The sequence below is a fragment of the Arachis ipaensis genome, chromosome B2 (genome assembly GCF_059453495.1).
Source record: "Arachis ipaensis isolate K30076 ecotype BB chromosome B2, ASM5945349v1, whole genome shotgun sequence".
In the NCBI taxonomy this organism is placed as follows: domain Eukaryota; kingdom Viridiplantae; phylum Streptophyta; class Magnoliopsida; order Fabales; family Fabaceae; genus Arachis; species Arachis ipaensis.
The window spans coordinates 95,456,338-95,528,426 of record NC_142437.1 but is presented as its reverse complement, the minus strand read 5'-3'; the positions used below and the strand labels follow the sequence as shown (position 1 = coordinate 95,528,426).

Below are 72,089 nucleotides of genomic sequence, written 5' to 3'. Positions count from 1 at the left end.
AGAGTTTGGTTGTGGCCTCCCAACACCAAACTTAGAGTTTGACTGTGGGGGCTCTGGTTGACTCTGTTTTGAGAGAAGCTTACTGTGCCTCTTTTCCATGTTTACAGAAGGGTAACCTTGAGTTTTAAACTCAAGGGAGTCCTCATTCAATTCAAGGACTAATTCACCTCTGTCAACATCAATCACAGCTCTTGCTGTGGCTAGGAAGGGTCTTCCAAGGATGATGGATTCATCCTCATCCTTTCCAGTATCAAGGATTATGAAATCAGCAGGGATGTAAAGGCCTTCAACCTTTACTAACATGTCCTCTACTTGTCCATAAGCCTATTTTCTTGAATTGTCTACCATCTCTAATGAGATTTTAGTAGCTTGCACCCCAAAGATTCCCAGTTTCTCTATTACAGAGAGGGGCATGAGGTTTATCCCTGAACCAAGGTCACACAGAGCCTTTTCAAAGATCATGGTGCCTATGGTACAAGGTATTAAGAACTTTCCAGGATCCTGTTTCTTCTGAGGCAATGTCAGTTTATCCAGATCACTTAGTTCATTGGGGAACAAGGGAGGTTCATCTTCCCAAGTCTCAATACCAAATAATTTGGCATTCAGCTTCATGATTGCACCAAGGTACTTAGTAACTTGCTCTTCAGTAACATCCTCATTCTCTTCAGAAGAGGAATACTCATCAGAGCTCATGAATGGCATAAGGAGGTTTAATGGAATCTCTATGATCTCTAGGTGAGCCTCAGATTCCTTTGGTTCCTCAGAGGGAAGCTCCTTATTGATCACTGGACGTCCCAGGAGGTCTTCCTCACTGGGATTCACATTCTCTTCTTCCCTTACAGGTTCGGCCATGGTGATCAATTCAATGGCCTTGCACTCTCCTTTTGGGTTTTCTTCTGTATTGCTTGGGAGAGTACTAGGAGGGATTTCAGTGATCCTTTTACTCAGCTGGCCCACTTGTGCCTCCAAATTTCTAATGGAGGACCTTGTTTTATTCATGAAACTTACAGTGGCCTTAGATAGATCAGAGACTAAGTTTTCTAAATTAGAGGTATTTTGTTCAGAGTTCTCTGTCTGTTGCTGATTGGATGATGGAAAAGGCTTGCTATTGCTAAACCTGTTTCTTCCACCATTATTAAAGCCTTGTTGAGGCTTTTGTTGATCCTTCCATGAGAAATTTGGATGATTTCTCCATGATGGATTATAGGTGTTTCCATAAGGTTCACCCATATAATTTACCTCTGCTATTGCAGGGTTTTCAGGATCATAAGCTTCTTCTTCAGAAGATGCCTCTTGAGTACTGTTGGATGCAGCTTGCATTCCATTCAGACTCTGAAAAGTCATGTTGACTTGCTGAGTCAATATTTTATTCTGAGCCAGTATGGCATTCAGAGTATCAATTTCAAGAACTCCCTTCTTCATAGGCGTCCCATTACTCACAGGATTCCTCTCAGAAGTGTACATGAATTGGTTATTAGCAACCATGTCAATAAGTTCTTGAGCTTCTGCAGGCGTTTTCTTTAGGTTAATGGATCCACCTGCAGAAGTATCCAATGACATTTTAGCCATTTCAGATAGACCATCATAGAATATATCCAGGATGGTCCATTCTAAAAGCATGTCAGAAGGACACTTTTTGGTCAGTTCTTTGTATCTCTCCCAAGCTTCATAGAGGGATTCACCTTCTTTCTGTTTGAAGGTCTGAACATCCACTCTAAGCTTACTCGGCTTTTGAGGAGGAAAGAACTTGGCTAAGAAAGCCTTGACCAGCTTATCCCAAGAGTTCAAGCTATCCTTAGGTTGAGATCCAACCATATTCTAGCTCTGTCTCTCACAGCAAAAGGGAAAAGCATGAGCCTGTAGACTTCAGGATCTACTCCATTAGTCTTAACAGTATCACATATCTGCAAGAATTCAGTTAAGAACTAAAAAGGATCTTCAGATGGAAGTCCATGAAACTTGCAGTTCTGCTGCATCAGAGAAACTAATTGAGGTTTAAGCTCAAAATTGTTTGCTCCAATGGCAGGACTGGAGATGCTTCTTCCATGTAAATTGGAATTAGGTGCAGTAAAGTCACCAAGCATCCTCCTTGCATTATTATTATTTTCGGCTGCCATCTCCTCTTCTTGTTCGAAAATTTCTGAAAGGTGCTTGCTGGATTGTTGTAATTTAGCTTCTCTTATTTTCCTCTTCAGAGTCCTTTCAGGTTCTGGATCTGCTTCAACAAGAATGTTCTTGTCTTTGCTCCTGCTCATATGAAAAAGAGGGACAAAAAAATAATAATAATAGGGATCCTTTTTACCACAGTATAGAGGTCCCTGTGTGAGTAGAAGAAAAGAAGAAGAGAAGAATGGAATGTAAGGAAAGAAACACAAGGGTGAGGAGATCAGAGATGTGGGATGAAGAGAAGTGTTAGTAGATGAATAAATAAGTAGGAGGAGATGAGAGAGAAGGAGAATTTTCGAAAATAATTTTTTGAAAAAGGTTAGTAATTTTTGAAAATTAAAATCAGAAATTAAAATAATTAGTTAATTAAAAAGAATTTTTGAAAAAGAGGGAAGATATTTTTGAAAATTAGAGAGAGAGAATTAGTTAGGTAGTTTTGAAAAAGATAAGAAACAAACAAAAAGTTAGTTAGTTAGTTGAAACAAATTTGAAAATCAATTTTTAAAAGATAAGAAGATAAGAAGTTAGAAAAGATATTTTAAAATCAAATTTTGAAAAAGATAAGATAAGAAGATATTTTTGAAAAGATATGATTGAAATTAGTTTTGAAAAAGATTTGATTTTTAAAATCACAATTAATGACTTGATTCACAAGAAATCACAAGATATGATTCTAGAACTTAAAGTTTGAATCTTTCTTAACAAGCAAGTAACAAACTTGAAATTTTTGAATCAAAACATTAATTGTTATTGTTATTTTCGAAAATTTGATATAAAAATAAGAAAAAGATTTTTGGAAAATATTTTTTAAAATTTTCGAAAATAACTAAAAAAAATGAAAAAGATTTGATTTTTGAAAAAGATTTTGAAAAATATAAGATTTTCAAATTGAAAATTTGATTTGACTCATGAAAACAACTAGATTTTTAAAATTTTTGAAAAAGTCAAATCTAATTTTCGAAATTTTAAGAGAAGAAAAAGGAGAAGATATTTTTTTTTTTTGAATTTTTATGATGAGAGAGAAAAACATGAAAAATGATGCAATGCATGAAAGTTATGGATCAAAGTATATGATGAATGCAAGAACACTATGAATGTCAAGATGAACACCAAGAATACTTTGAATGTCATGATGAACATCAAGACTTATTTTTGAAAATTTTTATATGCAAAGAAAATATGCAAGACACCAAACTTGGAAATCTTTCATGTTTAGACACTATGAATGCAAAAAAGCACATGAAAAACAAGAAAAGATGCAAAACAAGAAAACATCAAGATCAAACAAGAAGACTTACCAAGAACAGCTTGAAGATCATGAAGAACACTATGAATGCATGAATTTTTCGAAAAATGAAAGATGAACATGCAATTGACACCAAACTTTAAATCTGACTCAAGACTCAAACAAGAAATACAAAATAATTTTTTTGTTTTTTATGATTTTATGATTTTTTTTGTATTTTCTTTTAATTTTTTCGAAAATCATTTTGAAAAAGAAAAATAAGGATTCCAAAATTTTTAATATGAATTCCAGGAATCTTATGCTCTTTAGTCTAAAGCTCCAATCACAGGGTTAGGCATGGCTTAATAGCCAGCCAAGCTTTAGTATGCTGTTGATACCTTCCATGTATAGAACAACTAAGTGTGTGAGAATCAACAAGCTCTTATGATGATAAGTTGAAACCCCAGTCCAAAAGATTAGACATGGCTTACAGCCAGCCAGGATTCAACAAATCATCATGAAACACTAGAATTCATTCTTAAAAATTCTGAAGAAAAATATTTTTGAAAACATTTTTATTTTAAAATTTTTTCGAAAACAAAGGAGAAATTTTTGAAAGATTTTTTTAAAAAAAAAAATTTGAAAATAAAACAAAAAGAAAATTACCTAATCTGAGCAACAAGATAAACCGTCAGTTGTCCAAACTCGAACAATCCCCGGCAACGGCGCCAAAAACTTGGTGCACGAAATTGTGATCTCAGGCAACGGCGCCAAAAACTATGTACACACGTCTTAATAAATCGTTTTTCATTCACAACTTCGATACAACTAACCAGCAAGTGCACTGGGTCGTCCAAGTAATAAACCTTACGTGAGTAAGGGTCGATCCCACGGAGATTGTCGGCTTGAAGCAAGCTATGGTCACCTTGTAAATCTCAGTCAGGCGGATATAAAATAGTTATGGAGTTTTCGAATATTAATAATAAATAGACAGAAAATAAAGATAGAAATACTTATGTATATCATTAGTGAGAATTTCAGATAAGTGTATGGAGATGCGTTCGTTCCTCTGAACTTCTGCTTTCCTGCTGTCTTCATCCAATCAATCTTACTCCTTTCCATGGCTGGCTTTATGTAAGGGCATCACCGTTGTCAATGGCTACATTCCATCCTCTTGTGAAAATGGTCCAAATGCTCTGTCACAGCACGGCTAATCATCTGAGGTTCTTGATCATACTGGAATAGGATTCACCCTCCTTTTGCGTCTGTCACTACGCCCAGCACTCGCGAGTTTGAAGCTCGTCATAGTCATTCAATCCCTGAATCCTACTCGGAATACCACAGACAAGGTTTAGACTTTCCGGATTCTCATGAATGCCGCCATCAATCTAGCTTACACCACGAAGATTCTGATTAAGAGATCTAAGAGATACTCATTCAATCTAAGGTAGAACAGAAGTGGTTGTCAGGCACGCGTTCATAGGGAATGATGATGATTGTCACGTTCATCACATTCATGTTGAAGTGCGAATGAATATCTTAGAAGCGGAATAAGTTGAATTGAATAGAAAACAGTAGTACTTTGTATTAATTCATGAGGAACAGCAGAGCTCCACACCTTAATCTATGGAGTGCAGAAACTCTACCGTTGAAAAATACATAAGTGAAAGGTTCAGGCATGGCCGAATGGCCAGCCCCCATGATCTAAGAACTAGGCGTCCAAAGATGATCCAAAGATGTCTAATACAATAGTAAAAAGTCCTATTTATAATAAACTAGCTACTAGGGTTTACAGAAGTAAGTAATTGATGCATAAATCCACTTCCGAGGTCCCACTTGGTGTGTGCTTGGACTGAGCTTGAATGTTACACGTGCAGAGGCTCTTTCTGAAGTTGAACGCCAGGTTGTAACGTATTTCTGGCGTTCAACTCTGGTTTGTGACTTGTTTCTGGCGTTTAACTCCAGACAGCAGCGTAGAACTGGCGTTCAACGCCCTTTTACATTGTCTAAACTCGTTCAAAGTATGGACTATTATACATTGCTGGAAAGCCCTGGATGTCTGCTTTCCAACTCAATTGGAAGCGCACCATTTTGAGTTCTGTAGCTCCAGAAATTCCACTTTGAATGCAGGAAGGTCAGAATGCAACAGCATCAGCAGTCCTTCTTCAACCTCTGAATCTGATTTTTGCTCAAGTCCCTCAATTTCAGCCAGAAAATACTTGAAATCACAGAAAAACACACAAACTCATAGTAAAGTCCAGAAATGTGAATTTAACATAAAAACTATTAAAAACATCCCTAAAAGTAACTAGATTCTACTAAAAACATACTAAAAACAATGCCAAAAAGCGTATAAATTATCCGCTCATCACTAACCGCATTGACGAGGCGAAGAAGGAAGTTCTGGCAAACGACTCCACAAGATTCACCAACCACTATTGTGAGTGGATGTCCCCTATCTTGGTAGATAGAAACTACCACAATGAGCATCTCCTACTTCTTCCAGAACACTTCGTTCAATTTGTGGTACCACGTATTGAGAGGCGGCATTAATGATTCTTAAATCGGAGGCCGAGCGAAGTTAACCTCTCATGGATAGTTGAATTTTACGCCAATTATCACACACCTACCCTTCAATCAATTTTCATGTGCCGCAAGCAAGTTCCGATATCGGAGGACGCTATTCAGCGGATACTTAGGGTTTTACCCAGTCCAGAAGGGATGGATGCTAACCAAGAGGCACAATTTGAGCACAAGAGATACAATTTTGACTGGGATTCCATCCTCCAGGTCATTGCTCAACCCGGTAGCCATTGGATCCATGGGAAAAGCAGGACTCAACCTAAGTACATCTCAGCACAAGCGTTCATTATGGAGGCTCGAGTGTGGGAATAGATCATGTCTCACTATGTATTGCCAATCACTCATGAGTCCACCATTACTGCAGATATGGCCATTCTTGTTTGGTGTATCCTAATGGAGAAACCTCTCAACATTTCTCGACTCATCCGACAAGCTATGGGCCGAGTTTAAATAGTGGACAACCTCCCTCTTTCCGCTTTGGTTACGGACCTGGTGTCTACGATTGGAGTTTTTTATGAGGCTAGGAATGTGAAGACAATGATTCCAAGGGACGACGAAATTGTCCCGAATGGAAAATATATTAGATCTCAAATAGTAACCACGAGCTTGGATATGGCCTCACACTCAGATATCCTGGCAACTTCGACAGCACCACATGCACCACAACAGCCTGCCTACCAATTGTTGATTGAGCTTACTGAGCAGGTAGACCGGCAAGGCCGGAAGATTGGGCAGATTGAGCGACCCAACAAGCGCTGCTACAACTACTTGAAGAAGCTCATTGGTTGTATTAACCCACCTATGGAGGATCCCGACACTCCAGAGTCCACTTCAGATCACAATATGGAAAACAATCAAGAGACGGATAGTGGAAGTGACAATTCTGACCCTGCTTTGCTCATCACTAATATCATGGAAGACCGTGCAAATTTTTAAGTGTGGGGAGGTCGGTGACCGACTTCCGTAGGTAACGATCCTTTTCTTCAACACCAATATTTTAATTTTCTTTTGTTAGGTAGGATAACTTGCATTTGTAGTTAGTTGCTTGCATTTAGGTACTACTTGGTTGAAGTAATAATTTCTTTTCCAAGAAACTATTTTAAGGCATTTCACTAGTTTGAATTAAAATTTTTGAACTTGCTGGAAGAAATTTATTTTAGAACATGGTTTTAGAGTTAGAACACACAAGCCTCGTGAGATTTTGAGCCTATTGATTGGTTGCATCTTATCAACCAATATTTTGATTTGGTGTGTATTGTTCTCTCTAAGATTGTGATCTTTGTCTTGCTTGATTCTATATTTTCATTGTTTGATATATGAATGCATCTATGTGATTGAAGCCTTTGTTTCACTAAGCTTACATACCCAAATGGCCTTACTCTTTCATCGTCATTTGCAAACCAATGTTGAACCTATTTAACTCCATTTGTTCTTTGTTTTAGCTCATCACTAACTCTAAGTGGAAAACAATAAATGTCCTTAATTTGAATCCTTGGTTAGCTAAGACTAGTGAGAGTGTACATGTATTAAGTGTAGGGGAATTGGTTTGGGAATTGGGTATTTTATATTCTTATGTGAAAATATGAAAATAGTTTCGGCACTTGTTCATGCATCCAACACTTTAATCATATACATTAACTCCTTGTGTATATATATATTCTCTACCATAATTACATAAAAAAATAAATAAATAAAAAAGAGAAAGCAATAAAAAGGGGACAAAATGCCCCAAGGTAAGTGATGATATCAATACATATAATTTGTATTCAAAAAATATCAAGGTGCATGAATTTGTGGAAATATAGTTAATGGGTAGTTAGGTTTTTCATTGTAATTACATGGAGTGTCTTAGGTTAGGTAGGAAGTTTAGGTTAATCAAGGATTTGGATTTTAGTTCACTTAACCAAATACATTCCTACCTTGACCATAATCCCATTACAACCCTTAAAAAGACCTCTTGATATGTGTATTCATGCTTAAATTTTTGTTGATTGGTAGAAGGAGAGCAAACCTTAGAAAGCAGGATTAATAGAGATCCGAGAGAATCGACCCTCAAACACTAGAGTGATTAAAGTGCATACACTTCCGGTGAGGGTTCGATGCTCAATCCGTGTTCCCGGCTTTCATGAGCTTTCTTCTTGCAGTACTTTCATTCTTGAGATTTGAATTAGTGGAATTCATGAGTCATCACATGATCTAGCCCTACTTGTTCATATATTCTCGGAGGTTGATTTACTTTTAACCAAGTAGGTAGAAGCATTTAGCATGTAGTTACATTCATATAGATAGGTTGCATTGCATAAGTCCTACCATTTTTCCTTCACTCTTTTGGTTCCCTTGAGCTTAGCATGAGAACATGCTAACGTTTAAGTGTGGGGAGATTTGATGAACCACTATTTTATGACTTATTCTGGATTGAATCAAGTGGATTTTATTAACTTTACTCACACTTATCCATATAATTTGCATGTTTTTAAGTTCCCTTCCGAATTTTATGCTATGATTGAAAACATGCTTCCTAGGCCTTTAAACTACTAATTTTTAATCCTCTCATATTACCATTCAATGTCGTGATACGTTTGTTGAGTGATATTAGGGTTATAGGGCTGGAATGGCATGGAGGATGAAGAGGAAGCATGCTAAAGAGGAAGGAACACAAGAAATTGAAGTTTGGAGAAGCTGGTCCCGACGCGTATGCGTGACCAGATCATCGCCCATATGATGCGTACGCATGGTGAGTGTCACGTGCCTCAGTAAAAGGAATACATTGGGGACGATTTCTGAGCTGCTTTTGGCGCAGTTTCAAGTCTGAAAATGAAGACAAGAGGCTGGGGATGGAGCGGGGACAGACACTTTTCACTTTTTTTTTAGTTTTAGTTTTTCGATTAGTTCTTGAATTCGAGGGGCAGAAACTCTTACTTCTCTCTAGGGTTTTGGTTTTCTTAGTTTACTTTCAATTGGATTTTGAGAGAAACTGCTACTACCTTCACTCCTAGTTATTTTCCTTATAGTTTTCTTCTTTAATTCCTTTAGTACTCTTTTCAATTTGGTTATCTTGAACTCATATTTAGATCTTGTTAATCTTGAATTTTGTTAATGCATTGAGTTATTTCCATATCCATTGTTATTTCTTGTTTTGTTATTGTTGATTATTATTAGTGGTAACTTGAATTAGATTATTTTCTCGCTTTCATCATGTCTTTTATCTTTGCACACCAAGTGTTTGAGGAAATGTCATCTACGATCATGGAGTAGATTTCCTTGCTTAGTTTGGGGTTGAATAATTGGAGCCTCTTGAATTGTTATACTTAAGTGTTGATTGGTAATTGAAGATTACTAATTAGCTTGAACCTCACCAACTCTAGTCTCTCTCCATGAAGTGACTAGGACTTGTGAGTTAAAGTTAATTGTGTTCACTTGACTTTCCTTCAATTGTTAGAGGATAACTAAGTGAGACCAATGAGCCTTTACCATCACACTTGGGAAAGACAATGAGGATAGAAATTCCAAATCTCACCCCTAACTAAGATCTTTTATATTGATTAATTGTCAATTCTTGCTAGTTATTTATTGTTCTAATTTCTAGTTATTTATTTTTCTTGCTCTCAACTTCGAAAATTCTAAGGAAATCATAACCAATGATGTGCATCTTGTGTCAACTCCTAGGGAAAATGACCTGGTATTCTACTCCCGGTTATTGATTTTATTTGTGACACACATTTTAAATTTGACTAGCGAAAATTTCGTCGGTTGAGACTATACTTTGCGATGTTGATTTGGAAAAAAAACTTTTTGGTAATTCTTGACCGACATTTATCCGCTTGTCATTAGAGCGTGCTACTTCCATTTCCAAGAAGTACTTGAGATCACCAAGATCCTTTATTTTGAATTTGTCATCCAAATTTTACTTGATGGAATTGATTTTACCAATGTCATTCCCGATTAAAACCAAGTCATCAACATATACTAAATTGACAGTGAAGCTTTTGGATTGTTTCTTGATGAAGAGTGAATGATCATAAAAAAAACTGCTTATAACCAGCATCCACAAGAGTCTGAGTGAGTTTAATGTTCCGTTGCATGCTTGCTTGCTTAAGCCCATATAGAGGCTTTTGCAATTTACAAATCAAACCTGGTTGTGACACAGCCAAACCGAATGGTATCTTCATATAAACTTTCTTGTCCAAATCTCCGTGAAGGAAGGAAGTATTGACGTCCAGCTGTTTCAAATGTCATTTTTTTGTCGCTGCTAATGCTAACATTACTCGTAGGGTAGTCATTTTGATAACTGGACTAAAAGTATCACCATTATCTACTCCTTGCACTTGAGTGAATCCTTTTACAACTAGTCTCTCTTTGTGCCTCTCTATGGTGCCATCGGGATTGAATTTTACCCGAAAAACTCATTTACAACCCACAACCTTCTTGTCTTTTGGGAGTTCAGTGAGACACCAAATTTTGTTCTGATCTAGAGTTGTCAATTCATCTTGTATTGTCTTTCTCCAACATTCATGTGCAGCCACTTCTTCATAAGTGCTAGGTTCTGGATTTGAGGTGATGGCTAGAGAAAGTGGCTTATATTTTGGGGTTAGTTTATCATATGACAAGTGTTGTGAGATAGGATATAAAGAGTTAAAGTTGGCAAAGTTGCTAGAGTGAGCTGTGTGGGTTATCATACAATGATAGTCCTTCAAATAAGCAGGCAGTTTCTTGACTCTTTCAGATTTTCTAGTGATGCAATCATGTGTGATGTCAGAGTATTGTGATGCAGGTGCATTATTAGTGTGTGATGTGGTAATGGGTGCAATAGTGTGTGAAAAAATTAGTGAGTGCATTGAGCTTGAGAAATGTTCATTTGAATCTATGAGTGTAGTATATGTGGGTGATTGCAAATGATGTGTAAATAGTGTATCATATTCAAAAAGATCAATGCATTGTGGAGTACGAGTGGGTACCACAGAAATATCAGTGCTAGTAAAATGTAAAAATGGAAAATGAGTTTCATAGAAAGTTATATTTCTAGATATGAAAATTTCCTTTGATTTTAAATCAATAAGTCGAAAGCCCTTTGTTCCTAATTTAAAACCGAGAAAAACTATTTTTCTGGCTCTTGTGTCTAATTTTGTTCTTGAATTTGTTAATGTGGAGGCATATGCAAGAGAACCAAATACTCTTAAATATAAAAGGTTAGGCAAGTTACCATACAAAAGCTTATAAGGACTAGCATTATCTAGTTTAGTGATGGGCAGCCTATTAATTAGGTGAATAGCGTGAGCAATTACGTATTGCCAAAAACAATGTGGAATTCCTGATTAAAATAACAGTGCTCTAGCAACACCTAAAATGTGCTGGTGTTTTCTCTTTACAATCTCATTTTGCTTTGGTGTTTTTACACAAGAAGTTTGATGTAAAATGCCAGTTGATGCAAAAAAGGATTTTAGAGTGAATTCTGGCCATTGTTAGTCTTTATACACTTAACTTGTTTTTTAGATTGTACTCTGACAAAATTCACAAAATTAATAACCAATTATGATGCCTCAGATTTGGTTTTCATAAAAAAAATCCAAGTGAACCTGCTCTTACCATCTACCACAGTAAAAAATACCTATATCCTTCATTAGACAGGACAGAAATAGGATCCCATATATCCATATGAACTAAGTCAAAACAATCCTTTATTTCAGTTCTACTAAGATCAAAAGATAATTTCTTTTGTTTTGCAAAATGACATGAGTCACAAGGAAGTTTTGAAGCAATACGATCTATAAAAGGATAATATTTTTTCAGCAAAATCAATTTATGCATGGGTATGTGTCCTAATCTAAGATGCCAAATATTATTGTGCTCAGTATGTGAAGGTGTTATGGGATGAGTAGTAGTCATAGTTGCCGCCAATGAAGCTTACTTTGTTGGAGGAGGAGGAAAATGAGAGAATCCTGGTTCTCTACTCATTGTATATAACCCTTCTATACACGCAGCAATGCCAATCAACTTTGATGTGGATCGATCTTGTATCTCACAACACTTATCATCAATTAACAGTTAGCAATGTAAGTTTGAAGTTAATTTTGACACAGAGATCGATTTAAAATCAAAAGAAAGAATGTACAAAATATTTGTTAGAAAAAAATTTTTAGAGAATGTGATTGTGCCAATGATGGTGCTAAGAGTTTTGGTCCCATTTGGCAATATCACATTGATTGGAGCAATATTTTGAAAGCTTGCAAAATCTTTTAAGTCAAAAGTCGCATGATCTGTTGCACCGGAGTCTATGACCCATAGTGTAAATTTTAGAGTGATAATACTCATAATTCTCGCATTAAAATGTAATGTGATGGTTTTACCTGGAGTGGAGGTTTGAATGGAATTAGTCAAAATTTGGTTTACATTATGAGGTTGTTGATGCACACTTTTATCTTTGATTAACTTTAACAAGGCAAATCTTTGCTTTAGAGTCAACTCAGATCTTGATATTCCAGTGTTCTCTTGGAGACAATTGAGCTGGAATTGTTTGTCACTAAGTATAGCATCATGCTCCTCAGTGATCACGTCATTGATGGTAGTGTCATATTGCTGCCGTTGATAGGAATGGGAGGAGTAGCCATACTTCGTACAGCACACAACTTCTGTGTAGCCATGCTTATTATTACAATGAGAGTATGTCATTGTAGCCATGCTTCATATGACATTGTTCCAGTTGTCAAAACCACCACTCGATGATCTATTTACCATGTCCGCCATTTTGAGAAATCAATGAATCATAGAGTAATAAGAAAGAATCTTCCGAAATAGCCTTTCATCAAATTCTATTGAATGAGTTTGAACGAAGAGGTAAGAAAAAGGAAAAGAAAATATCAAAAGAAAAATTAGAGAAAGAAAGAAAATGGTAAAATTGGCAACGATTGAATCTCAATTCACAACTTTTTTTTAACACAGCTTAGTTGCTCTCCAAGCTCACCGCACCATGAAAAAAATCTCATGCCCCAAGCTATGATGTTGATGGTTTGATGAACCAGAAGGGATTGAGAGAGGAAGAAAAAATAAGTTCTTCTCATTTTGATAAGAATGAAAAATCCCCTTAGAAAATATTTGTTGAGTTATTACACCTTATATACTATGTACTCCTTATGTACTCCCACTAAAACGTCTTTTTTTAAAATATTATTTAGTAATTAAAATTTAATACATATAATTGATTAAATGGTATTATTTTTGTCAAAATTAGATCACACAAATTGATTTGGCCAAAAAATCAGTGAATTGCACCTTGAACCAATCTAAATTAATACTTTTTTATAAAAAATGACTACAATATCCCTATTATAAAAAATAACTAAAATACTCTTATTATTATTATTATTAAATTTCGAAAAGCTAAATTCTAACCATTCTCTTCTCTTTATGCCGTTATAGGATTAGGATTTAGAATTCTCAAAATTTAATATATATATATATATATATATATATATATATATATATATAGGAATATTTTAGTTGTCGATGAGTTATAGTTCAAAGAAGTCGTAGGTTTAAGTCTCCCTATTTTCGGTATAAAAAAAAGAAATATTTTAGTTATTTTTATAATAAAATTATTGTAGTTATTTTTTATAAAAAAAATATTAATTTAGACTAGTTTAAAATTTAATTTACTGATTTTTCGATTAAATTAATTTATTTGATCTAATTTTAACAAAAATAATATAATTTAATTGATTATATATATTAAATTTTAATTATTAAAAATTATTTTTAAAAAATATTTTGAACTTCTTTGTCTGAATAGCTCCTGCTAAAATATGTAGTATTTTAAATCAGTTCTGGTCTAAAATATGATGAATATCGTAGCAAGTAGGAATAAACTATCAGGAAGGAAAATGATATAGAAGCTGACTTGGAATTTTTCTCTTTACCCTTCTGGGTCAACACTGTAATATCTCATCATCTGTATATTATAGAGAGCCAGTACAATTAATAACACAACTATAATAAATTAATAAAACGGTTAAATAAATTGCAACTTAAAAAATGCAACTTGAGCAATGTAAAGCCATTAAATAGGCACTCAACCACTCGTAATCTTTGTCACCTCAAACAAAACATAGTACACGGCAAAGATGCTACATTCTCTTTTTCTCCTGCTTGGAGCTCTTTCTCTCTTAACACTGGTCATAGGGCAGGATCAATCAGGTTCGGTTATTTATTAAAATTTGAAGGGTAATTTTAAGGTTTACAACTTCTTTAATTTAATAAAGTTTAATTAATGGTTTTTATCAGGATTCATTAGCATAGATTGTGGATTACCTGAAAATTTTAGCTACACTGAAAAGAACACAGGAATCAATTATATTTCAGATGCTAATTTCATTGATTCCGGTGTGAGTAAGACTCTATCGCCTGAAGATAGGATTACTCATCAACAACAATTTAGTTACCTAAGGAGTTTCCCTAATGGTGTGAGAAACTGTTACAAAATAAACATGACAAGTGGTGTTGATTATTTAATCAGAGCTAGTTTCTTGTACGGAAACTATGATGGTCTTAATAAACTCCCACAATTTGAACTTCATGTTGGACCAAATGTGTGGGAAACAGTGAAATTCACAAACTCATCAATCAGCGTAAACTATGAGATCATCTACTCTTCATCACAGGATCATATACATCTCTGTCTCGCTAACACAGGCACTGGGACACCGTTTATTTCGGTAATAGAATTGAGGACTTTGCCAAATGATACTTACAGCATTAGCATACAGTCGGTTGGATCATTGGCACGTGTCCTAAGACTAGATCTCGGTTCCATCACCAACTTAACATACAGGTTAGTCCATTCAGTCGGATCATTGCCCACTTAGTTTTTATTGGAGTGATGTACGGTTTAGTTTGATAAAATTTTTATTTTTTAAGAATAATTTTTAAAAATTAATTTTTAAAAATAATTTTTTTAAAATTGTAATATTTATGTTTAATAAATTAAATTAAAATTAATTTTTAATAAATACAAAATAATATATTTGATAAAATAATTTTTAAAATTTAAAATGTTATAATAAATATTAATATAAAAATTAAATTTAAATATTAATTAATATATAAAATTATATTAAATTTTTTAATTTTAATAAATACAAACTAATTTTAAAAAAATTTTTTATGTGATTTAAAATTATTTATAATTTTTAAAAAGTACAAACATAAACACATGAACTTTTTGATATATTAAATATAAAATAAAATACTTGTACCTTCTTTAAAAAAAATTTACGGAACCAATCCTACCACTGTTCTCCAGGTTGAATGAAACTCAAAAGGTTCAAGGAGAAGAGGAAAAAGGAAGTTTTTATTTATTTTTTCTTATACACAACACACACTCACTTAGTCACTCATTTGCACACGCTCCTGTTACTATAGATACTATATTCCTCACTCAATACTCAAATCTTTGTGCAGCTCTCAATGAGATAGTTTTGCAATGAGACATACAGTTTTACCGTTTAAGTCAAACAGTTTTTTTTAGAAAAACACCTAAGAATAAAAAAGGTTTCAAAATTTTCTTGACTCAACTTTTTATTAGAGGTGTTCAAATCTAAATTGATCTAAATTAAACCGTTCATTCAATCTAATCCAAATAAAAAATTGATTAAAACTGCGGTACTTTAAATTTGATTGGATTCTATTTTTAATCGTCGGATCAGATCGAATTTCGAATATACTTTTCATAACCGATTCAATCCAATCCAAACCGCACAATGTACTATAATATTATTATTTTATTATTATATTTACAATTATAATTATAACATATTTAATTTGTTATATATTTTTATATTATTCATGTATTATTATTATTTAATAAATATTTTATATTTAAAATATTATTTTTTTATTTATTTTAACTAACCTATAATTTTATTTAGGGTGGAGGTAGAGTAATTCTTAGGAGGGGACAACATAATAAAAATATATTTTTAGAAGAAGAAAAAATTAAAATTAAGAGGACTAATATAAAAATTAATTTTTTAATTTAAGGGGCGGCCATTGCCCCCTTTCTCTAACACTTGCCTCCGTCCCTGCTTTTATTTCTATTATTATGTTATCTTTGGCTTGCTAAGATATTGTTGAAACTTGTTATGTCATTCTTGATTATTTAAAATTTGATGTTGAGACTTGTTATATATATTTAATTTTTTTAATTTACAAAACTGTAAATCCAATCCAATCCAAACCGCTTGAAATTGAAGAGGAGCGGATCAGATTTTTCTAAAAAAATCATCCAATCCAAACTGCACCGCAAGTAAAGTTAGTGTTCAAATCGAATGAATTTTCGACTCAAAATCAATCCAAATCGCAGTGCAAACACCCTTACTTCCTACCATTTTTCAATATATATATATATATATATATATATTTTAATTTTAGAATTATTAATTAAGAAGATAATTTTGCAAAACAAATTAATTAGGACTTTCAATTTACGTGCGGCAAATGCGCATGATCACCTCGTGCCATTCAAGTCCGTCACCAAATGAAGTGGGCCGCTCAACCTCATCTAAATAAACAGGCTAAGAATGTCAAAAATCCTATATGATGATTACTAAAGGGCAATTATGATGATTATTGACAAGAAATTAAAATTTGTATAGCAATCATAATTCTGAAAAGTAGATAAAAACAACCAAATTAACAAGTTAATTAAAAATCGACTACCAAACTAATCCAGTTCACAAGAAAAATCAGTAAAAAAAAAACATACCAATTCGATTTTTTGTCATTAATCTGTTGATAATAAAATACAAAAAAAAGCATCTTTTTTAAAAAAATTATATGTCATAAAAACATATTATTTTTATAAAATAAATAATTATTTTTAAAATAAAATATTTAGAAAAATCAGTAAAAAAAAAACATACCAATTCAATTTTTTGTCATTAATCTGTTGATAATAAAATACAAAAAAAAAAGCATCTTTTTTTAAAAAATTATATGTCATAAAAACATATTATTTTTATAAAATAAATAATTATTTTTAAAATAAAATATTTAGATACTGACAAAATTAACTATAAATAATTAAAACTAAAGTTATAACCATAAAAAATATTTTTTATCGATGAATTTTTTTAACAACAATAACCAATCGTTAAATTTCCGTTAAATCCATTAATAATTAATTAAAATACCTCAACTACCTTTGTCTCTTTTATTTTCTCCAACCTTTGAAACTTTCTTAACAACAAAATCACCACCTCAATCTTTTTCAAATCTTAAACATTACCATCATAACCACCTAGAGTTTTCAAAAACAATTTCAAACAAAACTAAAAAATAATTCTATAGCATAAATGCTGGATTGAAGAAAAAAATAGCAAAAAGTCCCTCGAAAAATAAAACTAAAAAAGGGACAACAGATGAATAAAAGGGATAGAACAAGGCGGAGAATGACGACTTCAACAGTGGCGTGGTAGAGGCGATTTGAGAGCAACACAAATTAGAGAGAGAAATAGAGAAAAAGAGAGAAGCAAAGGGGAGAAAGAAGAAAGAAAAAAAGAGGGAAAATATTAGAGAGAAATGATCGGAAAAGAAGGGAGGAAAAAAATATAGAAAAAGAGATTATGTAAAAAGAAAGAAGCAGAGAAAACGTGAATAACAAAGGAAAAAACGTGGGTGCGATACATGGCAACGATGATGGCATTGCAGGTGAAGACAATGAGACAGGTGACGAAGAACTCGGAGGGGTGGAGCGTTGAGATCATGGGAGGCGGGGTTTAGTGAGGAGGAGGATGGATTACAATTAAGGGAGACTCGATTCAAAGGCGGCGCTTGCAATGTCAGGGCTTTGTGCTGCTTCTTTGGTGGAGGAAGCACTAATAATAAACGACTCTATGCAATAAAAGAGAAAAGGACAAGAATTGCAAATGGAAGAGGACAACGAAGAGAGTAATGGAAAAGAAGAGAATTCGCGCGCCGCCGTGCCTCTGCTCACCAAAAGCCCTCGCTGTAACAGTCCAAAAATGTCGTCAGCTCCTCCTTATCCCTGTTTCTGTTTGAGTTCTACTTCTCTTTTGTTTTATGATTCTGCCATGGATTTTGGAGGTGTCTGAGGCAGAAAAGACACATATTGGTGTTGGATAGGTTCTTTTTTTAGGTTGGTTAATATACTGGATGCTTCTAGTACGGGTTGTGAGATGGATCGAAGACTTATGAGTCAAGACGGTCATCGAATTGTCTGACTAGAGCAATTGGGGGGGGGGGGAGTGGTACCTGCAAAGACACCCTGAAGCTCAAGTAAGAATAGATCTAAGAGGTGTAAAGTGTGGAATGAATGACGTACCTGAGGGGGTTTGGGCTCCCCTTTATATAGCTAGTGGAAGTTATCTCATCTTATCTTATTTGGCTAAGATAAGGGAGGTATTTGAATTCGAAAGTCGGTTAGAAGGTCTAAAAGGCCGTTTTAGTTCTTCTAGAGGAAGGAGGTGGGCCAACCCCGAGTATCCGGGTTCGGAGGCCGTTCCGAGTGGGAGATCCGAGGGTCAGGTCCGTAACAGTTGCCCCCGCAATGGGAGAGCGAGCAAGGTTATAACACCCTACCACACTGAGTTTTACCCTTAAGCCGTAAAACAGAGGTGGTGTGGTATTACGACCTCTAACTTAACATAGTCTTAAATCTAAGTCCCATATTGCCATTCCTCCTTACCTCCATCTCCGTCAGCATTTCACAGACAAATAATAGATAAAGGCAAGCACAAGAAGGTTACAAATATTGTAAGTAACAAATATACATTTAACATGGCAAGTACACTTAGGCACACCCAGTTAATGCACAAACAAGTAATCCAAGTAGTATGCATATGATGCATGCCTGTCCTATGGCTGATGAGGCTGATCTGTCGGTTATCCAGCCAATCCGACAAGTCTGAAAACCTTAGACTGTCCCTCGACGTGCATCCCCAAGAGTCTATGCATAGCTTTTTCTCAAATAATCAATATTGCTCAATGGAGGTTAACATTTCCGGGAATTTATAAGTTCTCGGTCACCCTAACGTCGTAGGGTCAACAGAGTATCGAGTTTTCAACCTGGTACACGTGGTGGCAAGCGACGGTACTTTATCCAGGGAATCTCATATCTCAGATCATTTAATCATTTCAAGCCAAGAATTATACATGATCATTCATTTGATTATCAAGCCAAGTATCATATATGATCATCTGTAACATTTCATAATCGATTCATCACTTTTTAGCTTTTACTTCATCTCCAAGTTATCCCTATTTCCTAACTTCATTTGATTATCAGGTTTAATACTATTATTAATGATTAAAAGAATGAAAATAGAGTTTTAGAAGCTTGAAGTGCGGTTTAAAATTCTGAAAACCATGATTGCTGAGATAGGGGCCACGCGTACGCATGGCTCATGCGTGCGCGTGGGAGTGTAAAAATGTCGCTCGCGCGCGCGTCCCCTTGTCATGTGTACGCATTGGTGAGTACCTCACGTCACGCGTATGCGTGAGTCATGTGTACGCGTGGACATGCATGCTGGCTCATTACGCATACGCATAGGGCTTTTCGTATACGCACAGTCAAATTGCATGCCACTCGTACGTGTGGGCCACGCGTACGCGTGAACGTGCGTCTTTCCAAAAAAAATTAGAACAACCAGAGAGCTCCATAAACATGGAAAACTTACCTGCATAATTACATATTACACTCCAAAACTTTCGACGAGCATAACTTGATTGTTTTAAATAATTTTTCTTCCGTTCTTTGAACGGCATAAATTTCACCGAACCAATTTTCACTTTAAAACAAGTTGGAAACAAATTGAGGGTTCGGAAGCTAAGTTATGCCTCGCCGAAGTTCGGCCAAAAACCAACTTTTACAAAACCTCTTAAACCTCATTTACATTCCAAAATCTTCATTCCATTCCTTACTAAACTTGCCAATCCCAACACTATATTCCAATAACAAAACTTTACACCATTTTATCAACCACCATCCATCAATATTATACATTTCAACAAATCCATCATGCATTCATTCAATATGCTCGTAAACCTAAAATCACCAACTTACTCATATTGAATTGAAATGTCAATATAATAATGACCTCCATTATATAACCAAATCACATCATAGATATCAAGAATACTAAGTATTGTACAGTTCCGTGCATTTCAGCTTATCCTATGGTCATCTAGCCTAAGTTTTCATAGGACATTATATATTAAATGCAAGAAACCTAAACCATACCTTGGCCGATTCCCACGTAAGTGACCAAAGCAACTTATTTAAAACAAACACAGCCCTTCGAAATTCAATAAACACTAGGCTCAGCTTCCTCCAAGTTCCAATATTCACAATTTCAAGCTCCAATTATTTATTCACAACCTAATACACATTCATAGCACATATATATCCAATTTAATATCCAAAGCTCAAATTCAGTGAAATTAAAATAGAATTATGGTATCCTCACCTTACCCAATCTTCACATAAGTTAGAGTGAACATTTTTCTCAAACTAATTAGATCCTAAAACATCAAAGACCAAAGAAATTCAATACCTCCACTTAATTTCTCAAAAATTGAGGAAAAAGAAGCTGAGGGTGAATAGGCAGGTTACTGGTGCATGAATTGTGAATCACACTTTTCACAACTCGTACCACTAACCAGCAAGTGCACTGGGTCGTCCAAGTAATACCTTACGTGAGTAAGGGTCGAATCCCACGGAGATTGTTGGTTTGAAGCAATCTATGATTATCTTGCAATTCTTAGTCAGGAAGTCAATTATATTTATCAGTTGAATTGCAAATGAACAAGAGAGCATGGGTTAAAAGTTACTTATTATGCAGTAATGGAGAATATGTTGGAGTTTTGGAGATGCTTTGTCTTCTGAATCTCTGCTTTTCTCTGTTCTCTGATTCATGCACGCACGTCCTTCTATGGCAAGCTGTGTGTTGGGGCATCACCATTGTCAATGGTTACATCCCCTCCTCTTGTGAAAATGGTCCAAATGCTCTGTCACAGCATGGCTAATCATCTGAGGTTCCCGATCATGCTGGAATAGGATTCACCCTCCTTTTGTGTCTGTCACTACGCCCAGCATTCGCGAGTTTGAAGCTCGTCACAGTCATTCAATCCCTGAATCCTACTCGGAATACCACAGACAAGGTTTAGACTTTCCGGATTCTCATGAATGCCGCCATCAATCTAGCTTATACCACGGAGATTTTGATTAAGGAATCTAAGAGATACTCATTCAATCTGATATAGAACGGAGGTGGTTGTCAGACACACGTTCATGAATTGAGGAAGGTGATGAGTGTCACTGATCATCACCTTCTCCATAGTTAGGCACGAATAGATATCTTAGATAGGAACACGCATGTTTGAATAGAAAACAGAAATACTTGCATTAATTCATCGAGACACAGCAGAGCTCCTCACCCCCAACAATGGAGTTTAGAGACTCATGCCGTCAAAGAGTACAAAGTTTAGATCTAAAATGTCATGAGATACAAAATAAGTCTCTAAAAGTTGTTTAAATACTAAACTAGTAGCCTAGGTTTACAGAAATTGAATAAACTATAACAGATGGTATAGAGATCCACTTCTGGGGCCCACTTGGTGTGTGCTGGGGCTGAGACTTAAGCAATTCACGTGCATAAGGCCATTTTGGGCGTTCAACGCCAGGTTTGGATCCATTTCTGGCGTTGAACTCCAACTTTTAATCCTTTTCTGGCGCTAGACGCCAGAATTGGGCAGAGAACTGGCGTTGAACGCAAGTTTACGTCATCTATCCTTGAGCAAAGTATGGACTATTATATATTTCTGGAAAGCCCTGAATGTCTACTTTCCAACGCAATTGGAAGCACGCCATTTCGAGTTTTGTAGCTCCAGAAAATCCACTTTGAGTGCAGGGAGGTCAGAATCCAACAGCATCAGCAGTCCTTTTTCAGCCTGAATCAGATTTTTGCTCAACTCCCTCAATTTCAGCCAGAAAAATACCTAAAATTACAGAAAAATACACAACTCATAGTAAAGTCCAGAAATATGAATTTTTCCTAAAAACTAATGAAAATAAACTAAAAACTAACTAAAACATACTAAAAACTATATGAAATTAACCCCAAAAAGCGTATAAAATATCCGCTCATCACAACACCAAACTTAAAATGTTGCTTGTCCTCAAGCAACTAGACAAATAAAATAGAAGACTAATAGGTTGAGAAGCAATAATATCTCAGAGTTTTTGAGTGAAGCTCAGATTCTAATTAGATGAGCGGGACTAGCAGCTTTTTGCTTCCGAACAGTTTTGGCATCTCACTTTATCCATTGAAGCTCAGAGTGATTGGCATCTATAAGAACTTAGAATTCAGATAGTGTTATTGATTCTCCTATTTCAGTATGATGATTCTTGAACACAGCTATTTCATGAGTCTTGACCGTGGCCCTAAGCACTTTGTTTTCCAGTATTACCACCGGATACATAAATGCCACAGACACATAATTGGGTGAACCCTTTGGATTGTGACTCAGCTTTGCTAAAGTCCCCAATTAGAGGTGTCCAGAGTTCTTAAGCACACTCTTCTTTCTGCTTTGGACCTTGACTTTAACCGCTCAATCTCAAGTTTTCACTTGACACCTTCACGCCACAAGCACATGGTTAGGGACAGCTCGATTTAGCCGCTTAGGCCAGGATTTTATTCCCTTAGGCCCTCCTATCCACTGATGCTCAAAGCCTTGGGATCCTTTTTATTACCCTTGCCTTTTGGTTTTAAGGGCTATTGGCTTTTTCTGCTTTTCTTTTTTTTTTTTTTTTTTGCTGCTTTTTCTTGCTTCAAGAATCATTTTTATGATTTTTCAGATTATCAATAACATGTCTCATGTTCACCATTTTTTCAAGAGCCAACATATTTAACAGTCTTAAACAACAAATTCAAGAGACATATGCACTGTTCAAGCATTCATTCAGAAGACAGAAAGTATTGCCACCACATGTAACTAATTAGAATTTCTCTTATTAAAACTCGAAATTTTATTGCCTCTTATTCAAAAGATCTACTATTTTATTCATGTTTGCTGATGATGAGAAAAATAAACTATGGCTTAATTGGAGATAAGATCAAAATAGATACTAATTACTACTATATGACTCCTAAGGTGAACTTCTCTAATGACACTATCACAGAGTTAAAGCAGAAATTGGAATTTAACAACCTTTGTTCTGGGAAATAGGTGGTCCTTTGATCCGTGGGGTGCTTGATTCTTCAAGAGATAACTTCTGGCGCTTCAATTCCCTTAAGTCACGCCCTTGCTCCTCTTGTTCTTTAAACATATAGGTCAGCATTTGACTGTGTTCCTTCTGTTCTTTTATTATTTGCTCCATAGCTTCCCATATCTTGGTGATAGACGTCTCAAGATACTCCCAGTATTCAGATTGAGGGATTTCTGGGAGAAATTCCTGTGTTTTCTTCTTGGTGGGATCATCCTGTGCTTGTTGTTTTTCCATTGATGCTTTGGTAATTGGTTTCTCAACTGAGATATACTCAGTTATTCCCATTCTTACTCCGGCGTCCTTGCAGAGCAGAGAAATCACGCTTGGATAAGCCAACCTGGCCTCTTTAGAATTTTTGTTAGCAATTTTGTAGAATTCAGCTGAGATCAGCTGATGAACCTCCACTTCCTTTCCCATCATTATGCAATGGATCATCACTGCTCTTTTAACTGTGACTTCAGAACGGTTGCTAGTAGGCAACAGAGAATGCCCAATGAAGTCCAGCCATCCTCTGGCGACTAGTTTGAGATCCTCTCTCTTGAGTTGATTTGGGACACCCTTTGTGTTGGTGGTCCACCTGGCTCCAGGGATACATATGTCCTCTAGAATCTTATCCAGGCCCTTGTCTGTTCTCATCATTCTCCTGTTGAAGGAGTCTGGGTTGTTTTTCAGCTGAGGTAGCTTTAAGATCTCTCTGATCTTATCAGGGATGGTATGAACAATCTTTCCTCTGACCATGGTCCGATATTCATAGAAAGCAGTTCCAGATAGTTTTTGCTTGTCAGTCTGCCACATATTAGCATAGAACTCCTGGACCATATTCCTTCCCACTTTCGTTTCAGGATTAGCTAGGACTTCCCAGTTCCTGATTCGAATTTGCTCCTGGATCTCCGGATATTCATCTTCTTTCAGATCGAATCTAACTTCCGGGATCACTGATCTCAGACCCATTATTTTGTTATAATGGTCCGAATGTTCTTTAGATAAGAACTTCCCTTGATTCCAAAGTGGTTTTGGAACGCTCTCTTTCTTGCCTCTTGGAGTGGGTTGTTTTCCTTTGGGAGCCATGATCTTAGTGATCGCGGATAAACACACCAAACTTAGAGGTTTGCTTGTCCTCAAGCAAAAGAAAAGAAAGGAGAGGGATAGAAGGAGAGCTAGGTGCAATTGTTGATGGGAGGGGAGGGAGGCCGAACTCAAATTTATAGGGAGGGAGGGTGGGTTTTCGAAAAAAAGAGATAAAGATATGATAAAAAGATTTATTTGGAAAAGATAAGATAGAAGATATGATAAGAGAAGATATAGTTTAAAATTGAGAGGATATGAAAGATTTTTGAAAAAGATAGATTTAGTTTTTGAAAAAGATAAAGTGGAGGTTTTGAAAAAGATATTGATGAGTTGAAAAGATAGATTTGTAAAAAAAAAGTTTTGAAAAGAGTTGGATTGAATTTACAAAGAGGCCTGGTGCTTATGGATTAAAATACATTTGATATTTTTAAGGTAGGGTTTTTAGAAATTAGGGATTTTAAAAATCAGGGTTCTTAACATGTTTATGTAAGAAATCATGTATTGAAGTATGAAAATCAAGATTTAGAATGAAAAAATTTGAATAAAAATGAGTTTTGTCTCCTCCCTGCCATCCTGGCGTTTGAACGCCCAAACACTGCCTGTTTTGGGCGTTCAACACCCAAATGCTGCTCTCCTGGGCGTTTAACGCCCAGCTGCTGCCATTACTGGCGTTCAACGCCCAGTGGGTGCCCATTTCTGGCGTTGAACGCCCAGATTGCTACCATTACTGGCGTTTTCTTGCCATTGAGCTCTTTTTTTCTGTTTTGTGTGCCGAGTCCTTCTGTAACTCTGTGGACTTAAATGATTCTTCACCTTAGTGTCAGTGAACTTTATATAAACAAATAAAAATAAAAATAAAAATAGGACAAAATGCTTAGAGGATTGTTGCCCCATGGCTGGGTTGCCTCCCAGCAAGCGCTTCTTTATTGTCTTTAGCTGGACCTTGCTGAGCTTTTAATCTAGCTTCAGCCTTGAGCATTCTTGCTCAATGTTGCCTTCAAGATAGTGCTTGATTCTCTGTCCATTGACAATGAACTTCTTATTAGAATCAATATCTTGAAGCTCCACATAACCATATGGTGATACACTTGTAATCACGTATGGTCCCCTCCACCGAGATTTCAGTTTCCTGGGGAATAGCCTGAGTCTAGAGTTAAACAACAGAACCTTCTGTCCTGGTTCAAAGATTCTAGATGACATCTTTCTGTCATGCCACTTTTTTTATTTCTCTTTATAAAGCTTGGCATTTTCGAAAGCTGTGAATCTGAATTCCTCTAGCTCATTTAGCTGGAGCAATCGTTTTTCTCCTGCTAATTTGGTATCAAAGTTTAGGAATCTGGTTGCCCAGTAGGCCTTATGTTCCAGTTCCACGGGCAGGTGACATGCCTTACCATACACGAGTTGGTATGGAGAGGTCCCTATAGGGGTCTTGAATGCTGTTCTGTAAGCCCACAGAGCATCATCCAAGCTCCGTGCCCAATCCTTTCTACGGGTATTTACTGTCCGTTCTAGGATTCTCTTTAATTCTCTGTTAGAGACTTCAGCTTGCCCATTAGTTTGTGGATGATATGGAGTAGCCACCTTATGGCGAATTCCATACCGAACCATGGCAGAGTAAAGCTGTTTATTGCAGAAGTGAGTGCCCCCATCACTGATGAGTACTCTAGGGACACCAAACCTGCTAAAGATATGTTTCTGGAGGAATTTCAGTACTGTTTTAGTATCATTGGTGGGTGTGGCAATGGCCTCAACCCATTTTGATACATAGTCAACTGCTACCAGAATATAAGTGTTTGAGTATGATGGTGGGAAAGGTCCCATGAAGTCAATTCCCCATACGTCAAACAACTCAATTTCCAAGATTCCATGTTGAGGCATGGCGTAACCATGAGGCAGATTACCAGCTCTTTGGCAACTGTCACAGTTATGTACAAACTCTCGGGAATCTTTATAGAGTGTGGGCCAATAGAAGCCACATTGGAGGACCTTGGTGGTTATTCGCTCACCTCCGAAATGGCCTCCATATTGAGATCCGTGGCAATGCCACAGGATCCTCTGTGCTTCTTCTCTAGGCACACACCTACGGATTATTCCGTCTGCACATCTCTTAAAGAGATAAGGTTCATCCCACAAGTAGTACTTTGCATCAGTAATTAATTTTTTTCTTTTGTATCCTGTTGTACTCCTTGGGTATGAACCTTGCAGCTTTATAGTTTGCAATATCGGCAAACCATGGTATTTCCTGAATGGCAAATAAATGCTCATCTGGAAAAGTCTCAGAGATCTCAAGAGAGGGGAGAGGCGTCCCTTCAACTGGCTCTATCCGGGATAGATGATTAGCCACTTGGTTCTCTGTCCCTTTTCTGTCTCTTATTTCTATATCAAACTCTTGCAGAAGCAACACCCATCTGATGAGCCTGGGTTTTGAATCCTGCTTTGTGAGTAGATATTTAAGAGCAGCATGATCAGTATACACAATCACTTTTGATCCTACTAAGTATGATCTGAACTTGTCAATGGCGTAAACCACTGCAAGTAATTCTTTTTCTGTGGTTGTGTAATTTTTCTGGGCATCATTTAAAACGCGACTGGTGTAATAAATGACGTGCAGAAGCTTATCATGCCTCTGTCCCAACACTGCACCAATAGCGTGATCATTGGCATCACACATTAGCTCAAATGGTAATGTCCAATCTGGTGCAGAAATGACTGGTGCTGTGACCAGCTTAGCTTTCAGCGTTTCAAATGCCTGCAGGCACTCTGTGTCAAACACAAATGGCGTGTCAGCAGCTAGCAGATTGCTTAGAGGTTTTGCGATTTTTGAAAAATCCTTTATAAACCTCCTATAGAATCCTGCGTGCCCCAGAAAGCTTCTGATTGCCTTAACATTGGCAGGTGGTGGTAATTTTTTCAATTACCATGAAGTGACATTTTTCCCAGTTTAAAACTAGGTTGGTCTCTTGGCATCTTTTCAGAACAAGTTTCAGGTGATCAAGACAGGAGCTGAATGAGTCTCCATATACTAAGAAGTCATCCATGAAGTCTTCCAGAGTTTTTTCCACCATATCAGAGAAAATAGAGAGCATGCATCTCTGGAAGGTTGCAGGCGCATTACACAGCCCAAATGACATCCTTCTATAAGCAAACACTCCAGATGGACATGTGAATGCTGTTTTCTCTTGATCCTGAGGATCTACTGCAATCTGGTTATAGCCTGAGTAGCCGTCCAAAAAGCAGTAATAATCATGACCTGCTAGTCTTTCTAGCATCTGGTCTATGAATGGTAAAGGAAAATGATCCTTTCTGGTGGCTGTATTGAGCCTTCTGTAGTCAATACACATGCGCCACCCTGTAACTGTTCTTGTAGGAACCAGTTCATTTTTTTCATTATGAATCACTGTCATGCCTCCCTTTTTTGGGACAACTTGGACAGGGCTCACCCAGGGGCTATCAGAAATAGGATAAATAATCCCAGCCTCTAGTAATTTGGTGACCTCTTTCTGCACCACTTCCTTCATGGCTGGATTTAGCCGCCTCTGTGGTTGAACCACTGGTTTGGCATTATCCTCCAATAAGATTCTGTGCATGCATCTAGCTGGGCTTATGCCCTTAAGGTCACCTATGGACCACCCAAGAGCTGTCTTGTGTGTCCTTAGCACTTGAATAAGTGCTTCCTCTTCCTGTGAGTTTAAGGCAGAGCTTATGATCACTGGAAAAGTGTCACCTTCTCCCAGAAATGCATATTTCAAGGATGGTGGTAATGGCTTGAGCTCAGGTTTAGGAGGTTTTTCTTCTTCCAGAAAAATTTTCAGAGGCTCTTTCATGTCCTCTGAATCCTCTAAATCAGGCTGAACATCTTTGAAGATGTTTTCCAACTCTGATTCGAGACTCTCAGCCATGTTGATCTCTTCTACCAAAGAGTCAATAAGATTAACTTTCGTGCAGTCTTTTGATGTGTCAGGATGCTGCATGGCTTTGAAAGCGTTCAACTTAAACTCATCATCATTGACTCTCAGGGTTATTTCCCCTTGTTGGACGTCAATGAGGGATCGTCCAGTTGCTAGGAAGGGTCTTCCTAGAATGAGAGTAGCACTCTTGTGCTCCTCTATTTCCAACACAACAAAGTCAGTGGGAAAGGCGAATGGCCCAACTCTGACAATCATGTCTTCAATCACGCCTGATGGGTATTTAGTGGAGCCATCAGCAAGTTGGAGACATATTCTGGTTGGTTTAACTTCTTCAGTTAAGCCAAGCTTTCTGATAGTGGATGTAGGTATTAGGTTGATGCTTGCCCCAAGATCACATAAAGCTGTCTTGGTGCATTGACCTTCTAATATGCATGGTATCAGAAAACTCCTAGGGTCTTTGAGCTTCTCAGGAAAGCTTTTCAGAATGACTGCACTGCATTCTTCAGTGAGGAGAACTCTTTCTGTTTCTCTCCAATCCTTTTTATGACTCAAGATCTCTTTCATGAACTTGGCATAAGAAGGTATTTGCTCAAGTGCTTCTGCAAATGGAATCTTTATTTCAAGAGTCCTGAGGTAATCTGCAAAGCGAGCAAATTGCTTATCCTGCTCCTCTTTCCGGAGTTTTTGAGGATAAGGTATCTTGGCTTTATATTCTTCAACCTTAGTTGCTGTAGGTTTATTGCCTACAGAAGTGGTTGAAGAAGCCTTTTTAGAGGGGTTGTCATCAGCACGTGTGTGTGTCTGATCCCTCACTGGGTCGTCCAAGTAATACCTTACGTGAGTAAGGGTCGAATCCCACGGAGATTGTTGGTTTGAAGCAATCTATGATTATCTTGCAATTCTTAGTCAGGAAGTCAATTATATTTATCAGTTGAATTGCGAATGAACAAGAGAGCATGGGTTAAAAGTTACTTATTATGCAGTAATGGAGAATATGTTGGAGTTTTGGAGATGCTTTGTCTTCTGAATCTCTGCTTTCCTCTGTTCTCTGATTCACGCACGCACGTCCTTCTATGGCAAGCTGTGTGTTGGGGCATCACTGTTGTCAATGGTTACATCCCCTCCTCTTGTGAAAATGGTCCAAATGCTCTGTCACAGCATGGCTAATCATCTGAGGTTCCCGATCATGCTGGAATAGGATTCACCCTCCTTTTGCGTCTGTCACTACGCCCAGCATTCGCGAGTTTGAAGCTCGTCACAGTCATTCAATCCCTGAATCCTACTCGGAATACCACAGACAAGGTTTATACTTTCCGGATTCTCATGAATGCCGCCATCAATCTAGCTTATACCACGGAGATTCTGATTAAGGAATCTAAGAGATACTCATTCAATCTGATATCGAACGGAGGTGGTTGTCAGACACACGTTCATGAATTGAGGAAGGTGATGAGTGTCACTGATCATCACCTTCTCCATAGTTAGGCGCGAATGGATATCTTAGATAGGAACACGCATGTTTGAATAGAAAACAGAAATACTTGCATTAATTCATCGAGACACAGCAGAGCTCCTCACCCCCAACAATGGAGTTTAGAGACTCATGCCGTCAAAGAGTACAAAGTTTAGATCTAAAATATCATGAGATACAAAATAAGTCTCTAAAAGTTGTTTAAATACTAAACTAGTAGCCTAGGTTTACAGAAATTGAATAAACTATAACAGATGGTATAGAGATCCACTTCTGGGGCCCACTTGGTGTGTGCTAGGGCTGAGACTTAAGCAATTCACGTGCATAAGGCCATTTTGGGCGTTCAACGCCAGGTTTGGATCCATTTCTGGCGTTGAACTCCAACTTTTAATCCTTTTCTGGCGCTGGACGCCAGAATTGGGCAGAGAACTGGCGTTGAATGCCAGTTTACATCGTCTATCCTTGAGCAAAGTATGGACTATTATATATTACTGGAAAGCCCTGGATGTCTACTTTCCAACGCAATTTAAAGCACGCCATTTCGAGTTCTGTAGCTCCAGAAAATCCACTTTGAGTGCAGGGAGGTCAGAATCCAATAGCATCAGCAGTCCTTTTTCAGCCTGAATTAGATTTTTGCTCAGCTCCCTCAATTTCAGCCAGAAAAATACCTGAAATTACAGAAAAACACACAACTCATAGTAAAGTCCAGAAATATAAATTTTTCCTAAAAACTAATGAAAATAAACTAAAAACTAACTAAAACATACTAAAAACTATATGAAATTAACCCCAAAAAATGTATAAAATATCTGCTCATCAGTTACCTATGAAATTATTCCAATAGAAACGTAGAGCTCGATGCGGTAGTCGCGTGACCACAAACGGTGCGGCGATCGGAGCTCGGACGGAGGAGTTACGGGGTTTGAAATTCACCGTAAGGGTTCGAAGCATTTTTCCTTCCTTTCCTCCCCTGTTCGCTTTCAACGTTCTTTTCTACTGAAGTGGGGAGAAGAAAGGCTTCGGGCTATTTTAATGCTAGGCCGGTTGGGCTCCTGGGCCCGGTTTAACCGGTTCGGCCTGTTCGGTCCAATCTCTGACCGTTTACTTCGAAATTAGATTTTCGTTTTGATGAGCTCTATCCTAATTTGATATAATATTTGTATTTCTGATTTTTTGTTATTAAAAAATAATTTATTAACTAATTATTTACTAATTTAACGGGGTTTACAAAGGTCGGTCTTACCACTGGAGGATATTTATTTCCCGTGTGTGGCTTTATTAGGGTTTTTGGGATATTAGGAGGGAGCCCGATCCCGGGTAGTCGGTCTAGGGGCCATTTCGGTGCAGGGTCCAGAACTGGGTTCGTGAGCGAGTGAGCTCGGTGTCGTGTTTGAGAGGCTCATAATTCGAATTTGTCGGTTAGAGTTTGGAGTCGCGAGAGTTCTCCGGCCACTTCACAGTTTGTGATGGGGAAGGCTGGGTCGGGTTTTGGTCTGTTTTGGGCGTCTTGTCATGTGCCCGTTTTCTGAAAGGCAGTTTGAGATTTTCGATGTGTCATAGTGGCATTAAATGTGAGGGGACGTTTCAGTCGTTTCCTCCATTTTTGCCTTTTGTCTTTCCATTTTCAAAATTTTTCAGTAACTGTTTCATTTCTTTTTTTATTTCCCTCACTTTGGGTTTACTTTTTTCGTTCTCTCTCTCTATCAAAAAAGTGTTTTGAATTCTTCTCTCGGTGCCTTTCATTTTTCCTTTGCCGTTTGTGCGTTGGTCCTGTGCTTTGCTGGTGCTCCTCTTTTATGCTCTGATTGCTTGCCTTTTTATTTTTGTCTTGCTTGTGTGTTTTGGAACTGTGTTCTGGATAGGATTAGCAGATTATTAGCGGGGGTGAGCACCACTATTTTTTGGGCGTAGTTTTTAGGTAGTGGTAAATGGTAGTTTTTGGTGTTTATTGTGATTTTTCACCGTATGGCTCTGGTGCGTTGATGGTGGTGCTACTCTCCCTTTTTAGGTATGTCTCGGCAAAGGCGTGAGGGGATAGGTGCTCCGGTGGTTCCGGCCGGTCGCGTTCCCTCGACTTATTATTAGGTGACATTGGATGTCTGGGGAACGCCGTCTCGGATGACGGAGGCGGATCTTCAACGGCTCCATGATCAGGGAGTGGTTTGCGGGGGCGGCGAGTTGGAGTGTCAGTATGAGCTCGTTCTCCTGGGTGCTGATGAGAGAGTTTGCTATATAAACCCTGACTCGCCCACCGTACCGGACTGGATGTGAGTGTACAAGTCAATGTTCACACACCTGGGGGTGTGACTTCCTTTCTCCAATTTTATCCAGGTCTTGTTGAACCGTTGTTCTACGGCGCCATCTCAACTACACCCAAACAGTTGGGTAGCTATCAGGACTTTTGAGCTCATGTGCGAGTATCTGGAGATCCTGGCTTCAGTAGATGTCTTTTTATTCTTTTTCTTGTGTACCCTACCGACGAAGGAGGGAAAGCACAAAAAGGGATATGTGTCGTTTAAGGCCCAGCCCAACCAACGAATATTCGGTCTTTTTGATGATTCCTTCCACAGATTTAAGCGGGAGTACTTTAAGGTGCACTTAGCTCGGGGACATCAGCCCTTTTGGTTGACTCTGAAGAGGGAGCGTCGTTTTGCGACGTACTGGAATTTTGGTGCCAGAGCGTCGTATCTGACGCGGGTTACATACGAGGGGTTGTTCCTGAAGAATAAGGACATCGTTGATGTTCTATGGCACATCTTTGGGAAGCGTCCGTTGAACCTCGGGATGTTATGGGAGATTCGGTGACGTGTCAGACTTATATTGGTGTGTAACTCTCTTCTTTTGCTTTTATTTCTCTCGGGCTTGTAACTAATGCTTTTTCTCTTATTTTTCAGTTCAAATGACCGAAGGCTTGAGTACCCTGGCAAGGTTGAAGGCCGCCATGGATTAGGAGGTAGGTTCGGATGCATCTTCTTCCACCCCTTCATCCCAACACCGAACTGATTCTCGGACCATCTCTTAGGAGCTGGTCTCAGCTGGGGTGGGGATCCTGTTTCCTCAGGTTCAGCTGCAGAGGCCTCTCATAAATGGAAGAGGCCGGTTGAGGGGAGCAGTAAAAACTTGGAGGGGGAAGGTCCTTTCGTGATGGATCGGAGCTTCGATGCTACGGCTTTCATTAACCAGCATCTCCTTCCCGGCACCGAGGAGTTTTTTCACGATTGTGATGTTGCTGCGAAGTCGATATATCGGGCCCTTCTCCATTCTACTGTACTAGTTTGGAAGGCTGAGTCGATGATGGCCCAGACAAGTCTTCTGGATGGGAAGATGTGCCAGTCCCAGGCTGAAGTGGGAAAGTTGAAGGAGAAGTTAGAGGCGGCGAAGACAGCTAAGTCGATGACTGTCAAGGAAGCCGGAGATGCTGGGGCCGAGCTACTCCGTTTATCCGAGGTTAAAACTTTGCTTTCGTCCCAGCTGCGGAGTGAGCGTAAGCGGGCCTCAAATGCTAAGTCTCAAGCTGCCGTTCTCCTTACCGAGGTGGATGCCCTGATAGCCGAGATGGCGAGCTTACAGAAGGAGAAAGGGGAGCTGCTGGCAGACGTGAACGATGCAATTTTTGCTGCTGAAGAGATGATGAGCGCCTAGGCTTTGGTTCTTGCACTGGATGCGGATGTGTCCGTGATGGGGGCGTTCAAGACCATCCGGGAAGGCCAGATCGTTGATTTAGAGTAGAGTATTTTCTTTTAATATTTGTAAGTTTGAATGCCGTTTTCTCGGAATGACAATTTTATTTTGTAAGACTTTATTTTTCTTTTACTGTGGCGGGTCGTTTGGCCATTGTTTGTCACTTGTTTTTGCCAAGCCGATTTTATGAATTGTTAGTTTTGTAGTGAGGCCGTCTAGGCCATTTACTGTTAAGCCGGCTCTACGACTTGCTTATTTTGCGACTAGGTCATCTAGGCCGTTTACTCTAAGCCTTTTTTGTGACTTTGTTTTGGATGGGGCCGTTTGGGCCGTTTTAAGCCATTTTTGTGACTCGTTTTTTATGGGGTCGTTCGGACTGTTTTAAGCCGTTTTGTGACTCTTTTTGTGATGGACCTTTGGTGGATCATCTTAATTTGGTATATTTGTGGATATCCATGTTTGTTTGGCCTCGGGGGTATCTGTGTATGACTCGTGCCGTCGGTTAAGGCAGTGCTTTATGGAAAAGAAAATGAACTTTTTATTAAGGTGTTGGGCCTTGTTAAAACCTCCCGAGGTGGGTAGAAAGGAGTGCCCAATAATGGTAAAATAAAAACTGAGCAAAAGATAATAGGAAAGGACAAAAAACTAAGTTACAAGTTTCTCCATTGACGTTCCTAGGTGTAGTAGCACCATAGGTTGGTGGCATTCCAGGTTCTCAATATCTTGGTTCCGTCAAGTCATTCGAGCTTGTAGGCTCCTTTTCCGATCACCGCTTTTATCCGGTTGGGGGCCTTCCCGGTTGGGAGTGAGCTTCCCTTCTCCAGGAGTGGGAGGACCGATGTTGTTCCATCGTAAGACGAGGTTGTCAGGTCTAAAGTCCTGTCGGATCAGTCCGCGATTGTACCTTAGGCTTATCCTTTGTTTTAGGACTAGCTCTCGTAGGTGAGCTATGCTTCTGACCTCGTCTGTGAGGTCTCGCTCCACTTCTTTGTTGTTTTCCTTGACAGTTCTTCGTAGGCTGGGGTCTCCGACCTCTACTGGGATGACGACTTTCAGGCTGTAAGTTAGCCGAAAGGGGGTTTCCCTAGTTGCGGTTTGGGGGGAGGTTCGGTACGACCAGAGGATCGAGTCGAGTTCATCGGCCCAAAGTCTTTTGGCTTTGTCGAGCCATTTCTTAAGGCCTTTTACTATTATTTTGTTGGCCGACTCAACTTGCTCATTTGTCTGTGGGTGCTCCACTGAATTGAACTAGTGAGAGATGTGGAGTCCTTCCAGGAAATCTCTGAATCTCTTGTCCATGAATTGGGTTTCGTTGTTCGAGATTACCACCTCGGGGATCCTAAATCGAGTCACGACATATTTCCAAAAGAACTTCCGGCATTGGGCAGCCGTGATGGAGGCCAAGGGTTTGGCTTCGATCCACTTAGTGTAGTAGTCAATGGCTACGATGAGGTATCGGAGTTGTCTGGGAGCCGTGGGGAAGAGGCGGGCGAGGTCGATCCCCTAGGTTCCGAAGGGCCTGTCTACCATTAATGTGTTGAGCTGGTGGGGGTGGCTTGGTGGAAGTCAAAGTGGATTTGGCACTTGCTGCAACTTTTGACTAATTGGAGGGAGTCCTTCGTGATAGACAGTCAGAAGTAACCCGCTCGGATAATTTTTTGGGCCAGGATTTTTCCTCCTATATGGTGGGCACAACATCCTTCGTGGATGTCACAAAGTATGTAGTCCATGCCGCCGGGTTCTACGCACTTGAGGAGAGGTTGGGAGAGTCCGTGTTTATTTATAAAGCTATCCGGCTATTGTGGTGTAGTTTGCGGCCTCCCGTTTCATGTGTTTTACTTCTTTGGGATCCTCGGTTAATGTCCCGTGTAAGAGGTTTTGAAGAATTGGGGAGGTCCATAAGTCTTGGCTTGAGATTGGGAGCTCGATAGTGGTCGTGACTGAAATTGACGGTGTCTTTAAGACCTCCTGGATTAGTGGCCGGTTTTCCTGACCTGGCTTGTGATTGCTAATTTTGAGAGTAAGTCCGTCCTTGTGTTCCATTCTCTGGGAACATGTTGGACGGTTACTCGCTCGAATTCAGCTGTCAGTTCTTTTACTTTTGCCAAATTTTATTGTAGGAGGGGGTCCTGCGTTTGGTAGTCCCCGTTAATTTGGGAGCTGACTACCTGGGAGTAACTGCAGATTTCTACTTACACCAACTTCCTTGGCTAGAGTTAGTCCAGGCAGGAGGGCCTCGTATTCGGCTTGATTGTTGGATATCGGGAATTCGTATCGAATGGACTATTCGATGATGATTTCGTTCATATTTTCTAGTATCACTCCTGCTCTTCGCGAACTGGTGTTGGATGAGCCATCCATGTGTAACTTCCACGCCTCTGTGGGTTCATTACCCGGGGTCATTTTGGCGAGGATGTTGGCCATGGCTTCTGCTTTGATGGCATTCCGGGACTCGAAGCTGATCTGGTATTGTGATAATTTGACGGACCATGCGAGCATCCTTCCTACCAGGTCTGGCTTTTGTAGCACCTGCCTTTCTGTCTGGTCGGCCCGGACCATAATGGGGTGAGTTTGGAAGTATTGTCGGAGGCGTCGTGTAAGGTCCCACATCGGTTGGGGAGGAGAACGAAGCGTGCCTTATAAGGCTGTGGATACCTCTCCCTAGCATGACGCGTTTTGACGAGTGAATGTGGGGGGCTTCGGCTATCATCCCTATCGTCAAAGGCAAAACCATGAGGCCTTGTGTGCCAAAGCGGACAATATCGTGCTAGCGGGTGGTTTGGACTGTTACACGTCGCGAGGCCATTAGCAGTGCGAAGGCAAGCTTTTCCAGCCGAGAATAACATGTCTCCGTGCTTTGGAGGACTTTGCTTATGAAATAGATAGGCTTTTGTATTCTATGCTTGTCTTCCCAGACGAGCTCTGTGGCTAGTGTTTCTTCCATTATGGATAGGTAAAGGTAGAGTGTTCCCCCGTTTTGGGTTTGGAGAGTATGGGGGCTCTACTAGTACCTTTTTTGAAGTAGTGAAAAGCTTCTTCGCACTTAGTTTCCCACTTAAAGTTGATGCCTTTTTTCATGAGTTTGAAGAAAGGGATGGTCTTATGGGCCGATGCTCAGAGGAATCGGGAGAGGGCGGCCAGTCAACTGGTCAGTCTTTGGATGTCCTTGAGATTTTCCGAGCTCCTAATCTCAAGGATGGCTCTGCATTTTTCGGGCTTCGACCCCCCATCGGGTGATCATGAAGCCCAGGAATTTTCGGCTTCCATTTTGAACGCGCACTTCGTTGGGTTGAGGCGCATTTGGTGTTTCCTTAGGGTATTCATCACGAGTTCAAGATCGCCGATGAGCTCTTCGCCGGTTTAGGTTTTGGCGAGCATGTCATCGATGTAACCTCCAACTTGGTTCTGGAAAGGTCTTGGAAGATCTTGGTGACAAGCCTCTGGTAGGTAGCTCCTGCGTTTTTCAGTCCAAATGGCATGACTGTGTAGCAGTACGTGCCGTTGGGAGTCACAAAGGCCGTCTTGTCCTCGTTGAGCCGATACATAGGTATTTGGTTATACCCCGAGTAGGCGTCCATGAAGCTAAGGTACTAGTGCCCTGACGCGGCATCAACGAGTCTGTCAATGTTTGGAAGGAGAAAGGCGTCTTTGGGACATGCTTTATTCAAGTCCGTGTAATCGACGCATATTCCCCACTTTTCGTTTGCTTTCTTGACTAATACGACGTTGGCTAGCCATGTCACGTAAGGTAGTTCTCGGATGAAGCCCGCTTCGAGCAGGGCTTTGACTTGTTTTTTTATCTCAGCTGCTCGGTTTGGTGATATTTTCCTTCGTCTTTGGGTCACAGGCTTGGCCTTTGGATCTACGGCCAAGCGGTGGGACATTAGGCTGGGATCTATGATTGGCATGTCGGCCAAGGTAAATGCAAACATGTCCCTGTTCTGCTTCAAGAGATTTATCAAATCCCCTTTCAGGTCATAGAGCAGGTTCTTGTTGATGAATGTATATTCTTCCTTGGTTTGCTCTATCTGTAGTTTTTTCATGTCCCCTTCTGGTTCTGGTCGAGGCTGGCCGTCCTGGTGTTCACCGAGGTCAGCAAGGAATATTCTGGCCAAGTCTCAGGACCTTTTGCGGAGGGCCAGGCTGGTATTGTCACATTCTACCGTGACTTCCCGGTCCCCGTGTATTGTTCTGATGGTGCCGTCATCGGCTTGAAACATCATGAGGAGGAATTTGATGAAGATGACGGTGGAAAGGTCATTGATTGTTTTTCTTCCGATGATGATGTTGTAGGCGGTGGAGTCCTTGAAGACCACGAACTCGGAGATGATGGTCTTCCTCTGGCTCCTAGTTCCGATGGTGAGCGGTAGGACTATGGAATCGTCCGGTTTGAGGAAATTGTCCCCGAGTCTGGTTACCCCATTGCGATGGGTTTGTAAATTTTCGTTTTGGAGGCCAAGCTTGTCGAAGGCTCCTCTGAAGAGGATATTGGAATCTGCTCCGGTGTTGACCAGTATCCTTTTCACGAGTCCAGTCCCGACCTTTGCAGAGATGACAAATGGGGCATCTTCTGTCGAGGTGCTGTGTTAGCAGTCCTCGGGGGAGAATGTAATCGTTTCTACGACCGGAGTGTTTGGAGCTTGGTTTCTTACGGCCAGGATTTTAAGATCCTTTTTCAATGTTGATTTTGATTTTTCCTGTGTGTCCTTTCCGGTGATGACATTTACCATTATGGTGGGGTTAGTTTTTGGACTCTCCTGTGGCGTTTGTCGTAACGTCCTTGGGTTACGTCCTTCGCGCTCCGGTGATCTATCTTTTTCCGTTCATCTTGGTTCCCTAATGAATTTGGTGAACTCAGGGAGTTTTCCGTCTCGAATGGCTTGTTTGAGGGCGTTCTTCAGGTCGAAACAGTCTTGGATTTTATGCCCATATCCTCGGTGATAGTCGCAGTACAGGCTCTTGTTGCCTTCTGTCCATTCTTTCAGTTGTCATGCCTTTGGGAGGATGTCTCGCTCCACTGTTTAGTGGTAGATTTCTGTGATGGGGTAGGCAGGGGGTGTAGTTTGAGAATTTTTCCACCCTGGGTGGTCGGTTGGTGTTTGCCGGCTTGGAGTGTTCTTTCTGAGTTTCTCTCGGTGGTAGGTTGTTACCAAGTGCCGTGTTGCCGTGCTGTCGTTTGTTGACAGCCACGACTTGACTCACCTCTTCATCATTTATGTATTCCCTTGTGACGCTTTGAATTTCGTGCATAGTCTAGACCATCTTGGAGGTGAGACGTTTCCAGAAGTCCTCGTTCATGAGGTCGTTGGTCAGACAGAGACTTGCGGCCGTATCCGTAAGTCCGTCAACCGTTAGACACTCGTCGTTGAACCTATCAAGGTATTTCCTCGTAGATTCGTCTTGCCTTTGGGTGACTTCGAGCAGGTTAATGGGAGTGTTTAGCTTTGGTGATTCTAGTCGTGAACTAGGCCATGAACTTTCTCGAAATATCGTGAAAGCTGGCTATGGAGCTGTTCGGGGGGCGTTGAACTATTTGATCGTGGGTCCGGTCAAGAGGCCCTGCATCGGACCGCATCGACGGCTCCTTTCAGGTTCATCCTTGCCTCGAAGGCCATTAGGTGTTTCTGGGGATCCTTGGTCCCGTTGTATTTCATGTCCATGGACTAAGATAAGGAAGATATTTAAATTTAAATGTCGACTAGAAGGTCTAGAAGACCAGTTTGGTTCTTCTAGAGGAAGAAGATGGGCCAACCCTGGATATCCGGGTTCGGAGGCCGTTCCGAGTGGGGGACCCGAGGGTCGAGTCCGTAACCGTTAACATAACGGTGTGAGAGATAAAAAAAAAAGAAAAAAATATTGAAGATAATAAGATAAGACTATTTTGGGTATTCTAATTATTTTTTAATAAAATCAATAGAAATTTAATCATTGGGTATCTTTGTTAAATAAAATGCATTTTTTATAAATACATCGTTAATTTTATTTTTTTATTATTAATTTTGCCAGTTTTTGAATTTTTTATAATTAAAAATTATTATTTATTCTATTTTTATATCTAATTTAATTCTAATGAATCTCAATTGAATTTTTGAAATTTTAATTTTATTGGTTCATTTTTTACATCTTGATGGTAACTAATCAGGTACAAAGATGATCCATACGACCGTTTATGGGAACCTTATTCGAACAAGGAGTGGACACAATTAAGCACCTCACTTAACACTGATGATCTAAATAATACAGTATCAATGCCACCTGTAATTGTCATGAGCACTGCTGCCACACCAAGAAATTCTAGTGCCTCTTTGGATTTTAAGTGGGATGCAAATACTATAACTGACCGTATTTATTTCTACCTACATTTTAATGAGATCCAAAAACTGAAAGCAAATGAAACTAGGTCATTCAATATCACCCTCAATGGTAAGCCAATTGATGGTCCTTTTGTTCCTAAATACCGTTCTACACAAACCAGTTACACTCCTTCACCTCATAGTGGATTCAAGACATATCGATTATCATTTTTGAGGACAGAGTTCTCTACCCTTCCACCCATCATCAATGCTCTTAGAAACTCAAAAAGATGATGGTATGTATGCAATTAATCATTCTTATCTAATCACCTATATATAAATTATATATTTACAAGTTAATGCAAGGCTTGGAAATCCATAATTAACTATAAAGTAATATCTAAAATGCCATGGCAGTTGATGCTATCACAAACATCAAGCTAGCCTATAGGGTGACTAGAAATTGGCTTGGAGATCCATGTGGCCCTGAAGCATACAAGTGGGATGGTCTAGATTGTAATTTTGATGGCGATGGGATCCCAAGAATCACTTCGATGTAAGTTTATAATTCATATATACACCTGTAGAATTAACGACAATATTAAAGAAGTAATAATCTAAATTTATTTTATTTTATTTAATATATGTAATTTTATATATATAATATTTATGATTACATATTTATTTTATTTAATATTATCTAATTATTTTAATAATAATTAAAAATATAAAATAAACAAAATTTAAATTATTTTAGATTAACTTGTTATTATCTCCCAAATATTTTTATAAAATTAGTTAATCATCTCTAAAGAATAATGGGTTAATACCGAAGTTTGATTATTAATCAGGTAAACTATCAAGAATGCATTCGAATAATTTTAGCTTTAATAAAAATGCATCTAAATTTTATTATCGACAAAATGCTTTCAAATAATTTAAAAGCACAGCAAAAATATTTAAAAAGAATATTATTTTTTTAGTAAGTGGTAAACGATTGACAAACCGTTTATGCATTTGATCCCAAATTTTATAGAAATATTTAGATAACTATTTAAAAATTATATACAAAAATTCGGATAAAAATTAGTTCTCTATCTTTTTTATTTTTTAAAAATATTATTAGTTGTTGATAAAAAATCACAAAAAATATATACTTAGCGAAAAATTACCAAATTTTAAGGATAAAAATATCTTATTTTTTTAATCATACTTGCAAAAAACTACATCAAAATTCAATTTTTAAAGTATTTTTTGAGAAACATATTTAATGTTGGCATTTTTGTCGCGTTTTTTTAAATTATTTGAAGGCATTTTTGTCGATAACAAAATTTAAATGTATTTTTGTCTGACAAAATTATTTGAGTTATTTTTTGTGATTTATCTTATTAATTAATTAACTATCAGTTCATGACATTTATGTTTGGAAATGAATGCAGGAACTTGTCTACAAGTGGATTGACAGGACACATAGTTCCTGATCTCTTAAAGCTTACTATGCTAAAGTCATTGTGAGTATCTAACTTACATTCATAAAAAATAGTTATATTCCAAAAATTTGAATTAGGCATTTTTATTTAAAAAATAAAGTATGTACCGTCTTAATTAATTTTAAATTCATTATTTTTACTCACCTTTAATTAATAAAAAAGTGGATTAGTGCCTCTATTCCAGTAGTGAAAAATAATTATTTTTCTGCTCTTGGACTGTGATATTTGAATGATATGCTCTCTCAGGGATTTATCGAACAATAACCTAACTGGGGATGTTCCTTATTTTCTGGCACAACTGCAATCACTACAAAACTTGTAAGTCAATCTCATTGTGGTAGGTTAATACTAAATAATAATAGATAAAGCATCTTAGTTGTGGTAGGTTAATACTAAATAATAATAGATAAAGCATCTTAGTTGTGTTTGTTTTGGCAGAAACTTGGAGAACAACAACCTATCAGGTTCAATTCCAAATGAACTCTTTCAAAAACAAAGAGATGGTATATTATCATTAAGGTATGCTTGATATATACTTAAAGCAATGAACTAAAATAGGCAAGTATTCTGGTATTCTTTTGAAAACTAGAAGGTAGAATTGCTATTTTATATATTATTGCACAATAAATTTAATTATATATTTTATTTGAATATAAAGTATTATATTTGACTTAAATTCTAAATATTAACTAATACGTAACATAGAGTATTAGTAGTAAATTCTAAGTGGTATCATGTTTATTTTGATATGGCTATACTTATTTTAGTGTGAGATGTATGAATATTCAAAATTGACTTCATTCCAATATCTTGGATAATTATTATAAATGTATATTTTGGTTACAAATAATTTTTATTATTTAAAGAAATTATTTAATATAATTATATATTTATTTTTATTTTATAATATTTAACTCATTTAATTAAAAATACGTAATCATATTACTAAATATTATGTTGTATTAATATATATATAGAAAATAAAAACAAAAACAATAAGCACCTAAGGCTACACATATATGCAATAATTATGGTATACAAAAAAAAAATAATAATAATGAGGGACCTAAGGCTACACTTATTTACGGTAACTATGGTATATAATGTGGCTACGGTTTACAAGTGATGCAGTGGTATTGAAAAGTATAGTCTATTCTGGTAAGGATGGAAGATGAAAAGCATAGCCTTTGGTCCTGAACAGCATTACCTGAAAAGCGCACCCTATTCCCAAACGCCAAAAGTGTAGTCTTTAGTATAGAAAAGCGTAGCCTTTGAGAATAAGCAACGGTCGAATAGACATCCCCTACTAAAGCATCTTCATAGCCCAAAAAGCGTAACCTTAATCTAAGGCATTATTTTTTTTTTTTCACTTTTAGCTACACTTTTCAAGTGTACCTAAATAGGTGTTTTTCTTGTAGAGCTTTTTTCTTCTTTGCTTTTTTATTTTACTTTTATTTTTATTTTTTAACATTTATATTACAATTTATTCCAATTTCTTTATAGCTTAAAAGTTACTTAAAGTGTATGAATAATCAACATGTTTTAAGCATAAGTTCATTAAGTTTATACTGAATTAATTTAATTCTTCATACTTTATTAAATCTCAAACATAAATCAAGTACTAACTACGTTGTTTCTAGTTTACTTTCCTAGTAAATTTTTATCTTTCCATTAATATTTTACTTCTCTTTCCTCTAATTTTTATCACCTCTTTAATATTTTATTTTTCTTTTATCTTTGTCTCTTTAACATATTCTTACCATTCCTTAGATTTTTTTATGAAGAGAATTATGAGATTCTGGACTTAAAGTTGTCTTTTTAAGACTTTTAGAAAAATTTGCCTTTTTTTACCATTATTATATTATTAATAAAATAATAATATTTAATATTTAATAATATTTTATTCATAAACTTTTGAAAATTGTATTTTAACCCCCAAACTTTTTAATATATGTACTTTGACTTCCTTAACTTTTGATATTTATATTTTAGTTCCTAAACTTTCTTTAATTAATTAACTTTTAACCTCAATTTTTTTAATATTTATACTTTGATCCCGAATAATCAAACATCAAGGGTTTCTTGTTCTTCAAGAAACTCAAAGTGTTTTTCAGATTCTTCAAAAATTCATCAAATTTTCACTTGATCTTTAACTAGTTTTTCAATTTTTTTTGGTAACCGATTTTTTTTCACTTTTCAATTCCAATTTTCAGCCACTTTTTTACAACATTTCCAGCATGATTTCAACTCAATTTTATCATCAAAACTGGGCTAGAGTTTTGGTTTTCCCTGCAGTAATAATATAATAACCAAATTACAAGTTCATTTTTCATCAAATTCTCATCTAATTTTCAACAAAATTCAAGCACATAAACACCCAAAATTAAGCACAAATAAATCATCTAACAATCACTCAAGAACACAATTGATCAAAATTAATTTTGTCAAACCCTACCTTTAGTTGCTGCTCCAAATTTGGCTGCACCAAGAAAGCTTCTAACTCACTTTTTCTCCTAATATTCAATCAAAAACAACTTTAAATCTCAAAACTCCAAACTGGCCGAACCATCATCAACTCATTAGGAAGGTTTCCTCACCTTAACCTTGCTGAAATGGTGATTCCTTGGATCACAAGTCTCCTAAGCAAGAGTTTTAGAAGAAACATCAAGAAAACACTAGTTCAAGTGTGATTCCTCATAGCCGAACCAAAGAAGAGGATTGAGCAGCCACCTAACCTGAATTTGATCCAAGAAAAGTTACATTTTTTTGAAGAAGAAAAATAGAGGATCACTTTAATTGGTACGGAATTTTGATCGGAGTTTTGGTTAGGAAGAAATCAAGCTTTGAAAATTAATGAACCATGGAGTTTTCTCTCTCTTCTTTCTTGTTCATCAAGTTCGGCTAGAGGAGAGATAAGAGCTGCTAGGTGTCACTTGTTGAAAGGAGAAATTGTAGCTTAGTAAGAAGGTTTGTTATAAATATCTCAGGCGGATAATTACTAAAGGTAGATGTATTAAGACACAAGTAGTAAAATATCTAGAGGTAAACATATATATGAGTTAATAGTATAAATAACACTATTAACATGATAAACATGAGAATACAAGGTATATGATAAAATATTAGCATTACTAAAGTCATCAAAATGTACTGACATTAACCTGCATCAATAGACTTTGAGTCCGGTTATTATATTTCTAAACTTATCTCTTGTTTTAACAGAAGCAGATCAAATAATAATATAATAATACTCAAGCAGGTTAAATAATAATATAATAATAATAATATTATATTATTATTATTTATTTTCTCTCGTGATTCGAGTCTGACTCGTTAAACTGAGACTAACTACGAGAATTAGAATTTTGAAATCCTAGCAGAAGCGGCTCAAACACTAGATTTTTCGCAACTGAATCAGTAAGCTTAACTTAGTAGAGGTGCTTGCTTGATGATGATGCAGTAATAATGCAGATTAAGGTGTTTGACGATGCAATGGAGGTGTTTGCTTTACTGAACTTCCAAAAAAACTCCGTTTCTTCGGAAAAAAATTCTGTCTTTTTAAAAACTCGGTCGTTACAAGTGTACTAGCCACATTAGTCCAACTCCCTCAATCAATAATCAGACTACACACTTTTTCACCCACAAAAATATTTAGTGTAAAAAAATTTTGGTGTTATTATAGACTATCTTCTTTCACCTACAAATTCAAAACACATCTAGCCACAAGAAATTCATCATGGACTACATACTCAATATCACTATCAGAACAATCATCCAAAAATGGCATACTATTGTGATCAGAGTCATCACCTTGATCAAAATCAGATACAATATCACCCCCTCTAATAACCATTATCCTCCTGTTCGGGCAATCACTAGCATAATAACCCAAACCATGATATTTAAAGCATTTAATATCTCTATGCCTAGAAGTAGCAGAAGAAAAAGAGTTAGAATTACCTTTCTTCGTTGTAGCATAAAAACAACTTATCCTTGGATTCAACACTCTTAGTCTTTATTGTGTCATCACTACGAGATTTTGTGTGAACCACTTTAGATTAGCATGAGACAATCTTCCATACTGACTAAATCCTCTATCTCTACATAATCATGTAACTCCACCACATCAGCAATTTCTCTATTCAAACCACCTATGTCATAGTAGCCTCGGTATCCTCTTCTATATTAGCAGTGACCATAAGCATCTCCATTTTCTTATGATAGTCTTCAACGGACTTGGAGCCTTGAGTCAACCAATGTAACTTCTGATGCACTTTCCTGTAATAGTACGAAGGCACAAATCTTTTTTTTATGAGGCGCTTCAAATGATCCCAAATTTCTATAGAGTAATTATCATTGCACTATATTGTTTTCACTAGTTTATCCCACCAAAACAAGGCATAATCAGAAAATATGACTGCTGCCAAGCAAACCTTCTTTGCCTCAGAGTAATTATGACAAGCGAAAATTCTCTCCACCTTATGTTCGCATTTTAAGTAAACTTCAAGATTGTTCCTCTCTTTAAATGGTGGTATTTGCATCTTGATGTCATTGATATCACTATCCTATCTTCTATGTTGAGGTATTGTAGCCCCATAAGAGTCATCATCAGAAGGTTCATGAGCCTAACGTCAACTCATAACAGTGCCATGTTTAGTACTTTTGGACAATGTTTGTGTCATCTCCTGCCTCCATTCTTCCAATTCATTCAAGCGATTAGTCAAGTGTTGAATGATCCTTGCATCATCTCCATATCAACTAGAGTATCTTCTAAGTGGGTCGCCATAGCAATGAACTTGCAAAAATATTATAACAAAGACCTCGCAATCACTCTCACGTATTTCATTCAATAATGGACACTTGTGTATATTTTTAAAATTAAATTTTATCTTTTATTGAACTCAGCACTCTTATTTTTTATCACTATTAAAAATTTTTTGGTTGTTGTACTTTAGAAATCAAATAAAAAAAATAAAAAAATTGGATCAACAAAAATGGGGTGAAAACACAAAAAAAATAAAAAAATAAAAAAACACCAAAATATATGAAAGTGTCTATAAGGAATAAATTAACGAAACAAATTAAAACAAATTTGAGAATAAAACTAAAATATATTGTTTCTTGTGCATGCTGTGAATGCTTTTGTTTTTGTTTTTTTGTTTTTTATTTTTTTGTTTGGTCTTTTTGTTAGGGTATAAATAAACAAATATGGACTACTAAAGATTAATCTAATATATGAAATTAGATACCAAATAATACGGAATGAAACTCAAGATAAGATGAAAATAAAATAAAAAAAGAATTTCTCTACTTCAATTTTATTTTCTAATACAAAAGAAAATCACTATACTTCTCCTATTCACACCTAAGTTTTTTAAAGAAATTCAAAAAAATTTTCACTCATCAAACTTAAGAAAAAAAATGGCTACAAGATTTTAGAGATTTTTATACTTCTTAAGTTTAAAATTCTAATTCATAAGTTTACTAAAATAAAAATGGGCCAAATCATAATTGAGCCTAAAACAAATAAAATAAAATAAACATAAACATAAACATAAAATAAGTCTTAAAATAAATACTAATAAAGTTATGCAATTTGATTTAACTTGACTAACGAGAGTCTTTAATGCAACTTATAAATAATAAGATGTTTGGTTTTCTGCAATCATTAACCATTATTTTGGCTAATTCTTGATGCATTTATTGAACAAATAATTTAATCATGTTTGCAAAAAATTTTTTATTCTCCTAGTTATTACTCTTATAATTGGACCAATTGACATATTGCAGTTTTCAATTTGTTCCACAAAACTTATATTATTAACGTATTACATTATTTTCTTTATTCTCATGAAACTATACAATTTAAGAAATACTTGCAAATAATTCTAGAATATATTTGATGCATATTTCAAAAATTTATTTTTATCGAAACTGTTACCATTTGTGAGATTAGTTAAATATACGATTATTTCACGTATTAAAATTGTGTAAAGAAAATCTATTTTACAATAATACATGAGATGATAATTTATCATCTAATTTTAAAAATATAAATGCTAGATGAAAAAGTTATTTTTGAAATTAAATCCAATAAACTTTTTCTATTTACCTTACTGATGCAGGCACTCAACTTCGATCATTTTTTCTTTCTCCTTCTCTTCTCCATCTTCTTCTACATCATTTTTCTCCAACTTCATAATTTTTTGCTTTTTCTTCATTCTTCTAGAAAAGAAAACACATAAATTTATTAAAAAAATATATAAAAATTTTACTATGATAAACAGAAAAATTTTTTAAGGTAAGCACAATATTTAAAGAGAAATAAAGAAAGAAAGCACAAGAATTTGTTAGTGATAAATAAATTTTTTTTTTGAATATGCTAAACATATAACTATTTGAAGAGAAACAAAGAAAAAAAAAATAGAAATTTATTGATAATAAATATAAAAGTATTATGATGATAAACCCAAAGATTTTTTAAAGATAAAGACAACTTTTTTAATATAAATATAAGAAGAAACACAAAAAATTTTTTAGGGCAAATCCACTTTTTGAAAAAAAAAAAAACACAATTTTAGTGCTATGCAACCAAAATTTCTATGTTTTTTCAACAAAAATTTTGTAGTTTTCTTCTTTATTAGTTAACTAAAAACCTTCCTAATTCAAAACAATTTGTTTTATGCAACTAAAGTTTGTAGGTTATGCGATTAAAATTTTTGCATTTTTTTCTTTGTGTTTTAATTAAAAAATCTACACAATTTAAAACAATTTATATACTATACAACTAAAATTTTAGTGTTTTTCAACTAATATTTTTATATTTTTTTTTGTATTTTTTGTAAATTCCTCCCTCTTCTTCTCTTTATGTTTCACCCTAAAGAAGAAAAAATACAAACAAAGAAGAAGAAGAAATAAACAATATAACAATAATAAAGTAAAAAAAAAGATCCACAACAGAAGAAGAGGAGTGTGATTCACACATTATGTGAGTAATTTTTATTAAATTGGTCTAACTTAATTGGACTTAAATACCAAAATGACTTATTCACCTAGCATTCAAGAGTATTTTCATAAAAGATTTTTTTAACTTTACTTTGTTGTCCTCTCAATGTTTATTCTAGGGTGGGACAAAATCCAAATTTATGTGCCTCAACTTCATGCAACCAACAAACAAATGATACAAAGAAGAAAAAGCATAATGCAGTTATTATAGTGCTAGCATCAATTGCAGGGATATTGCTTCTTCTTGTGATTGCAGCAGTTATAACCTTTTACCAAAGCAAATATTATGGTAATCTTTCACCTTAAAAAGCAATATGGAAACTGTTACTAACTGACATTTACAATCTTTTACATAGAAAATTATATGAATAGAGAATTTCTAATTTTTCTAACTTGACATAATATGTGATTGTGAATAACTGAAAATTTTCATGGAAATCAGATGTTGATAAAAGCATTATTCTTGGAAAGCCTCGTAATTCAATTAAGGGGTCAGAATTGGAATTGAAGCAACGACAATATTCATTTAATGAAGTTGTTAAGATCACCAACAGCTTTGATAGGATTCTTGGCAGAGGTGGATTTGGAACTGTATATGGGAGTGGATCCTCTCCAGTGAATAAAAAACTGGATGGTGTACAGTGTTTAATCTAACCATTCACCATATTTTCTCTCTTATTTATTTCTGGTCCCACTATTAAAATCAAAGGTGAGAGATTGCACTGTATTTTGTCAAGTGTTGAAAAAACTGGAGAGGATCCATTTCCGGATTTATTGAGGACACTCAAGTGGCTGTCAAGATGCTTTCCCTATCATCGGTGCATGGATATCAACAATTTGTTGCAGAGGCGAGTAGTTCTCGAAAATCAAAATACGCATAAGAAAGAATGTTAAATTTTAAAGAAATCTCAATGTAAATTATATTGTTACTCTATTTGACAAAAAGATCATGTGACTTCTGAATGGCAGGTTAAGCTTCTAATGAGAGTACATCACCGAAGTCTGACTTCTCTTATTGGTTATTGCAACGAAGAAACTAATATAGGACTCATCTATGAATATATGGCAAATAATGGAAACTTAAATGAATATCTTTCAGGTACGATCCAATTATTTCTACTTTAGTTGAATTAGTCTCAAAGTCCTTATAATTTTATCAAATTTAAAAATAAAAATATAATTAAGAATATTATACTTCTTTTTATTCATGTTATTCACCAAATACATGTTAAAAGGTTTTAACATTGTGAAAGTCTCTTACTTTTATTTTTTTACAGGAGGAAACAATAAGGAAAAGTCATTGAATTGGGAAGATAGACTTCGAATAACATTGGACGCAGCCCAAGGTTAGCTAGAAAGAAAATGAATGCATATGCAAATTTCTTCGTTAACTTCTAGTTCTTAACTATCTATGCATGATTGAAATTTAAATTCAGGATTGGAATATCTGCATAATGGTTGTAAGCCACCTATAATCCACAGAGATGTAAAATGTACAAATATTCTATTAGATGAAAACTTTCATGCCAAACTAGCTGATTTTGGATTATCCAAATGTTTTGCTGTTGATGGTGATACACATGTGTCAACAATTGTCGCCGGAACTCCAGGCTACCTAGATCCTGAGTATGTGTTTAATTTTAATGATATGATTAATTATCTATTCTTTTGATGATTGAAAGAAGTTTGATGAGAGATAACGAAAAATTTTCTAACCAAATTATTATTTGATTTGCCGTGTTAGGTACACGACATCAAACAGACTAACAGAAAAAAGTGATGTGTATAGTTTTGGAGTAGTTCTTTTAAGGATAATCACAGGTCAACCGGTGATAATAGGAAGGGAAGATATGACTCATCATATAAGTCAATGGGTCAACTCCATGGTTGCTAAAGGGGATATAACAAAAATTGTTGACTCAAGGTTACAAGGAGATTTTGATAGCAACTCTGCATGGAGAGCGGTTGAAATAGCAATGGCCTCTGTGTCTGCCATTTCGATGGAAAGGCCATACATGACTGATATAGTAAAAGAGCTAAAGGAGTGTTTGGCTGCAGAGTTAGCTCGAAAACATAATAGTTGTGACATTCAAAACGAAGATTTAGTTGGGCACTTGGGCAGGTAAGTGTGAATTTAATTAGTAGTGACATGACTCCCTTAGCTAGGTAGGTGCATAGTTCATTCTTAATTAATGCTAGTTAGTACTAGAGATAAAATAAAACAGTTTGGGGATTATGCTACATTTTAAGTTCAATTTGTTGTAGTAACATTTTCTATATGCTACCTGCTACCTAGAAAGTTAGCTATTTTATCTTTTAGTTTGTTGTTTTGCATGTTATTGTATATTGTGTATAACAAGATCTATTATATTCAGTTATCATAGTAAGTCTTGTGTCTTGTATATTTTAGGGAAATTATCGTAATTATCTATCTAATAATTGAATTAAAAGAAGGAATATTACATGCTAGTACTCGTAGTAGCATGTCTAAATTAAATACAAGTGTTGTTGGCATCGCTGCAGCCAAAGAATTGGCATGTTCAGCAATTTAATATCAACACAGCTTTTCTTGATGAAAATTTACTGGGAGATATATATCACAAGGCTTTCTTGAGGTTTCTAAACTTGAGTTGGTGTGTAATTTAAAAAATTCCTATGGCTGTTTTCTATAGAAAACTTAGCTCCTAAATTCTTTCAAATTTATTTTTTATAAAGTGTCTTTTGTGGTGGCCATAATTATTGTATGGCTACAATAACTAGCATTCCACCAATTAGTACACTATGCGTAGAAAGGAGAAAGTGGTTTAATTTTGGGTTAAATGTTGTTAATCACGGTAAAATTCTTAATCAAGTATGGTAAATACAGGTAGTTGTCATTATTTCAATTTTTTTATTAGCAAAGCAACTATACTTGAACCTTTAAATGTTTGGGATATGTGGATCCAATGGTGTCCACATCAAAAAATCTCACCAACCAAAACCAAGCATAAGCCCAAACCTTCTTTTAACAAAAAACACCCTCGGGCTAGCAACCATGGTACGTGTAACACTAAGCTTTATTTGCTTCAGATTTTGAAATAAACTGGCATCATTCTTAAGAATGGAGGTTGTCCAATCTATCACCCAAGAAAAAAAAAAAAAGGCATAATTCCAACACTCGGTCATATCATACACGACACTATGTAACGTCATTCACACAAGCATAGATCTCACCTTTTTCCCATCAATCTCGCTAAATAATCAACAAACATTCTATCAATTTCTACTAACTCTTATTTATGATTGTATTTAATAAAAGTATTTTTGTAGATCTCTAATTATCTTTTTTATGACCGTATCTAATAAAAATATTTGGTGAATTCTACTCTACCCTTTCTAAAATAGAGGGTAAATTACCCCTTGTGACATATACAGTGATTATTCATAAATTATTCTTCTACCAGAGTTTTAAGATTCACGTTATCTTCTCTTTTCTTTTCAATTGACGCGATGTTTCTCTTGAAATTTGATAGTAGTGTTATTTTTATAATCTGCACCAAATACACCTCTTCTTCAATTTTAAAACCATAATTCCTCTCAAATCCAATCACCATTTCCAATCAATTAGGTTAGGATTTTAAACTTGTTCATATACTTTCAATCTCTCGTTTCAACGAGCACATCTGTTAATTTTTCAGCTCTCTCTTTCCTAAGATTTTCTTCCTAGTATTTTTCTTAAAATTCAGTCGGATCAACAATGATACTCCTCTTCAAATAACCAACCCCCATAGTCTTGTATAACTATATAACAAAAACAAACCAAAATATTAATTAGTCATAAAAACAATGAGTCAATAATTACCATCTTAGGATTTTTATTATCTGAATAATGATTGAAAAATAATTTAAGAGCAATTAAAGATAAAAATAAAATAAAATACCTTGGTGTTTTCTTTCATGCACCAATTACCATCATTTTTAACTAATATATCCAAAAATTTCTATCAGTTTTTTAGCTCTCTCGTTTTTAGGATTTTCTAGCGATCGTATTAGAGATAGTAATTAGATTTGACGATTTCATTCGAACTTTGAAACTCTAGTTAAAAGATAATTTATTAATAATCATTGTATATGCCACAAGGAGTAATTTACCTTTTATTTTAAAGAAGACATGGTAGAGTTCACCAAAATATTTTTGTGAATATATCTCTTTATACATATCAATTTTAATTATAATTAAAATATAATAATTAATTATTATTAACAACAAATTGACAGATAATATATTGACTTTTCCTTCTCGTATGCATCACCAATAATCACCCCACTAACCTCACATTCTGGTTCGCCATTCGTCTATAGGTACCAGTAATAAGCAAACAACAATACACACATAATCATAACATTTCGAGCACAACATTTTCTTCAATAACATCTTCTGTACATCTCTCCTCTTTCTGACACCAAGGGCCAACCCCAAATGTCGATGAACCACTACACTAATTGACATTCCTAATCTCAAAATATCACCTATTGACAATACTATCATCGTAGTAAGTAGAAAAATTAATCGTTATTAATCTGTGAAGGAAATCTTAGCCACAATAACCCATACTCTGCATGTCATCATCTAATTGGACAATCAATCTATAGCCATCAATAGTCACCGCAAATGCGGCTTCTAGAGTCGCAGCCCTTTTAAAAACCCTCACACAACAATCTTATGTTATAGGTCTCTCTTCTTAGAGTAGTCTTAGATGGTGAGTGATTTTAAAAAAAAAATTGTTAAGTAATTAATATTTTTTTTGTATCTGTCTTATATTTAAATCTCTTTTTTTTTTTAATTTCTTTTTATTATTTATTTTCTCCCAACGATCTTGGAGTGATACTACTATTTTTAGCATCTAAATTTTTTTTACTCATTTCTATTTTCATTTTTACATATGAACTAGTGTATGTAATACATAAAATTATATAAAAAAATTTTATTAAAAAATTAAACAAAAAATATATAATAATTATTATTATAAATTTTTTTATAACATGAACATATTAAAAATAATTGGCATTTTTTTAATCAATTTGAGTTAGTTGAATTGTCATCTCATTCTTCTGTTTAACTAAGTATTTGGAGTTTGAATCCTGTTTTGTGTATACAGTAATTTATTGGCTAACGGCAGACCCTTAATAAATAGAACAACATCAATACGTGGTGGATTAGTCCTCAACCTGCTGAGTTAGAAAAATCATAGAAAAAAAAAATATATTTGTATTTAAAATAAAACAATTTTTTATTGATAGCAATACTTGTGGAGATTTACCGTTATTGAAATTTACTTGAAATAATTTTATTTGTTAGTATCATATTTATTCTTGAAGTCAAAACAATCATATTTTATGACTTGATTTTCAAGTTTTCAAACTTATAGACTTATGTCGTTACAAAAGATATTAGATTAATTAATATTTTTTGTAACATTACCAGAACATCATCGTTGAGTATTAATGTGAAGAAAAATCAATAACAACTTTTATTATTCAATATATAATTTATTTTATTAAAAAATAAATTAGTATTGTTTGAATTAGTAAATATATTTTTTTTAATTTTTTACAATATTTTATTTGATAATATTTGCCATTAAAAAATAGTAAATGACCACACTATCCTACAATATGAAGAGGAAGGGGATGCGGGTTCGAAGTGGGGAAAGGAGAAAGGACGTGGGGCGGGGGTGGGGGGGAAGGGGAGAGTGGGAGGGGGAGGGGGAAGGGACGGCGGCCACCTCGCAACCTCGCCGCCTCGCCGCCTCTGCCTCGCCGCCTCTGCCTCGCCGCCTCTGCCTTGCTGCCTCCGCCTCGCTGCCTCTGCCTCGCCGTCTCTGCCTCGCCGCCTCTGCCTCGCAACCTCGCCGCCTGTTTTCTTGCTTCTGCTTTCTTACTTTCTGTTTCCTGCTTTCTTGCTTCTGCTTTCTTGTTTTCTGTTTCTGCTTCTTGATTTGGTGTTGTTTGGTGTTGTTGCTATTGTTTGATGTTCTTGGTGGTGGTGTTTGGTGTTGATGGTGGTGTTTGTGTTGGTGTTGGTGGTGGTGGTGGTGGTGGTGGTGGTTGTGGTGGTGGTGGTGTTGGTGTTGGTATTGGTGTTGGTGGTGGTGGTGCTGGTGGTGGTGATGGTGCTGGTGGAGGAGGTAATTGTGTTAGTAGTGGTGAGGGTATTTTTGTCCAAAAAAATTAAAAGGACGATTTTAATACGAAAAAAAACGTTAAGAATGATTTTAAATCCAAAATTACAATGGGGACGGTTTCGATTCGGACCCTCAACGTCAGGGACCAAAACAATACTTATCCCTTAAATATCTTGTCTCTTAAATCATGTAAATAGTTGTTACAAAAAAAATATTTATCATATATAATAATTTTTTATATATGTAGTGTCATGTATATATTAGAATTATCTATTTTAATTATGTGAGTGATTATTGTTACTTTTACTTTTTCGTTACATTAGTAAATAATATTTAAAATTTAAAAAAAATAATTAAAAAATTTTCTTAATTTGAATAAAAAAATCTCTTGTAAATATATCAAATTTTTGCATATACTAAATGTTATAATATTTAATAGTATAATATTTATAATAATATTGACTCAAAATATTAATCCAAAATATATTTAGGTTTAGTAAGACTTCAAAAAAGCAAAATCAACCTAAGCCCATTGTTAGGACTCCAAATCTGACTTAGATTCATTATCTTAAGATCCAATGTAGATGGAGTCCACATGTTCTTTTTTAAATTAGTTCAAATTAGATCTCCGTTGCTAATTAGGTATGATAATGGATACTAAAAAATAGTGTGGCAGGTCCCTTTTCAATCCCTCACTTCTAGTTAAAAAAATGCCCATGTCTGGTGCAGATATTTTCTAACCACATATTAACTTACCGGCAAGTGCACCGGGTCGTACCAAGTAATACCTTACGTGAGTAAGGGTCGATCCCACGAGAATTGATGGATTAAACAATAATAGTATTTGATAGGCTTAGTTAGACAAATAGAAAAGAGTAATTGAGAGTTCAAAAGCATTAAATAATAAAGAAGAGTTTGAAGACAGGCAGGTGAGTAAGTTGGGAGTAAAATATTGAGAAGACAGTTAAGGTTTCAGAGTTATCTATTTTTCCGGATTAACTTTTCTTACTAACTATTTTAATCATGTAGGATTTAATTTATGGCAAACTATATGTGACTAGACCCTAATTCCTTAGACATTTCTAGTCTCCTCTAAAATTCATTAACTGCCAATTCCTTGGTCAATTAATTCCAAGTAGAAGCTACATGATCAAATTCCAGTTTATATGCCACAAAAACTCTAATTACCTAAAAATAAAATGATTATATGTCACGTATCCTTTAGGAGAATATCTTTTCAAGCTGTTGTTCAAGTAAAGAGCTTTTCCAAGTTTTACAAGAACTCAAATAGAAAGAGGGTCATACTTCCGTTCCACCCAAATTCATAAGATAAAGAGCAAAAACAATTCTTAAATTATAAATCCATGCATAAATTAAAATAGAAAAAGCAATAAAATTAATCCATAGAAATAGACAGAGCTCCTAACCTTAACAATGGAGGATTAGTTGCTCATGGTTTAGAGTAGAAAATAAGGATTCTAATAAAATATATTTTGGTAGTCTGGGATAGAATAATGTTGAGGTGTTATCCCCCTTTTTATATCTAATCCTAATTAATTTAAAATCTATCTTTAAAACTAAAATAATATCTTTTCCTATTTTTAAAATTTGAATTTAAATTAGAATTAATTATAACAATCAGCAAATCTTCAATTGATGGATGGGGACCACTTGGCTTCATTAGGATCCATGCCTAACTTCGGCTTTAGTGGGCCTAACTTGGGCTTTAGTGCGCCTAACTTGAAGTGGGCAGGACCAATCTCGCGTATTGTTGTTGTGTCTTGCGCCTAACTTAAGAAATCTCAAGTTAGGCGCAGCTTTGGCAGTGAGTTCAGAGAAGAAGTATAGACTATTATATATCGTTGGAAAGCTCTAGAAGTTAGCTTTCCAACGCCATTAGAATCACGTCCATTGAACCTCTGTACCTTGAGTTATTCAGGTTTGAGTGCAGAGAGGTCAGGGTTGACAGCATCATTCGCCTTCATCTCTTCTTCTGCAGAAACTCCATCAAATCCCACTGAATGCTACCTAAAATAAACAGAATTGCACAAGATTCAAAGTAGCATCCATATTGGCTAAAAGATAATTAATTCTTTATTAAACTCAACAATTTAGATACAAATTCACTAGGAAAAGATATGAAAGATGCTCACATATCACAACACCAAACTTGAACTGTTGCTTGTTCTCAAGCAACCAGAACTAATATAAGCTTAGGATGTGAATTTACATGTGAATGAGAGTTAAATTAAGCTCATGTCTCTTCTTATAGTGGGGTTTACAACTGCAATCCTGAATAGTTTTGGCATCTCACTTTATACTTTGAAGTTTAGAATGATTGGCATCCATAGGAACTCAGAATTCAGATAGTGTTATTGATTCTCCTAGTTCAGCATGTTGATTCTTGAACACAACTATTTATGAGTCTTGGCCGTGACCCTAAACATTTTGTTTTTCAGTATTACCACCGGATACATAAATACCACAGACACATAACTGGGTGAACCTTTTCAGATTGTGACTCAGCTTTGCTAGAGTCCCCAGTTAGAGGTGCCCAGAGTTCTTAAACACACTCTTTTTGCTTTGGATCACGACTTTAACCGCTCAGTTTCAAGCTTTTCACTTGACACCTTCACACCACAAGCACATGGTTAGGGACAGCTTGATTTAGCCGCTTAGGCTAGGATTTTATTCCTTTGGGCCCTCCTATCCATTAACGCTCAAAGTCTTGGATCCTTTTTACCCTTTGCCTTTTAGTTTAAAGGGTTATTGGCTTTTTCTGCTTGCTTTTTTTTCTTTTTATTTATTTTATTTTATTTTTTTCTCTTTTTTTTGCAAGCTTTGTGTTTTTCACTGCTTTTTCTTGCTTCAAGAATCAATTTTATGATTTTTCAGATTATCAATAACATTTCTCTTTTTCATCATTCTTTCAAGAGCCAACAATTTTAACATTCATAAACTTCACTATAAAAAATATGCACTGTTCAAGCATTCATTCAGAATCACAGAAAATACCACCACATCTAAGTAAGTGAGACTAATAAAGGATTAAAGCAAAAACCTAGTGGGCAATACATGAGACATCTTTCAAAATTGAAGCACTTAACAGAAAAATTAAATTATAACCTATGAATCTACTAATAAAGGATCATGCAGCAAACAAAGCAAAATAGCAGAAAATCGGAACATACATAATAAAAGGGGGAGGGAATAAAAATGAAAAGAACTCAACCACCTTAGTTATCTGGACGGTCATTTTATTCTTCAGGTTGTACTCCTCAGTGAAGATGATTCGCCTCCCTTTTGGTGCCATCGGAATAGACAAAAAATTCTTAAGCGAAGCATCAACACCAAACTTAAATGTTTGCTTGTTCTCAAGCAAAGAAGAACTGAAAATAAAAAGAGACAGATATTATGAGAAAAGAAAAATAAAAGGATAAAAGAACAAGAGAGAATTAGGATTGGGAGAGAGAGAAAGAAAATTAAAACTGGGCAGTGAAGGCGACGCGTACGCGTACGACACGCGTACGCGTGAGTTGCGAATTTCCTTAATGACGCGTCAGTGTCAGGCACGCGTCCGCGTGCCCTGGGTTTTGCGCGATTCGCGCGAAGCCAGCCGCACGCACGCGCAACTCTCTGTTCACTTTATTTTTTTCACGCACACCCATATGACGCGTACGCATCAGCGACGCTTGCGCGTCGTGTGCTTTTTTTTTTTTAGCCTGAGGTGTTCGGTTCCTGTGATAAAATAGCTGCATGATCAGAAAATTATTAAGAACTTAATAAAAATCAAATAAGTAAGAAAACTACTACTAATAAAAATAAAACAAAATAAAGTTGAGAATGAAAAGGAATGATCACACCACAGTAGGTTGTCTCCCACCTAGCACTTTTAATTAAAGTCCTTAAGTTGGACATGTGGTGAGCTCCTTGTCATGGTGGCTTGTGCTTGTACTGATCCAGGAATCTCCACCAATGTTTGTAATTCCAATGGCCACCAGGATTCCAAACTAGGCGCATGACGCCTTCGAGCAAGTTGAAGCAAGTGACAAAGCCCTATGAGTGTTGATTGTGGGAATGAATTCCAAGGTCCCAAACCTTGCTTTTATACCCGTCTCCTTGTGGATCACCATTATTCCCACCGGGTGGCAAGCGATCTGAATTCTCATAGAGACATCCAAACAACCTTCTAAACCCATTCAATTGAGCTCTACACCAATTCTTGCACTTCAATTTGGAGCATGCAACCATATTGAACCTTGCTTGACAACTCTTACCACTAACCATCTTCCTCTTACTTTTAATACCACAAAGAGCTCTAAGTTGACCATCCATCTCCAATAACCCATATTCAAGTGGGAACGTAAAGGTTAAGGATAGGAATTTTACACACTTGAATGTTGTATTGGATGGTGATGGCTTTGGGAGAGGTCTTGCAAGCTCTACTCCCTTGTGTTCTTCTTTGAATTCTTCTACTTCTTTGCAAGCTTCCTCAATTTTAACTTTTTCCTCTTGGTAGCTGTCTTCTAATTCAATCTCTTCTTCATTGCTTACCAAGGGCATGGGAGGTTGTGCATCTTCCTCATTTGTGGGTGCATCTTCCTCCTTTGTTTTTGCATCTTCCTCTTCTTCTATGTGTGAGGATGGAAAGTTCTCTAGTTCACTAGAGTATGAACTCCTTTGATTGATTTTCTCACTTTCTTCTATAGGATCTTGTATTATATCTCTTGGAAAGGAATTTGCTTGCTCCTCTTCCTGTTGCTTGATAATCAACTGCACATGTTTCTCTACATTTTTGACACTCGTCTTTATATCATGTAAGAATTCTTTCATGAGAAGCTCAAGATCTGATGGTATTTGAGATGAATAAGGAGGGGGTGATGGTTCTTGATAAGTGTAAAAAAAGGATGGTTCTTGGTATGAATAGGGAGATAGTGGCTCTTGATATGGGCAGAAAGATGATGGTTCTTGATATTGGTAGAGAGGTGGTGGTTCTTGATATGAATATGGAGATGGTGGTTCTTGATAGTTGGAACATGGAGCCTTGAAGTTTCTTTGGTTTTGACTTTACCAACCAAAATTCGGATAGTTTCTCCATCCACAATCATATGAATTACTACTTGGGTGGGAGTAGTAACCCATGTGATCTCTCTCCATTATTTTCCTTAGCACAACACACTAAACAGAATTAAACGCACCATGTAGTAAATAGGAAAGTAAAGAAGAAAGAACAGAATTCTAAAAATTAAAATAAGAAAATTTAAAATAAAACTAACTAGGAAACACCAAACTTATTTTGAGAAATTAAGAAAAGATAAATTTAATTAAAACTAGAGCAGAGGCGCAAAAAAAATGAAATATTAAAAGAGGAATAAATAATAATAATAAAAAAACGAAAGTCTCTTTTTTTTTATATATTTTAAAATTAAAAAATAAAATAAAGCAAAAGAAAGAATCAGGGGATGGGAGAAGGCTAACGAAAAAAATAATAGATAAAAATTAAAGTTAAAGAAACTAAAAAAAAAACGAAACAGGGGGAGGGGAGTGTTAACGTAAAAAAAGAAAAGAAGGAAAATTGTTAATTTTATTTTTTTTTTCGAAAAATAATAGAACAATATTTAAATAAAATTAAAATTAAAACGTCTAATCTAAACAATCAAATAACTAATAATTGTTAATCACAGTCAATTTCCAGCAATGGCGTCAAAAAACTTGGTGCGGATATTTTTTAACCACAGATTAACTTACTGGCAAGTACATTGGGTCGTACCAAGTAATACCTTACGTGAGTAAGGGTCGATCTCACGAGGATTGATGGATTAAGCAATAATAGTATTTGATAGGCTTAGTTAGACAAACAAAAAAGAATAATTGAGAGTTCAAAAGCATTAAACAATAAAGAAGAGTTTGAAGACAGGCAGGTGAATAAGTTGGGAGTAAAATATTGAGAAGACAGTTAAGGTTTTAGAATTATCTATTGTTCCGGATTAACTTTTCTTACTAACTATTTTAGTCATGTAGGATTTAATTTATGGCAAACTATATGTGACTAGACCCTAATTCCTTAGACATTTCTAGTCTCCTCTAAAATTCATTAACTGCCAATTCCTTGGTCAATTAATTCCAAGTAGAAGCTACATGATCAAATTCCAGTTTATATGCCACAAAAATTCTAATTACGCAAAAATAAAAGGATTATATGTCACGTATCCCGTTAAATCTAGATAATTAAAATTTAGGAAAATATATTTTCAAGCTGTTGTTCAAGTAAAGTGCTTTTTCAAGTTTTACAAGAGCTCAAATAGAAAGAGGGTCATACTTCCGTTCCACCCAAATTCATAAGATAAAGAGCGAAAATAATTCTTAAATTATAAATCCATGCATAAATTAAAATAGAAAAAGCAATAAAATTAATCCATAGAAATAGACAGAGCTCCTAACCTTAACAATGGAGGATTAGTTGCTCATGGTTCAGAGTAGAAAATAAGGATTCTAATAAAATATATTTTAGTAGTCTGGGATGGAATAATGTTGAGGTGTTATCCCCTATTTATATCTAATCCTAATTAATTTAAAATCTATCTTTAAAACTAAAATAATATCTTTTCCTATTTTTAAAATTTGAATTTAAATTAGAATTAATTATAGCAATCAACAAATCTTCAATTGATGGATAGGGACCACTTGGCTTCACTAGGATCCACGCCTAACTTGGGCTTTAGTACGCCTAACTTGGGCTTTAGTGCGCCTAACTTGAAGTGGACAGGACCAATCTCGCGTATTGTTGTTGTGTCTTGCGCCTAACTTGAGAAATCTCAAGTTAGGCGCAGTCTTGGTAGTGAGTTCAGAGAAGAAGTATAGACTATTATATATCGTTGGAAAGCTCTGGAAGTTAGCTTTCCAACGCCACTGAAATCACGTCCATTGGACCTCTGTAACTTGAGTTATTCAGGTTTGAGTGCAGAGAGGTCAGGGTTGACAGCATCATTCGCTTTCATCTCTTCTTCTGCAGAAACTCCATCAAATCCCACTGAATGCTACCTAAAATAAACAAAATTGCACAAGATTCAAATTAGCATCCATATTGGCTAAAAGATAATTAATTCTTTATTAAACTCAACAATTTAGATGCAAATTCACTAGGAAAAGATAGGAAAGATGCTCACGCATCAATGTCCCCTCTCCATCTTTGCAAGTCCTTATTTAATTATCTCTTTAGGAAATACAAATTTTATCGAGTATCTACAAATATTCTTTGGACATTGTTAAAAAAATAACAACAAAAAAAGTATAATATAATAATCATAAAATAATCAATTCAATATAATTCAATACAATTCATAACATATTCATTATGAAAAAAATATTTAAAAAAAACAAAAATATATTCTAACATAATAGCATAACATAAATTTTTTTGACGTTATTCAGCGATGTAGTGAACGACTTGAGAGATAGAGAATGTGTATGTGAGAGAGATCAGAGAGAACTGATGCTGTAAATGAGTAAAAAAAAAGAAAAAAAAAATCAAAGTGGAGACAGAAATTGAGGAGGTTACTAAAATTAAGAAATATATTTATGTATATATTAGAATATATCACCAATTTTATATACAAAAAAGCATATCACTTTTATTATATGAAAATTACTTAGATACCTTTAAACGTGATTATAATAATTAACTAAATATTATATATTTTTTAATAATTTATATTTAATAATATAACTGTTAGTTTGTTGTATCTGTAAAACCTGTAATTATAGTAAAAATATAAGATATAATGCAAAAAAAAAATGACATAAATTTTTTTTTAAAAGAATATATTTTTTGTTCATTTTCTTACATACATGTCTATCTTTTTAAATTATAATTTTTAATTGATATAAATTAATGACAGTTAAATGTACCCAAAAAAAATTAGCAATTAATAAAAAATAAAATTTAAATAAGGTAAACATGTTCTGTAAAATTTGAAATAAAATAAAGGCCTTTAATGATGACATTAATCATAATCATGTATACTTACTTTAAGATTTATATTTTAGAAATTTAAAGTATTAATATCTTGTATTTTTTATTCAATTTTAGAATATCACAAATATTAGTTGCTCTTTTATAATAGTAATTCTTTTAAAAAAATAAATATAATTAAATGATCCTAAAAATATACAATTATCTAAAATATAACATCTATGCAACAACTGAAATTTAATTGATAATATAAAGTTATATATAATATTATATTGTAATTAAATAAATATTTAATTAAAGAATTTAATATTTATATAATATAAAAAATAAACTAAAATTTAAGCTCAACCATAATAAAGCGCTCAAATTTAAATTTTTATAAATCAAATTATATTATTTTTTATTAAAGTAAATTATGTAATAAAAAAATTTATAAGATCATATTATAGTGTATTGATACTCAAATAATAGAAATAAGATAATATTAATTAGTGTTTATATAATAGTCTAAAATTATAAAATTACATATTCATTATATATATATTAGTAGAAAATATATAATCTATTCCTAAATAAATAAAAAATTATTATTAAAAGTATAATATGTAGATAAAAAAATAAATTATAAATTGTAAAAACTATCTCTAAAATTTATTACATAAATAGTAAAAATAATGTATCTATATAAATTAAATTATATTAAATTGTAAGATATTTAATCAAATTAATTAATTAGTTGTAATTGATTTGATTTAATAATTTAAAAAAATTGAATAACACTTTTACTCTAAATAATCTAAATTGAAAATAAGAAAAATATAAGTAAATTATATAATACAACATAATATTTTTATAAGTTTTTTTTATAACAAATCTAATGGCAAAATATTTATTATTATCCGTAGAATATTCTAATTTCACAATTATTTAAACTTTATTTTTATAAAAAATTATATTATTTATTTAAAAAAAAGAAAAAAATATATTCACTATTATCATTTTAATAAAATATAAAATAGATATTAAACAAATTTTTTTAATAATTAATCAATCACAAATATATATCAGAGACATAAAATTTAAGAGCATACACAATAAATATAACACTCACTCCTTACACTAACACATTAAGATCATCATTAAAAGCCTCTTTAACACAAATTAAACATATTAACATACAATAATAAAGAAACAATCAAATTCAAAAAAATTATAAAACACTCATGATGTACTACGATTTTTAGTATTGAGGAAGCTTTAATCGTTTATTCTTTTATTAGCCCTATTTTTATCCACTCTACACTTTATCTACGAATATGCCACGGGCCAAACCCTTACTTAAACCTTTCAAAATTTCATATATTCTTGCCAAATATAATATTATTATACGTCATCTTTTTTTTTTAATAGAAACTACTGAATAGAAGAATCATTAATTAAAAGACGAGGTTCTCTTCTAGTATATATGACTTTTCATGATAATAAAATAAAAATAAAAGTATGAAACAATAGTGTGTTTTAATTTTAATTTTTTAATAACTAAATTTGTCAAAACATAATCAATAAATAAATGACAACTGATACCGATTAAATATACTTTGAGTATAATAAATGTTTCATTATTTTGTACAGAATAATATTAGTTTTAATTTTTATATTTATTATTATTGGATATTAAAAATAAACAATGTTTATATTATTTGTATTTTTTTACCTTTCTCAATTCTAACTATGATTAGGCCTAAAAATTTGCTACTTACTCATCTCATTGAAAACAATATAATCTAATCAATTTTTGTCTGATAGTGTAATATATTGGCATAATTTATCTGATATTGTGATTGATGTATTTTTAATTTGGATACTATTTTAAAGTTTATATTAGACTATAATTATACTTTTGTGTGTTTATTTATATTTTATTTATTATTTTATTATAAAATAGTTATTTTGATTGAGCCAGTAAACCAATAACTAAAACAGTCCAGTGATTGGAACCAAAAAACCTTGCTCAATACATTTGATTTGATTTAATTATTAGATGAAAATATTTCAATTTTTTATTTTATTCATAGATTTATTTTTTTAATGACTAATACATTAATTAAATTAATTAATTAATACACATAATTAGTATAATTTATTTGGTTTAATAAATTAAAAAAATAAATTAAAAATATTACCAAAACATTAAAAGAAATAAATTAAGAATGAAATAATACCAAAATAAATTAATATAAATTATAATAAATTTTAATAAATTATGTTATATTTAAATATCTAATTAAATTAATTAATCGATATAATTAATTCATCATAATAAATTATATTTAATAAATAAAAAAAATCAAAAACATTCTCAAAATATAGCACACCAACTCTATAAATAGTTTCATATAATCTCTCAAAACTCCACTATTTTCTGTAAAAAGGTGAAATAAATAGTTCCGTATGATTTTTAGAAAAATATTTGTGTAATGGCGTATTATTGTTCTTAATTTATTTTTATTTTTAGACATGATAATAAGTGTGCACACCCTTTTTAAATGAAATAGACAAATGGAATTGTCAAATCATTGCAAAAATAAAAACCTTTTGATAATAAATAAATCTCATTATTATTGTTAAAATAGTTGTGCTTGAATCATTGTTAATATATATATGTAGCATTTAATAAATCCGATAAAATAATGTGAAGCAACAACAAATAAGCCTGAAACCAAAGAAGAAAAAGAAGAAAAGAATATGGTGATGAGAGTCGAAGGATAAAATAAACAACTTCGTATGCAGCTATTATTATAGTTTGTAAAATTATTTAGAACAAAAAAATAAAAATAAAAGGTAAAGCGAAAAACCAACTTCGAAAAAATATGAAAAACCACCGTTCGGAGTATTTAAGTATTTATATGTTCAAGAATAAGGAGACGTGCCCATCAAGATAATTTATTATTCACATTATAATTTCTTACCATGATTCTCATATAATAATTTATTCTATTAAATTAGATTCATTATTCCATGTCTTTTCTTTCTATTATTATTTACGAAAGTCAAATATAATTATGAATTTTTAGATCATTATGATATTTTAAAATATTATATTTACAACTCTAAATTAATCAATATATATATATATATATATATATATATATTTTGATTAATTTATTTTTAATATATATTTATATTTTAATATATATATTTTATACAAATTAATCTCTTATATCCATATAATATCATTAATATTTCGTTTTTGAATATTTTTTTTATTTTTTATTAATATCATCATAATATCTTTTTTTTTTACTAAATGTCATGGTTATTAATTATGTATATATAGTAAGATGATTGAAAACTGACATATAGTTGATAATTTAATAATATTTAATAATTTTTAACTATTAATTTTATATAAAAATATTTATAATAAATTATATAGGTGACAATAATTTTTTTAACTAAATTAATGTGTATTTATTATTATATTACATTCAATTAGAATAAATAATAAATCATCTATTTTGTTATGCCCCTTATAAAATAATAAATTAAAGTAATTGATAATAATTGATTGATATAAATTATAATAAATTGTGTGATATTTAAATATCTAACAAATCAATTAGTTAATATAATTAATTCATCGTAATGAATTGAATTTAATGAGTTAAAAAAATAAATTAGAAAATACTCTCAAAAGCATGCCACGTTAATTCTATCATTAAGCTAAGCGTAGAAATTCGATTTTTATATAATAGAATAGATAGAATAGATTTTGGTTTTTCATTATGCCAAATGTTTAAGTATAGGTTCTATTAGGAAGTTATGGAAGTGAGGCGTAAATGATCAAATAAGAAAAATATGAAAAACTAGGCAAAATCCAAGATTTTAAAAATCAAATTCATCATTAACCTGATGAAATTAAAAATTTGAAAGTTTAAAGATTTAACTCAGTTATAATAAAATAATATATTATATATAGAATATACAATTTTCTAAAATTAATTTTTTGTAATTTATTATTTTAAACTAGTTAACTATTAAAAAAGTACATCGGTTTGACTATTTAATTGTTTTTAAAAAATTTTTTATTGGTTCGCTGCAAGGCTGTTTTTACTTTAAGCCAGACTGATTTGATGGCCAATTCATACTACTCCTTTGATTTATGAATTCCCAAATAGAATGGAAAGCATCTCTTTAATTTTTATCAAGATTAGCTATCAATTTAGTATCCAAAAAATTCAGTCGCAGATAAAAAAGTCTTTGAAAGATATTATTGACAAAACAGTTCCTGAATGATTTAAAAATATGACAAAAATAACCAATAAAAATATATTTTTTGTGAGTGACAAAACACTTTCATATTTAGCAAATAATTTATCAATTTGATCCTCATTTTTGTCGTAACATTTGAATAAATATTTAGAAGGTGCAAAATAAATTCGAGAAAAAATTTGATCTCTAGATTTTTCTTTTTATTTTGCAAAAAACATGTGATCATTCACAATAATTTTTTTTAAAAAAATTATTTGACATGAAATTACCAAATTTTAAGGATGAAAATATATTATTTTTTAATAATGATTGCAAAAATACAAATGAGGGATTTTATAAAACCACAAACTATTGGCAAGTGCACCGAATCGTATCAAGTAATACCACAAGAGTAGATTATCACTCCCACGAGGATTAACGGACTAAGCAAGTAATGATCAAATGACTAATCTAGTCAGACAATCAAAATTTAGGATTTTAGAAATCGTTAACATAAAACAGTGAATTAAATAACAGCAAACAGTAATTGTTGAGAAAGCAATATGATGGAAAGTGTTAAGGTTTTAGAGATGTTAAACTTCGGGAATAATATTTTTCACTTTTTACTTTAATCATGCACGATATATCTATGGCAAATCATTAGTAATCAAACTCCAATCCCTTGGTAATTCAATTTCTCTTAACTTAATAAACCACAAATACGTTCATTGATTTATAAACCACACAATTCACAAGAATTAACCCTAGTTGATTCTATGTTACTTATCAAGTCTATTTTCAAACACTTAAAGAATCGTGAGAAGGAAGTTTCAAGCTTAATTCAAAAAATCAAGTTTTCCAATATGATAATTAGAATTCATTTAAGATTAGAACTATTTCCTAATAGATTCAAATCCATATGATGAAGAACGAAAACTCTTTCTTGAAAAAACATCAATGCATTAATCAAAAGGAGAAAATCTATAACATTAGTCCATTAGAATCAACAGAGTTTCTTGTAAGACCCAGAACTTTTGAAAAGTCTTATTATGATCAAGTCTCAAATCCTACAATTATTTATAGCCTTAATTTCAGAGATTATTTTATTAAAGATAATTAAGGCAAGTTTTGATTTATTGGATTTGAGATAAGCTATGATTATTATCCAATTTTATAATTATTGGATTATTATCTATATTTGAATTATAAAGTTGATAGTTATAAAATAATAAGTATTTTATAATGATTTGGATTGGATAAGTAATATTTTAGAATATTGATATTACTATTTTGGAAAATGAAGAAAATAAGTATATTATTTCTAATTATTTGGTGGGGACATTTTATTGAAAATAATTTATGAAATTGATGAGCAAATAGTATTTTTATACATTATTATTAATGGATTAGAATTTATTTCTAATTACTATAATATCCCTATTTTTATTTGAAATTACTAAAATGTCCCTAACCCTAATTTTTCAAAATAAGGAAACCCTAACCCAGTAACCCGTTACCATGACCCGGTTCCCTTATCTCCATACACAGCAACAGCAGCAGATCTTTTCCCCTTTCCCCAATAGAACGCAACACCCATGGTTTCCCCCTTCTCCATAAACAAAGAAACAGAAAACACAGAAAGGGGAGATCGGAGGGGAACGCAGAGGGAAGCAGGGGAGGAAGAGAGACACGGCTAGCAACGGTGGGCATCGCCGTCGCCGCCGAGTTGCCAGCCGCCGCCGCCATGGCGCACCGAAGGAAGAACGGGAGTGAGGGAGCTTAGCCGCGGGAAGGGGAGGCGCGGGTCTGACTCGTCCCCGCAGATCCGCCCGTTCCGACCCGTCACCGTCGCGAGGAGGAGAAGTCCCTGTCGCCGTTCCGTTAACGCCGCCATCACCACCGTCCTGTCTGTGGGGCTTGAGCTCGCGTCGCCGCATTGATTTTCGGCGCCACCGCAGATGAGACTGGAGCAGACACCACCACAGACGAAGAAGAAAGGGGCGCGCGCGGAAGAGGTGAAGCTGTCGCTGTCACCGTCGCGGGTGGGATCGTCGCCGTGCCTGGTTCCCGTTGCGGCTGGACTTCGACCGCCGCCGTTCCTGTTGCCGCCAAGCATAGGTTAGCACTGCCAGAGCTCCTGCCACCATGGGGACCGTGAAAGGAGGAAGGAGAAGTTGTTTCCGTTACAGCCACTCCCGGAGGAGAAGTCAACCGCGCCGCCGCGCCTAGCTGCCGGAAACGCCATTGCTGTCGCTAGACGGCTTTGTCGGTAAGGATTTTTAAGCTGGTTCTCCTTTCTGTTGAGCTTCTGGGAACTTCATTGTCGCTGCATGTTGTTCAGGTCCCTGCTGCTGCTTGGGGCTAACTGCCGGGCTGCCGCCGAACCGGTTCGGAGACCGCCGTCATTTCGGTTCAGCCGTTCCTTTGGTTCGGTAAGCGTTTCGATCTGAAAGCCCTCTATTTACTGCTCTATTATACGTTGAGGAGTCGTAGCATTTGTTGTTATGAGAGTTAATCTCGGTTATTATATATTGCGATTAGAGTCGTTGTGGTTGCTGAGGAAACGGTTTGGAGCTGAGGTTTTGGTAGTCGGGATTTTGATTGTTGATTTTGGGTCGAGGCGGAAAGGACGCTGTGATGCCTTCGAGTTATGGAATTTGCATTTTGAGGTAGGGGCGCTTTCCAAAAACTATGTTTTATGTATTGGAATTATTACATATGGATACTGATGTGAGATATTGTGTATTTGGCGATTGTATCTGCCTTATGTATTATTTGATTGACTCGAATGATTATGGATGTTGGCTTGGCTGAATTGTTGTGTGGCTTGTGAAATGTAATGTTTGAAGTTGATTCTTTAAATATTTGAAATGAGTTTAATCCGTTGAGGATTGGTTTGAATTGAGTCAATTATTTTGATGATGTGGAAGATAGAATACTCTTGAAATTCAGCCTGTGTTGCTTTAATTGATTTGGTTTTGATAAACGATTTATTGCTGAACCGATTCTTTAAAGCTTTGGAAATGAGTTAAATCGGTTGATATTGAGTTGATTTTTGAAATGGCTTCCTTGAGATATGCCACTGAGGCGACTGTTGGATTTAGCTTGCTTTTGAATTGATTTCTGGTTTTGAGCTGTTGAAAAAGAATGAGAAACGGTTTAGTTGGGACCCGAACCGGGTGGCAAAAGTCCAAGTTTTAGGGGAGGTGCTGCCGAAATTTCTATAGAATCCGAGTCCTTATTTGAGATGTTAATTGGGGAATTTTGAGTTTAATGCCTTTCCTATCTATTTTGAGGATTGTGAAATTATGGCTTCTTTATTACCTTTACTTAGAGCAATTAAGAAAGCAATGAAGTTATGCTTTGAAAGAATTATTGAAAAGAGAATCATGATTTATCCTTATTTTCCAAGAAGAACAGTATGTCTTTGGGTACAATTCATTTGAAAGAGAATTTTGCTTTGAGGCTGTTTTAAAAGGTAAAACGGGTTTATGTTTTTCTCTATTAAACACAAAGATTGTCCCTTGGGAGAGTTTTCGTGATTTTAAAAGGAATTGGATTTCGATTGATGAGCCTCATTATTTTGACGTTTTAAATAAGATTCAAAGTATCTTTTGAACTCTAGTTTAACACAACGAAAATGATTCTCTTATCAGTTTGAAACGCTTCAGATTTAATTATGGAATTGAAGCCGGTTTTGTTTAAGTAAAGGAAATGGTTTTGAAAGAAGTAAAGGTTACGTGACTCGGTTTGGCTTAGATCCTATTTTCTTACTCAAATCAGAAAGCCAATGTTTTAATGATTTTAAATGATTTTGGCGAAATGAGATATGTTATTCTCCCCTAAAGACTTGGGACTCTGCCGAGCAACTTTTGTTATGAAATCCCATTTTTGTATGGGTGATTTTGAATATTTTGAAATAAATCCTTAACTTGCCATGGTTTTGGAAGTTTTGGAAAGAGAATGCCGAAAGTGGCTTTGTGTTAAAAAGGGAACTCACTTTGAGTAAATTTGGCTTATGAGCCTGAGATGATTTGAGAAACGAGATTTCTAAAGCCAAGGCTGAAAAGAGTTGAAACTTGATTTCAAAGTGAAATGAATTGAGAAAATGATTTATGGCTTAAATGCCGATTTCATATATCTGATGATTTTGAATGGTGGAAGTGCTGTTTTGTTGTGAGCCGGAATGGCTGTGTATGATTATAAATATTGGTTGGTTCTGGATTGAACCGTGAGCCGGAATGGCTGTGTATGATATGAATATTGGCTGGTTCTGGACTGAACCGTGAGCCGGATGGCTGAGATGGATGTTGATCCATGGATGAGATTGAATGCATGTTTATGCTGAATCATTGATAAATGTGAATGTTGCACTTCCACTATCTGAGATACGAGTTTCCCTGGGTAGTAGCAGTGGCTAGCCACCACGTGCTCCAGGTTGAGATTTGATACTCTGTTGACCCTATGTCGTAAGTGTGGCCGGGTACTGTGAAAGTCCCGGATGAGCTCGCCCCCGTAAATATTCACCAGTGAAGGTGATGGATATGGATCATGATTATGATCAAGTTTATGATGAGTATAACTCGAGTTGGGGATGCGCGACAGAGGGACAGTCCAATGGTTAGCTACCAGGACTTGTCGGGTTGGCTCTATAACCGACAGATGATATCATCAGCCATTAGGGACAGGCATGCATCATATGCATCTACGTGACATTGTTTGGGTGTGCATATCATACTTGGTTTGCCTATGTGATTAATTGCTAATTGTTCTACTTGCAATAACTGTTTGTTTGTGCTTGCATCTTCCTTTTTGTGTTTGCTATTGGGACTTTGTTGGATTGTGGTGATTGGTTGATGGTTGGATTGTTTGGGCCTAGGGCCGTGGTTGGAATGATATGAACCGATGGTTGATTTTGGTTTCGTGTTTCTGGTTTGGAATAAAATATGAAAAGCTATTTTGGTACAGTATAGATAAACCTTTTTGAAAGGCTTTGATGTTTTGAGAATAGAATGGTTCCTCTTTCAGAAAAGATTTCCGACTTTACTTTTATTGTAAACCGTTGTTTTTGAAAAGAGGCATAAGACGGTTATAAATCACTGGCACGGTTTATCTTCATGTATCCTATTACAGTAATTCCCAAAAACCCTCTACTGAGAACCCTTTCGAGGATGATGTTCTCACCCCCCCTACATTTTTCCCCTTTCAGGATATGGGCGCAGAAGTTATGAAGAGCTTATTTAATTGTTGTTGTGATGCTCCGTATTGTTTTAGTTATGGTTTATTGTACCCTCGCCTTTATCTTAATATATTCTGTAAGAGGGATAGGGATTGTATTGGATTATGTTTGTAACATTATTTATATATATTTATGTATATTTATGGATGTACGTTATCGAACGAAAGTATCTTTGGGAGCGGTATTGCGGTTTAAAGTTTTAAACAGGCTCATATTTTAGTATTAAATAATATAAGTGTCGTCGTAATGTCCGAGCTATCAGAGTCGCGCAGCCGGAAGTGTGAGCTTTGGTAGTTAG

At 34.9% G+C, this 72,089-nt stretch overlaps 2 protein-coding genes and 1 non-coding gene across 3 annotated transcripts; all 3 read left to right on the top strand.

Moving 5' to 3' along the window:
- The first annotated feature begins 1,614 nt into the window (after window positions 1-1,614).
- On the top strand, window positions 1,615-1,722 carry LOC148574914 (small nucleolar RNA R71). The gene has a single exon (XR_015906647.1). It is a non-coding gene; the product is annotated as a small nucleolar RNA R71 (small nucleolar RNA).
- Window positions 1,723-14,081: 12,359 nt separating this feature from the next.
- On the top strand, window positions 14,082-48,952 carry LOC107627446 (putative leucine-rich repeat receptor-like protein kinase At2g19210). Its single transcript, XM_021116024.2, is given in 10 exon segments — window positions 14,082-14,161; window positions 14,249-14,795; window positions 39,520-39,945; window positions 39,947-39,966; window positions 40,088-40,226; window positions 41,110-41,181; window positions 41,407-41,478; window positions 41,599-41,679; window positions 48,285-48,454; window positions 48,608-48,952. Coding segments are annotated over 10 exon segments (1,812 nt in total). The 5' UTR covers window positions 14,082-14,088; the 3' UTR covers window positions 48,820-48,952.
- On the top strand, window positions 48,837-50,482 carry LOC110262504 (receptor-like protein kinase At3g21340). Its single transcript, XM_021116022.2, has 5 exons — window positions 48,837-49,013; window positions 49,135-49,264; window positions 49,443-49,511; window positions 49,602-49,791; window positions 49,910-50,482. The coding sequence occupies exons 1-5, from the start codon at window positions 48,966-48,968 to the stop codon at window positions 50,289-50,291; spliced, it is 819 nt and encodes a 272-aa protein (XP_020971681.1). The 5' UTR covers window positions 48,837-48,965; the 3' UTR covers window positions 50,292-50,482.
- Window positions 50,483-72,089: the final 21,607 nt, after the last annotated feature.

What these genes read in the sequence shown, in the direction of transcription:
- LOC110262504 (XM_021116022.2), top strand. Translation starts at nt 48,966, where the DNA reads ATGCTTTCCCTATCATCGGTGCATGGATATCAACAATTTGTTGCAGAG. An exon ending in ATCAACAATTTGTTGCAGAG is followed by an intron (nt 49,014 to 49,134) that starts GCGAGTAGTTCT and finishes TCTGAATGGCAG; the next exon opens with GTTAAGCTTCTAATGAGAGT. An exon ending in CTTAAATGAATATCTTTCAG is followed by an intron (nt 49,265 to 49,442) that starts GTACGATCCAAT and finishes ATTTTTTTACAG; the next exon opens with GAGGAAACAATAAGGAAAAG.